The following is a 72089-nucleotide window of genomic DNA, read 5'->3' as shown; positions in this document are numbered from 1 at the left end:
TCCATCATGACTCTGTCTTATTTCCATTCTGGTATCATGATCGGCTGAAGTAATCCAAAAGGTACCTGATGCTCGGCTTTTACTTGCTGATAGACTAAACATTTCGAAACAAAGTCAGAAATGTCTCGTTTCATACCATGCCACTAGTAAAGCTATTTCAGATTATTATACATTTTCGTACTACCTAGGTGAACAGATAATCGACTATTATGAGCTTCATTCAAAATCATCTGAATCAACTCTGGATTTCTCGGAACATATATTCGGTTTCTGAACCTCAAACAACCCTTAGTATCAACTTGAAACTCTAAATCAACATTCGAATCACATTGAGCCTGTTTTTCTAACAATTAATTATCAACTTTCTGAGCATCACAAATCTGTTGAATATATAATGGTCTTGCTTTTAACTCAGCTGTAATCGAACCATCATCAGACATAGCCATATGCGCATTCATTGCACGTAAAGCATATAGTGATTTTCGGCTTAGAGTATCAGCAACAACATTAGCCTTTCCCGGATGGTATTCAATCACAAGCTTGTAGTCTGTTAACAGCTCTAACCATCGACGCTGTCTCAAATTCAAATCTTTCTGAGTCATCAAATATTTCAAGCTTTAAACATGACATTTCTCACTGAATAGATAGTGGCGCCATATTTTCAATGCAAACACAATAGCTACCAATTCTAGATTCGTGCGTCGAATAATTCTTTTTGTGTGGCTTTAACTGTCTCGAGGCATAAGCTATGACTTTGCTTCCTGTATTAACACACAGCCCAAACCATTTAAAGATGCGTCACTATAAATAACAAATTCTTTACCCAATTCTGGCTGAACTAACACTAGATCTTTGGTCAAAAGGGCTTTCAACTAATTAAAACTTTTTTGGCACTTTTCTGCCTGCTCAAACTTAATATATTTCTAAAGTAGTTTCATCATCGGGGCTGCAATCATAAAGAAACCTTTCATGAATTGTCTATAGTAACCAACAAGTCCAAGAAAACTTCGAACTCCAGAAACATTTCTCAGAGGTTTCCAATCAAGTATAGCCAAAATCTTACTCAAATCAACCCAAATACCCGATGCTGATACAACATGTCCCAGAAAACTAACTTCACGTAACCAGAACTCACATTTATTGAACTTTGCATACAACTATTTTTCTTGCAAAGTCTGTAACACAAGTCTTAGATGTTCGGCAAACTCGATTTCATCACAGGAATATATCAAAATGTCATCTATAAACACAACCACAAATTGATCCAGATACTGTCTGAAGATCTGGTTCATCAAATTCATAAAAACAGCAGGTGCATGAGTGAGTCCGAAAGGCATAACCAAAAACTCATAGTGTTCGTACCCCATTCGGAAAGCAGTCTTTGGCACATCGGAGTCTTTAACTCGTAACTGATAGTAACCTGATCTCAAATCTATCTTTGAAAAAACTGTAGCCCCTTTTAGCTGATTGAACAGGTAGTCAATCCATGGCAATGGATATTTATTCTTTATAGTCATCTTATTGAGCTGTCTATAGTCGATACACATTCTCATAGTTTCGTCTTTCTTTTTCACAAATAAAACTAGTGCACCCCAAGGAGAGAAACTCGGTCACGCGAAACCTCTATCTGTTAACTCTTGCAACTGAGATTTTAATTCTTTTAATTCAGTAAGTGTCATTCTGTACGGAGCTATCGATATCGGAGTCATCCCTGGCAAACTATACTTCTCGGATAGGTTGTAAACTCGATAATTCCTCAGGAAAAACATCCGGATACTCGTACACAACTGGTATTGATTCGATCTTTCTTTCAGTCACTTTACTATCTATCACATACACAAAGTAAGCTTCACAACCTTTTCTCACATACTTCTGAGCTAACATCGAAGATATCACTACCAGTAAACCATTCAGATCATTAGATTCAATCTGAATAATCTCATCGTTCTGGCACTGTAAATAAATAGTCTTTCTTTCGCAGTTTATGACAGTATGATGCAAAGTCAACCAATCCATACCCAGAATTATATCAACTCGTCAAATGGCAACAACATCAAATCAGCCGGAAAACACGAATCTTGAATCATCAAAGGACAATTCTTACACTTTTTGTCAACAAGAACACACCGGCCCAAGAGGTTCAATACTCTAATCATAAACTCAGTAGACTTAACAGGCAAAGTCTTACTGAATACTAAGGTCTTACACACATAAGAGTGAGTCGAACCAGGATCAATCAATGCAATTACACTAGTATTATAGAGAATGAATGTACCAATAATAACATTGGCGATGAAGCCTCCTCGTGAGTGTGAATGGCATAAGCTCTAGCAGGAGCGCGAGCCTCAAATCGAAATGTTGTGTCTTTAGTTCCTCTCTGACTGCTACTCACATTACCCGTATTTCTATGTGGTCTACCTCAAGCTGACATATTACTCGGTCTCGCATTCTGTACTATGTTTTGTTCAGCTAACTCAGGGCATTCGCGAATGTAATGATCCATCGATCCACATTTAAAACTGGCCCGATCAAGTAATCTACAACTACCAGGATGTCGTTTACCATAATGTTTGCACTTCGTTTGATTTGATCTAACGTTACCAATACTAGCTACTGAGGTAGCTTTCAAATTCGCAGGTGGTCTATCCTGATCATGTCTATTATAACCCACAGTAGCCTTTGAACAGCTAGAATCATCTTGGAATCTCTTTGATGCCGACTCAAATGACTTACTCGATGATCTCTTACGTAAATCTCTAGATTCAAAGTCAGCTTTTCTTTTCTCTTTCCCGAGCTCTTCAGCTTTGCATTCTCGCTCAACCAGTACTACGAACTCTTTTATTTCCAAAATGCCAACTAACAATTTAATGTCTTCATTTAACTCGTCTTCGAATCTTTTACACATTATAGCTTCAGTCGATACATATTCACGGGCATATCTGCTAAGTCTTACAAATTTCTGCTCATATTCTGTCATGGTCATACGACCCTGTTTCAACTCCAGAAATTCTTTGCATTTCTGGTTGATAAATCTCTGGCTGATGTATATCTTACGAAACTCAATCAAAAAGAACTCCCAGGTCACCCGTTCTTTTGGAACCACCGATACTAGTGTATTCCACCAGTGATATACAGTGTCTCGTAGCAAGGATATAGCACATTTTAGACACTCATCAGGGGTACAAGATAGCTCACCAAACATGTGGATAGTATTATCGAGCTGAAATTCAGCTTGCTCAATATCATCATCATCAGTGGCTCTGAATTCTTCAGCCTCATGTTTTCTGATTTTCTCAACATGAGGCTTATGGAATCTCAACGAATCAATAACTTAAGGTATAACAATTATCGGAGAAGGATTAGTCGAGGTGGAGGTTGTTGTGAAGTTAGATTTTTTCGGATATACTGAGTAAAAAAGTCATTCATCAATTGGTAAAATGCTTGTCAAGCCTCTCCCTCTTGGTTACTTGAAGTCAGTCGAGAATCAACCGGCGCTGTCCCTTGCCCGGGAGCAGGCGCTATACTCTCGACATCATCATCTATGGCTCGATCAGGATCCATTTACTATACAAAAACACATTTTCAAATGTCAAGAGTCATCACACTATCACAGTATAAAATATGACATATATAGCTAGACTCACACGTGCTACGTTAGTCCTAGAATCGACTAAATCGTAGCTTTGATACCAATCAAATGTAACACCCCTAACGTTTATCTGTCGCCAAAATGTGGTTACGAGGTATTACCAAACGAGACACAACTTTTGGACGTTTATGGATACACATTAGAATTAATCATTTTAATTCACCACATATGAACATATACTAAACCAAACCAAAACATTACAGGTTACACGTAATTCAATAAACATTCAACCATAAATTATTATCATCTGGCTAAATATAAGCACATGAATTAAACAACTTATTGCTCATTATTCAAGACCAAATATACATGCAACCTTATTATAAGTTTTGACTAAACTAAGCTTACTTATTTGCTATTCCATTAATATACACAAAACGTCATATAACATATACTTAATAATTAAAGTACAATAACAAATGCACATACTAAACTTGTACCAAACCATCTTGTTTAACAAAATCATAAGTTACTATTCATATGGTCAATTTCTAAAGCTTTAGCCGAATATTAAACATGCTAAATAATTATGCTTTATTTCAACTCTACTTCCATTTTACTCTATTACCATACACGTATGTAACATTTCATATAACCAAACCAATATGTTAATCATAATTTGCATTTCATATCAAACACATCACAAATATGTATATATATAAACATTACAAACACTTGTCTATTATGTTAAAGTATCAAAAACATACACAAGACCAATTCATTGCATTCAAATTTAGTTATGCACATATATATAGCCAAAACTTATATTCAAATCATAATGTACCATTTATTCAACTTAAACACTTGCATTACCAACCTAAATGATTGTTCCATAATCGATAATTCATTTTGCATGTTTACCTACTGAATTAATCGCATATCTATGACAAATCAATAAACAATTACCACATTTCACATAATAATCCATTTTCAATCTCAATTGCCAAATACATCCATCCATGATATTAAGCATATCTTACGCATATCATATATCATTAAAATACACATTACCTTTGAACATGATCAAACTACAACCATTCATTAAACATATTACTCAACCATATATCCAACCATAATTTCACATATATGCCATAAACTAGTATACTTCAGTACCAAATCACATAATAACACCTTAACAAAGCACATCAACAAAGTTCACATATGTAGTTATCTATGTATGAACCAAAGCCGAATCAACCAAACACACATCCAAAATCACCAACCATTTTCAATGCTTACAACACATATAAACTTGACTAAAGTTTCATATACTCACATAACATATTAGCCATTTTCACATGGCTTAATATTTATACACAACTTAAAACTTAACCAAATATAATCTAGCCTCTACATGCCATAGGTTCAAGTTCAAACTTATAAAGTACCAAAACCAATCAATAGTGTGATAACTTTGCTGATAATCCCCGAGCTCGTAACTTGACTCCAAAATCTATAAAACAGAGGCGAACATACACACACAGTAAGCTATCATAGCTTAGTAAGTCATAAGCAAATAAATAACTCAATGACATAATCAACTCAAATTAACTAAGCTAATTCATGCTATTATAATCACATTTAATTTCAAGCTTACAGTTTCATATACAACATATACTTTCATATATAAACTTTATCTTGGCCGAATATACATATACCTATTATCAAAGTATCATTCAATTTCAAAGCCATAATATCATTATTTAACCGAATATATATACACTCATATGCATATACTCATGAATCAAACTTTAATATCACATACTTATGCATAACATGTGGCCGAATATACTTCACAAATACATATATATTTACATTAACATCATTTATAATTTGCATCACATATTAAATAACCAATTTACCTTATTTTCAAATAGGAAATCAACTATTACATACTTGATCACTTTAGCTCAATTTACATATTTCATCACAACTTATCATTTCCTGTTAAACCATTCAGAATTGAATAGGATACTTGGATAATCACACATATCGTACAATGCCAAAGTCCCAGACGTGGTCTCACATGTAATCACATATCGATGCCACTGTTCCAGATAGGTTCTTACTTGTAAACACATATCGTTGCCAACGTCCCAGACGTGGTCTTACACATAATCACATATCAGAAATCATATGTCATGGCATATGTATCCTAGCTATTCCTAAGGTTTGTATGGGGCTTTCGAACGTCGTAACTCGATCGAATCGAACCCATACACATAGATTTCAAGCTTATACATATTCGGCTTCCACATATATACTATCACATTATTCAATTCAGTATATATAGTTCGTATTTAATCATATAATAATATCTATTTTCTTATAAACTTACCTTATACAACGATAATCGGAACAGAACGACTAATCGACAATTTTGGTTCTCCCCTATCCAAATCTGATTTCTTTGGTTCTTGATCCAAACATATTCAAATTAAACTCATTCAAACATAATTTCATTCAATATAGTCCAAAAACACATAAATGGGCAAATTATCATTTTGCCCCTGACATTTCACACTTTTTACAATTTAATCCAAATTGCACAAAACACAAAGCATGCAAAATTTGCACACACCATGCTTAGGCTGAAACTTCCTTATGCTAATACAAGTCCATACATTTTGATTTATTTCACATTTTAGTCTCTCAATTTATTATTTTTACAGTTTATCCCTAATTACTCAAATTCATCAAAAATTCCAATACAAAACATATTAATCCAAAACATATCTTTCATAATTCATCAACTAACATCACAAAGCTCAATTATTCATCAATGGAATAACTCAAAATATTCATCAAAATCAGAAATTCAAGCATGGGCTTTGTACATTACACTGCAATGATCTCAAAAACGTAAAAATCAAAAATTCAAGCATGGGCTTTGTACATTACACTGCAATGATCTCAAAAACGTAAAAATTGTCAAAAATCGAGCTTGTTACATACCTTAATCAAGCTTCAACAATGGCTGAATACCCTAATCTTTATTTCTTTTCTTTCTTTTTTTATTCAGTCATAGGAAGAAAGATGAAAAAATGGCTTTTAATTTTATGTTTTATATTATTATAACTTATTAATCATTTTACATATATAACCTTTATATTAAAATTTTAAACCATTATAATTCATAGTTATAACTGTCCATCACTTTAAAAATGGTTATATTGCATTATAAATACCTCAAACTAAAAAGACAACAACAATTCAGCCCTTTCACATTTAACCATCTAATTTTCATTATACGCGATTAAGCCCTTTTGTTAAATCAAGCACTCAAACGACAAAATTAAAACACGAAAATTTTACACATATTAATTCACAGATAATAAAAACAGAAAATAATTATTTTTAAAATTTTTTTGACTTAGATTCATGGTTTCAAAACCACCATTCTGAATAGGGTCTAAATCGAGCTGTTACAGAGTTTTCCCTTATCTTCGAAAAAGAAAAATGCAATTTGGGTTGTTGTTGACCGATTGACAAAATCAGCTCATTTCATTCCGGTATGTACGGATTATTCATTTGATAAATTGGCGGAGTTGTATATCTCAAAGATTGTTCAATTGCACGGAGTGCCACTATCTATTGTTTCGGACAGGAATCTGAGATTCACTTCACTATTTTGGAAGAAATTGCAAGAAGCTTTAGGTACAAAGTTGCATTTTAGCACTGCATTTCATCCTCAAATAGATGGTCAATCTGAGCGATTTATTCAGATACTTGAGGATATGTTGCGATGTTGCATTCTTGAGTTTGAAGGTAGCTGGGAGAAATATCTAGCACTGATTGAATTTGCTTACGATAATAGCTTCCAATCGAGTATTAAAATGGCACTGTACGAAGCTTTATACTATCGTAAATTTTGAATACCATTGTACTAGAATGAGCTCGGCAAAAATAAGATTCACGGGGTTGATTTAATCAAATAGACTGAAGAAAAAGTAAAAGTAATTCGCGATAGTTTGAAAGTAGCTTCGGATTGACAGAAATCGTACGCAGACTTGAAATGGAAAGATATGAGTTTTAGATCAGGGATAAAGTGTTTTTGAAAGTGTCATTGTGGAAAAAGATATTACGGTTTGGTTAGAAAGGGAAATTGAGTCCGCGATTCATAGGACCGTATGAAATTCCTGAGCGAGTTGGGCCAGTGGCAAATCAGTTATCTTTACCGTCTGAGTTAGAGAAAATACTTATGTGTTTCATGTATCGATGCTATGAAGATATCGGTCCGACCCTTCATATGTCATTTCCCCGATCGAGGTTGAAATTCAACCAGATATGTCATATGCTGAAGAACCGATTCAAATTTTAGCTCGAGAGATCAAAGAATTGAGAAATAAGAAAATCGCATTAGTGAAAGTGTTATGGCATGAACATGGGGTTGAAGAAGCTACGTGGGAACCAGAGGATGCTATAAGAAAACAAGATCTGAACATATTCATTGGTAAGATTTTCAGGGACGAAAATCCCTAAGGGGGAGAGTTGTAACAGCCTATTTTTGAGTCTAATCAGAATAGTGGTTTTGAGACCATAAGTTTGAGGTTAAAATATTATTTTAATATTATTTTTAGTATCTACAGCATGTTATTTGATATGTGTGAAGATTTCGTGAATTAATTTTATCGTTTAATTAGTCAATTTGAGAAAAAGGACTAAATCGCGTAAAATACAAAAGTTGCATGCTATTAGTTAAAGGTATCAATTAGCCTTGGATTATAAATATGATGGCCTTAAATGATGATTATTCCATTATATTAGTAAGTGGAAAATTTTGGGCATATATTAAGTGATTTTAATTAGTTATCAATAAGGTTAATTATGGTATTTTGTAAATAAAGTTAAAATAAGTAAAAATAAAGCACAAATTTCATCCATTATCATCTTTGTGCATCAAAATTATAAGAACAAGAAGGAAAAATAGGGTTCTTCATTCGGCTATGGATAATTCAAGCAATTAGGTATGTTTTGAGCTCGATGTTTAATGATTTTTACACTTTTAAGATCGTTGCTTTGTAATCTAGCTAGCCCGTACCATAGATTTTGAAATTGTTAAATATTTTGAGAGTTGTCATTGTTGAATCTATGTGTTCTTTGATGTTTAATGTTGAAATATTAAAGCTTGATGATAGTTTTACATGTTTTGTAAAGTGATTTTTGACAAAAGAGATAAATAAGGATTATATTGTGAAATATGTAAATTGAAGGGTTGAAAAGTCAAATAAATGAAAGTTTAAATTGAAGGGTTGAAAAGTTAAATAAATGAAAGTTTTGGGCTGCTAGGGACCTATATGTAATTCAACCAAGCATGGGTCTTATTGAATTATGTGAATTTTATGTGACTGTGAAATGAGGACCAAATTGACTAAATGTGAAAATTTAGGGGCTAATATGCAAATATGCCCAAATGTGTATTTTTGGACTAAATTGAAAGAATATATAATTGAATAAGTCAATTTTGAATTCATATAGATCAAGAAATAAAGAATTCAGATTTAGATCGGGGAAAAGTAAAGTTATCGAGTAGTCGATCCGGTCCGTCAATTCCAAATACAAGGTAAGTTCGTATAATTGAACTTAAATGTTTACTTATCTAGTTGATGGATGAAATTGAGATAGAAATTATTCTTTTTGAAATATGTCAAGATACTAAATGAAACGTATGAATTGAGTAAGGCAAGTTGCCGAACAAAAACCATAGTCGGGCTATGGCAATCGAATAATAAGACCATAACCAGGTTATGGCACGTGAAAGAAAGACCACAGCATCGCCTTGGCAATGTATGTGTAAGACCATAGTTGGATTATTGCATCGAAAAATCGATGAATTTGTATCATAAGCACTTATGAAACTGAGAGGTTTGATAAGAGTATTAATGAGAAATAGAAAAGTATCGGTACAGGTATGTACGAAAAACTATTCAAATATCGAGTTAGATGAAGTTGAGATCTCATGAATGATGATATGAATAAATTTGATGTTAGCTCATGAATTGATACTTTAAATGTTTATGATATTATCCATTTTGAATTGCTAATGAATGATGTGATTATTTCATGTTCACATAAGGACTTACTAAGCTTTATAGCTTACTCGGTTTAATTTTAAATGTTTTATAGTTCTACGAAGCTAGCTCAGATCCAGGGATCGCTAGAGACTTCATTGCACTATCGGTCATCTATTTTCGTACTTTTGAAGTTATGTATATATGGTATATGGCATGTACAGGCTTGAGTTGGTATAAAATGATGAACTTGTTGATGCTTATGAATTCCAAATAGTTCTACTTTTAATGTTTGGTAATAGACCTATAATAAATGAATGGAATTGAAGTGGTTATGTATGTGTAACACCCCAAACCCGGCCTAGACGATATAGCCAAATCTGGAAATGTCACATGATAGGGTGGTTGAAAACTATGGTGGTGTGATAAAAAAATTTTCGTTTATTGCTTTTCTTTACCTTTTATTAGTTCTAAGGAAATCGTTTTACTTATTTAAAACATTTTCTTTAAAACGTTTCTCATTGCGGAAGCTTTTAAAACAAAGTAGTTTAAGTAATCGTGATTTTAGAAAATACGTTAGTTTTTTGAAAACCAAACTTCCTATGAGTAGCAGTTATAATTCCAAAAAATAGATAAAAACCAAATTTAAGAAAAAGTCCCAAGAGTCCTCAAATTACATCCCAATAATAATGAAACCATAAAACATAAATTAAAAAACATAAAGTCCAAAGGTTGTGTTCACCGTAGAGTCCTCCGCCGCACCGATCCGATTAGGTCTGGAGATTACATGTGCACATTAAATTGAGAGGGGTGAGTTTACGTAAACTCATTGTGTAATGCCACAGAAAACAAACAATAGTAGACACAGTGCACAGTCAAATACAGTTTTGGGCCTAAGCCTCTTTCAGTATCAGTAACAGTTTGGGCCTTAGCCCATTTCAGTACAGTATCAAATATGTAGTAGCGCCTTAGCCCATCATAATGTTAGTATGCATTAGGGCCTTAGCCCATCACAGTATCAGTAGCATTCATGCAGTATTAAGTAACAAAGTCCTACCCAACCAGCCTCTACACATCATCTTCGTTTAACCCTACACTCCATGTGGGGATTAAATCAACCCATCCATCCCTACAATCCAAGTAGAACCGAATGCGGCACAAACAGAAATTTGCAGCTGTGCTGCCAATATATTAGGCTTAAAAGCCTTTCATTACACTTTCTCCAAATATAATCAACCTAACCTCATGCAATGCAACATACAAATCATGACATGCTATCTCATGATATCAGTACATATAACCAGTTTAGTATACATGCATACTATCATCATGCTCAATATATATAAATAAAATAGTCAGTTCACACAATTAAAGGTCTAATTGATGCTTACCGACCCTACAGTAGGTTCACAGTTGACTTGGCCGACCCATGCAACCTTAGCAATCAATTTAGTGAAAATGGGCTCACAAGCCCATGTGTCCTGCCTGTGTGGACTTACATGGCCCACAACCGCACGGCCTGGCCCAAAATCCCATATGCCCGTGTGGACTACCCATGTAGACCCATATGCTTGTGTGGCCCACACGGCCTAAATCAGTCAATTCCATGTGTTGTACATGGCTTACCTGGCCATCACATGGCCGTGTCTTGCACACACGACCTGGCCTCGTCAATCACACACCTGTGTTAGGGCACACAACCTACCACATGGCCGACCACACGCCCGTGTGGCATCGACAGTGGGGTTTTTGGCTTTCATCAAAACCTTATTTTCTGTGTTTTTTAGTGCACACTGTATTGTTTTCTACGTAAAATAAACTCCAAGCAATCCCCAACCTAAAATTGATCAATATTTCACTCCATTAATAACTTAAACAATCAAATTGAACTAAACCCAAAACAGGGTTTTCATCTATCAAATGAAAAACCATTACCTTAGATCAAACAATAAAGTCTCTTCACCACCACGGCACCGATCAAATAATTTCAGCCCTTTAACCTTTTCCAAACATAAAACAAATCCCATTAACCACTATCCATAACCCAAAATGAAAAGCGGTACTTGCCATACTTACCGATAATGTAACGTACGAAAAAGTACAGAAGAACAAGACGTGAAACAACGATACTAGGGAAAGCAAAACAAAATGAAAAAACCATTAATAATGGGGAAAGAATTTGGCAGAGACCAAAGAAGAAGAGAAAGAAAGAAGAAGAAAAAATTAAAACGAAGAAGTGGAAAAGAAAATGATCAGTTTTTTTCTGCAGAGAGAATTTTTGAAAAGCTATTTCTGATAAACCGTAAATTATACATATTTTTACCCCATGTTTAATGCATTTTATGGATGATTTTCCATAAGAATTGGTGAATTCGATGCTCCTAATGCTTTAATTTCATGTTTTATACTTAGGAGAGCATAGGAGAGCGAAAGGAACGAGAAATAGGCCAAAAACGGAGAAAATGAGCCAAAGTACAAGATCAACACAGCTTGGACCTCCTCACACGGGTATAGCACACGCTCGTGCCATTCTCATAGGCTCGAACACGGCCTGAAGTGATCACATACGGGCGTGTCCCTACCGAGCCCAAGTTATGTCCAATTCGGAAAAGGCCACTTTTGAGGGCTTCTAGGCATTCGAAAGCCTATAAATACGCCCTAGATGAGGAAGAAAAAGGAGACGGAGAATAGGGGGTAAGGAATTACTCCAAGGAAGCCGATTGATCCATCTCAGAAGGCGGATTCATCATTAAGACTGAAGATCTCTCCTCAATTTCCCTTCAGAAGCTTTGGGTTTTCTTTATGTTTTATATTCTTTATTCTTCTGAGATGTTTTCTTATTTAGTTATGAACTAAAACGCCTATATACCTAAGGGAAATAAAACCTAAGACGAATCTTGTTATTATTTTTTGAATCGTATGATAAATATTTAACTTGTTCTTAATTATGTGTTCTTAATTCTTGTTTTGATATCCCAGGATACTGATTCAAGACATGCTCTTATTCAGAGGAGGAATAGACCTTGTCTAAGAGTACTTTTGTCATAATTAAGTGGAGTTGATTGCGCGCCTAGAAATAGGGTAACAAGATTTTGCCGGATTAAGGTGAAACCTAATAAGGGGATCCATAGATCGAGTTAATGCAACCCTAGAGTGTTAATTAGAGAAAAGTCTCAGTTATTCAATCTAGGGATTAGACGTTATTAGTCTTGAATAGGGATAATAACATAACTTAGGGATCTCTACGGAACAAGTTGAATGAATAAATCGTCCGATTCGGAGCCAGAATAACAAGTAAAGTCTAGGTGGATTTTTCCTCAGGTATTGTCTTAAGTCAATCGATTTTTCCCAAAACCAATTCCCCAATTCTTTTCTTTGTGCATTCTTAGTTTAGATAATTAGTTAATTAAAACAAAACCCCATTATTATTAGGCTAGATAATAAAAAGACAGTCATTACTAGTACTTTTAGTTCCTTTGGGTTAGACAATCCGGTCTTGCTAAAACTATACTATTGTTCGATAGGTACACTTGCCTACATCGCGATAATAGTTAGTTCAAGAACGAGTAATTACAAATATTTAAAACCTATCACAAAACCTCGCAATCAAGTTTTTGGCACCGTTGCCGGGGAGCTAAAATATTAGGAACACTCAATTTTTATTACTTTAGCCATTTATTTTTCTTGCAATTTAATTTAATTTAATTTAATTATTATTATTACTAATTAATTTACTTTTTCTTTCTCTTGGCAGGTTTTTATAGTTTATGACTAGAAGAAACCTTTCGGGACCATTACTTTTTGACGAAGAAATCGATCGTAAAGTTCGCAGAAACCAGAGAGAAATAAGGTGAAGCTTAAGATACATAGAGAACGAGCAAGAAGACGATACTCAACCCCCAACCAAAGAGATGGCTGAAAACCAAGACAATCAGCTACCTCCTGCAATTGTGGCTAATCAAAATCCTGCTCCACGTACTATGTATGACTATGCTAAACCTTCTTTAACATGAACTGAGTCAAGTATAGTTAGACCTACTATTGCTGCGAATAATTTCGAACTGAAACCTAACACAATTCAGATGATACAGCAATTTGTTCAGTTTGATGGTTTGCAGGATGAGGATCTCAACACTCACTTGGCGAATTTTCTGAAATTTCGTGACACTTTCAAAATTAATGGCATTTCTGATGATGCTATTCGCCTTCAGTTATTCCCTTTTTTCTCTGAGAAACAAAGCTAAACAGTGGTTGAACTCGTTACCACGAGGGTCCATTACTACTTGGAATAAATGACCAAAAAAATTTTACTAAAATATTTTCTGCCGGCTAAAACGGCTAAGTTACGTAATGATATCTCTTCTTTTGTGCAGATGGACTTAGAAACGCTTTACAATGCATGGGAGAGATACAAGGATCTATTGCGAAGGTACCCTCACCATGGGTTACCTCTATGGCTACAAGTTCAAATGTTCTACAATGGTGTGAATCCCTCGACAAGACAGATGATTGACGTAGCTGCTGGAGGAACCATCAGCAACAAAACACCTGAAAAGGCTTATGAATTTATTGAAGAAATGTCACTGAATAACTATTAGTGGCAAGTCATGAGGATTAAGCCAACAAAAAAGCCGGCGTTTATAATGTCGACTCAGTTACTATGCTGTCAAATCAGGTAGAACTTCTCAATAAAAATTTTGATGGTTTACTTGGTTCTATGCAGGTACATCTAGTAATGAGGTGTGACTCAAGTGGAGGAGGTGTGCATACAGAATATCAATCCTTCAATCCTACAACCGAAGGGGAACAAGTGAACTATATGGGTAACAATAACTTTCGATCTCACAATAACCCATACAGTAATACTTATAATGCAGGTTAGAGGAACCACCCAAATTTCTCTTAGGGTGGTCAAGGGAATCAAAAGCCACAAAATCCTCAGGGTTTTCAACAGCCACCTTATCAACAAGAGAAGAAACCAAACCTTGAAAAGATGCTCTCTAAATTCATCTCGGTATCAGAAGCCCGTTTCCAAAATACCGAGACAGCACTTAAGAATCAACAAGCATCGATCCAAGGGCTCGAAACTCAGATAGGCCAGCTATCTAAACTAATCTCCGAATGACCACAAGGTAGCTTACCAAGTAATACTGAACCTAATCCAAGGGAACACCTCAATGCAATTAGTACTCAAGATAAGGAAGGATTCATTGCGCCTGAGCCAGAATTGATGCAAGAAACTGTGGTGAGCAAAGGTAAAAGTGAGGTAAGTCATAACAAAACGGTGAATGAAGAATATAGACCTCGTGTCCCATACCGTAACGTGACAAGGAAAGATTGATCAGACGAACAATTCGGTAAATTCCTCAAACTTTTGAAAAAATTACATATTAACTTACCATTTATTGAAGCTTTGTCGCAGATGCCAAATGCAATGAAATTTTTAAAATAGCTTTTAGTAAATAAGCGGAAGTTGGACGAAGCGTCACATGTAGAGCTAAACATAGTCCGCTCAGCTATTCTACAGAATAAGCTACCCCACAAATTGAAAGATCTAGGGAGTTTTACAATTCCTTGCTTAATTGGTAGTTTAGATATAAATCATGCATTAGCTGATTTAGGGGCTAGTATTTATGTCATCCTTACAAAATGTTTAAGCAACTAGGTCTTGGGAAACCTAAACAAACTAGGATGAGCATTCAATTGGCAGATAAAGCTATAAGATTTCCTAGGGGTATTATTGAAAATGTACTAGTAAAAGTAGATAAGTTCATATTTCTCGTTGATTTTGTTGTTCTAGACATAGAGGAGGATAATAACACCCCTTTGATTTTAGGGAGGCCCTTTTTAGCAACTTCTAAAACCATCATTGATGTTGGCACAGGTGAGCTCACACTCCGAGTGGGAGACGAAACAATCACCCTTCAAGCTCGAAACTCTAGCAACACATCAGGAATTGAAGGTGATCATCTAAACCATTCTGCTAAAACTAATAATATGGTGCAACCTACTTTGCAGAAAATGAGTCTGAAGGAAGCACACGAGTCACTCTCAAGCAATAGTAGAGAACCTATTCATGAAGATCAGAGATTACAAATCGAGGAACTCGATGAATGGCAGACGCACAAACCAAGAACTCACGATAAACTGAAACTATGCCAAAACGAGCCCGATACCTCTCCAAATCAAGTTAAGGTTGGTGATAAGGTCTTATTAGATGCCGCAGATCCCCACATTGTCACTACCACACCGAATGAGGAAATCCCTCTTACGGTACTTAGTATTTTTCCATTCGGTACGGTGGAGGTGAATCATCCCAAGTTCAGCACTTTTAAGGTAAACAACACCTGATTAAAACCTTATTTTGATGAGATAGATAGCAGGAATGAGGAGTATAAACTCCTCAAACCACCATGACCATTCCCTGAAAAGGTAAGTCGAGCTTAGACTATAAATACGCGCTTCTCGAGAGGCAACCCGAGCACTAACATTATTAATTTCTTTAAATTTTGGTATTTAACTCCTAACCTACTAATAGAGATCTTGAATACAAGTGTTTCCACAAAGACACGGCCAAGCACACTGGCGTGCTTAAGGCCGTGTGAAAACAGGGCAAAAGATTTCCCAAACACGGGCTATGATAAAACGCCACGGCCGTGGGACATGGCCATGGTCGAGCCTGCCAAATACGACACGCCCGTGTGGAAAACCCGTGGTTGAAACTGAGAAACCAGCACGGGCTGCGACATGCCCGTGTCTAACACCCATGGTCGAACTTGTTAAATTAACACGGGCGTGGAGTTTGAACACACGGGCGTGGGAAAAGTGAACGAAGCTAGACACGGCCGTGCAACACGGGCGTGTACTAAATGTCAGACGAACCAAATTTGAAATTCGCGAATCACACAGGCTGAAATTGGGGGACACGGCCGTGTGCCAAGGCCGTGTGCCCCAAAATCTATAAATACCCTGCACTATTCACTTTTTTCCCCATTCAAAAACCCTAACCCTAGCTGCTGCAACTCCACACGCCCCCCTACCACGCCCGTGCGCCACCTTCAACTTCATTTTTGACGCTCAATCTCTCTCCTTTAGCATTTGTTTACTCTCTTTACTTCTATTTTACTTATTATTTATGCTTATTATTGCAATAATTTCCATTTCTTTTAAACTATCTTCCAATTCTGTACATTACTTTATCATTTAGTTTGCATTTTTAGTTAGTTATTATACATTGCATGTTAAATCAAGTGATTAGGAAACTTCATACCCATGATTTTACCATGCTCTTTCTCATGATATTCCCATGCCAATATCTCTCATGTAATTTACATTGTTCAATTATTTCTTATATATTTCATGTTGTTAGGAAAGCTTCATTTTTTTTACATATGCCATTACTACATACAATGACAAAGTCATGAAATTATTATATTAGTTATGTTTGGTTGTGGCTGAAAGTCTGCTTTTTAGTTGGAAATTGTATTTCTTTTACTTCGACCACTCATTAAGATGACTTGATGATTCTAATCGTAGGTACCATGTCATCGTCAAGAAGAAAGAAAACTGCCGTACCTACTTTGAAGAAGAGGAAGAAAGCGTCCTCTTCTGCAGGCCCAACTGCAGAAATCCGTCACTCTCTCATATAGTTTCCCCGAGGGCCCCAGAAAGAACTGCTCTAAATACTTTAGGCCTGACCCTTAATTGCGGGTTGCTGCATCGACTGGGCTACCGTAGAATAAGTCTAGATGGCTGACATGATTTGGGCTCTTCTAACCACCGACCCTTAGGAGCTGTTCTTCGGGATTATCGAGCCAACATACCTCGTGCTCACGATGGAACTATGCTCAACGTTCCATCTCTAGATCATAATGACAAGGTATGATGATCCCAGCACAGTCTAGTTTCGCCTAGGCGGATTAATCCACGAGCTAAGCATCCCAGAGTTCAGTGCTGCTCTAGGCCTATATATAGGGGAGTTTCGAGAGAAGAATGAACTACATGCTCTCAGTCGCCACTTACATTTCTCTCCCTCGAAGTGCTGGCACACTTTGGCCCCTAGCAGGGCCTTTTACAATCCTAGCCGCTCCAAGACATCAGTTCTCCCACCATCCCTGAGGTACTCACACGATATTTTAGCTCACACGATATTTTAGCTCACATGATTATAGGGAGGCGAGAGAGCACTGGCGTCGTCAACACCCACGACGTCTACTTCTTATGGTGCATGTCGCAAGGGCACGTCATCGACCTTGCCTATTTCATTGCCCTTACGATTTAGCACCAGACAGAGCGGCATTGGAAGGGGGTCCTCTCTATTGGCCCCTACGTGACTAGGCTGGCACGACACTTTGGGCTTCTCAACACCGCGGCCCAAGAATCATCCCTCACTCTCATCGGCCAGATGTCTCCACAAGACATCTCGAGCATGCTTAGCATGAGGATGATCGAGAGGCGTCGAAGAACCTACCCTCTCTAGTATCGTCTCGCCCAATCTACCGAGGAGGAGGCCTACGAGGACATTCCTGATGATGTCCCCCCACAGCACGAGGACCCACTGACTCAGCCACCACCACCCTCTCGTCCAGTTCATGCGGCGGCTTCATATGTTGACATCTCTGAGCGCCTTACCCGATTTGAGCAGCAGTGTTTTCAATGATTTGACAACACTGATGCTACTCTACAGCAGATTTGTCAGCACCTCCACATCTCATTGCCAGTCCCACCTCGCGAACCATCCAGCGATGAAGATGTTTAGAAATATTTATTTATTGTTTTATGTTTTTAATTTTTATAGAAACTACTTTTTAATTTTTTTAGATTTTAGAATTTTACTTTTAATTATTAAATTCGGTTATTTCTTTTCGAGTACTTATTCTTCCTAATATTCCCTAAAAAGTTCCTGATTTTATCATAGTTATATAGAGCTCTTAAGCTCATCATCACATAGGAACTAAAACTCCACCTGAAAAGGTTCTCCACAACTAACATGTCCTGCTCAACCACGACCATAGCTACCACTAGATATAATACTCTTTCGGCACAGAACTTATGGCCTAATGAACCTCTACGACCGCCGGAGTATCCTCCTCCACTCTCGAACCGATCACTCTCCAAAACTCTAGTTCGAGGAATTCATCATACAGGAAGTTTCACTTCTCTCCCTATCTTATTTTTATACTCTAATACCTATCTTTGTACATTGAGGGCAATGTACATCTTAAGTGTGGGGGGTATTTATTTCATTATCAAAAAAATCCCTGAATAATCATCTTGTTCTCTTGAAAAACTCTCATATCATATTTAGGATAAATTTAATTAATTTATGATTTTGATTGATATATCTTGAATTAAAACATAGGGATTTATGCATTGATTATTTAAACTTTAAGACATTAGAGAATCAAGCATGATAAGTTGATTTTTAAGAATTTAAAATTATAGGTTGTTTCCCCAAGTCTAGGTATTACTTTGAATTGGAATTCACGAGTCTAAACATCAAAAAGCCATAATTTTTGTGAGATTTTTGAGCCTTTTGAGCATCTATTTATTCTTTCATGCTCACTTTATTATTACTTTGAGTGCGTCAGTATTGAACTGTTATTCTAGAACTTGCTTGATTATGCATGTCGAGACCACACCATTTGATTTGATATGTCAAAATGATTAAGGCACTTAGGATTAACCCATTCATGCCATGAAAAGCCTACCTCCACAATTAACCCCTAGTAAACCCCTTTGAGCCTAATAAGCCATTTCTTGTATTACCCTTAATATTAACCTTTAACCCATTATTGTTGAAATCCCCTAAATTAATCCCTATTTTTGTCGAGATTTGAGTTGAATGGATTTCTTAGCTATTTTTTGTTCTTAATAGTTAGTTTATATTTATTAACTTGTTCTTAAAAAAAACTATGTATACATATCTGTAATTTCATATTCTGAGAGAAGCTCTGTTGTACGCAAGTGAAGATTAACTCTTTTTCTAGTTAGGCAATTTTTCAATTCAATCTCGATTCTAACCCTTTCTTTCAGCTTATGACCACACCCCCCTAACCAAGCCTCACTACAACCCTCTAAAGACCTTTTGATTGATGTATCATCTTAAATTATAGTGGTGGATATTTGATTTTCATGCAAGCCTATGGTAATAACTTTTCATTATTGACTATTGAGTGCTTCATTTATTGTCCTTAAACACCTCAAGTGATTTGAGTGAATCTTTAATAAGGATGTGAAACTCTGTGATATTCTAAATCAAAGGCAATTACTTAGATGTGGAGAGACACCTATGTTTGCATTATTAAATACTCAACTTGGAATGTTTGAAACTTTTATGTTCTTTTAGTTGAATTCTCAATGTAGAATTACCTATGGATTATTCTGAGATATTATCGATAGGAATTGTAAGTTGAGGAGAATTTATTTTGATTATGAGTTGAGAATTTTGCTTGAGGACAACCAAATGCTTAAGTGTGGGGGTATTTGATAAACCGTAAATTATACATATTTTTACGCCATGTTTAATGAATTTTATGGATGATTTTCCATAAGAATTGGTGAATTTGATGCTCCTAATGCTTTAATTTCATGTTTTATACTTAGGAGAGCATAGGAGAGCGAAAGAAACGAGAAACGGGCCAAAACCGGAGAAAATGGGCCAAAGTACGAGATCAACACGGCCTGGACCTCCTCACTCAAGTATAGCACACGCTCGTGCCATTCTAACAGGCTCAAACACGACCTGAAGTAATCACACACGGGCGTGTCCCTACCAAGCCCAAGTTAAGTCCAATTCGGAAAAGGCCACTTTTGAGGGCTTCTAGGTATTCCAAAGCCTATAAATTTGCCTTAAAGGAGGAAGAAAAAGGAGACGAAGAATAGGGGGTAAAAAATTACTCCAAGGAAGCCGATTGATCCATCTCAGAAGCCGGATTCATCTTCAAGATTGAAGATCTCTCCTCAATTTCCCTTCAGGAGTTTTGGGTTTTCTTTATGTTTTGTATTCTTTATTCTTCTAAGATGTTTTCTTATTTAGTTATGAACTAAAACCCCTAAATACCTAAGGGGAATGAAACCTAAGACGAATCTTGTTATTATTTTCTGAATCGTATGATAAATATTTAACTTGTTCTTAATTATGTGTTCTTAATTCTTGTTTTGATATCCTAGGATACTAATTCAAGACATGCTCTTATTCAGATGAGGAATAGACCCTGTCTAAGAGTACTTTTGTCATAATTAAGCAGAGTTGATTGCATACCTAGAAATAAGGTGACAAGTTTTTGCCAGATTAGGGTGAAACCTAATAAGGGGATCCATAAATCGAGTTAATGCAACCTAGAGTGTTAATTAAAGAAAAGTCTCGGTTATTCAATCTAGGTATTAGACGTTATTAGTCTTGAATAGGGATAATAACATAACTTAGGGATCTTTACGGAACAAGTTGATTGAATAAATCGTCCGATTCGGAGCCAGAATAACAAGTAAAGTCTAGGTGGATTTTTCCTTAGGTATTGTCTTAAGTCAATTGATTTTTCCCAAAAGCTATTCCACAATACTTTTCCCTGTATGTTCTTAGTTTAGATAATTAGTTAATTAAAATAAAGCCCCATTATTCTTAGGCTAGATAATAAAAAGACAGTCATTACTAGTACTTTTAGTTCCTTTGGGTTCGATAATCTGGTCTTGCTAAAACTATAATACTGTTTGATAGGTACACTTGCCTACATCGCGATAATAGTTAGTTTAAGAACGAGTAATTATAAATATTTAAAACCTATCACAAAACCTCACAATTAGTTTCACTCAAATCCCACCACCTACCTTATCTCAATCCCTTAATTTTCTCTCTCAACTCCCACTACACATCCACCACTCAGAATCCCAGTTCAGCACAGCTCTGGCCTATCCTTAAGCAAAAACACTATTCCTTGCCATAGCAGAGAATCAAACATAAGCCCTCCAACATATCAGCACTCCACTTAACCACTAAACCAGCTGGCCCATTATACAAGCAATTAAATAAAAGCTTACTGAACAAGAGTGAGCCTTAACTTAGAAAATTTTCAAAATTTGCCAAAAGCATGACTTGAACTTGGGACCTCCCATGTACACCAAGAACATTTAACCACTGAAGTAGATAGATATTTGTGTCAAAACACCCTAAAATGAAAAACAAAAATTTTGGGGCGTTACAACTCTACCCCCTAAAAGAAAATTTCATCCTCGAAATTTACGTGACCAAAATAAATGAGGATACTGCTGACGCATCGAATCCTCAGGTTCCCACGTGGCCTCCTCAGTGCTATGATTCCTCTAGAGGACTATTACCAATGGAATGGATTTCCTTCTAAAAACCTTAACATCACGATCTAGAATCTGAACTGGCTCCTCCTCAAAGGTCAAGTCTGGCCTAACCTCAATGTCTTCAACAGGGACAATATGAGTAGGATCAGAGCGGTAGCACCTCAACATCGAGACCTGAAACAAATCACGAATACGATCTGGCTCTAGAGGTAGCTCCAACTGATAATCGACAGGTCCCACTCATTTTAGAATTCGGTAAGGCCCAATAAACCTAGGTCTCAACTTGCCCTTACAACCAAATCTTAGAACCTTCTTCCAGGGCGAGACCTTGAGAAATACGAAGCCCCCCACAGAATATTCAATCTTGCATCTCTTTATATCCGCAAAAGATTTCTACCTATCAAAAAGTGCTTTCAAACTATCCTGAATCAATCTAACCTTATCCTCTGTCTCAGAGACCAACTATAGACCCAAAACACGTCATTCACCTAACTCAGTCTAACATAGGGGAGTGCGACACTTACGACCATACAAAACCTCGTAAGGTGCCATCTAAATGCTAGACCGAAAATTATTATTGTAAGCAAACTGTGCTAGTGGCAGGTAGTCCTCCCAACTGCCTCAGAAATCAATAACGTAGCTCCTCAACATATCCTCCAATATCTGAATCACCCTCTAAGACTGCCCATCAGTCTAAGGATGGAACGCAGTATTGAAATCCAACCTTGAACCTAGAGCCTCATGCAACTTTCTCCAAAACTGAGAAGTGAAACGAGGATCCCTATCAGAGATGATCGAAACTGGTACCCCATGCATTCTCACTCTCTCAGAAATATAAAACTTCACCAGTTTCTGTAGAGAATAATTCATCCTAACCGGTATGAAGTACACAGACTTGGTTAACCGATCCACGATGACCCATACCGAATCCTTCTTAATGGGTCTTAGGGGCAACCTACTAACGAAGTCCATGGTTACTTATTTCCACTTCCATAGAGGAATCTCAACCAGTTGCCGCAATCCCAAAGGTAACTGATGCTTAGCCTTAACCTGCTGGCATGTCAGACATCTCACCACGAAATCAATAACCTCACGTTTCAACCCTAGCCACCAATATAATTGACGGGGGTCTCGGTACATATTTTTTCCACTAGTATGCATGCATAAGGGCTACTATGCGCCTCTCTATAGAATGTCTCAGATTAGTATTATTCGGAACACAGATTCTCTAACGAAAATAGAGTACCCCATCACTATTCAGTCCAAAATCCGTAGTGCTACCACTCTCAATCTGTCAGAACCGAAGACCTAAAGACTTGTCCTCCAACTACTTACCCTTAATCTACTCAATCAATGTTGACTTAACTTGAAGCTCGGCTAATAAGCTACCACATCAAATAAGTTTATGTGAGCAAACATCACCCTTAAATCAGTCATAGCTCTACGGCTCAGTCCATCAACCACTACATTAGCCTTGATAGGATGGTACTCAATGGTGCAGTCGTAGTCCTTAAGCAGCTCAATCCATCTACGTTGCCTAAGATTTAGCTCCTTCTGAGCAAGGAGCTACTTGAAGCTCTTGTGATCAGTGTAGATGATACACTTCTCACTATACAAGTAATGCCTCCAGATTTTCAGTGCAAACACCATAACGGCCAATTCCAAGTCATGCGTTGGATAATTCATCTCATGTGTCTTAAGCTGAAGAGACGTATATGCTACCACCTTACCATCCTGCATCAACATACAACCCAAACCGACACGTGACGTATCACTATAAACCATGAACTCCGTTCTAGGTTTTGGCTGTATCAAAATAGGGGCTTCAGTTAATATAGTCTTAAGCTTCTCGAAGCTGTCTTGCTGCGCATCAATCCAATCAAATGGTACACCCTTACGTAGTAGCTTAGTTAAGGGTGTTGCAATTAATGAGAAACCCTCTACAAATCACTGATAATAACCTGCCAGCCCTAGAAAATTGCGGATCTCTGATACATTCCTAGGCTATTTCCACTCCACAGAGCTTCAATCTTTTGAGGATCAACTTAAATCCACTCAGCAGAAACCACATGACCCAAAAATGTCACCTCATGCAACCAGAACTCACACTTGCTAAACTTAGCATAGAGCTACTTTTCCCTCAAGGTCCGTAAGACGACTCGAAAGTGCCAATCATGCTCCTCCTCAGTTCTCGAGTAAACTAGTATGTCATCAATGAACACTACCACAAACTGATCCAAATAAAGCTAAAATACTTGATTCATCAAATCCATGAAAGCTGTTGGTACAGTAGTCAGTCCAAATGGCATCACTAGGAACCCGTAATGATCATAACGAGTCCTAAACATTGTCTTATGTATGTCAGCCTCCTTAACCCTCAACTGATTATACCCAGATCGGAGGTCAATCTTCAAAAATACTGAAGCTCCTCGGAACTGGTCAAATAGGTCATCTATTCTTGGTAACGAGTACTTGTTCTTAATAGTCAACTTGTTCAGTTGCCGATAGTCGATACGCATTGACATGGATCTATCATTCTTCTTAACAAATAGTATTGGTGCTCCCCACAGAAACACACTAGGGCGAATGAACCTACGATCCAATAATTCCTGAATCTAAGCCTTAAGCTCCGTAAGCTCCTTTGGTGCCATTCGGTAGAGAGCGATGGACACAGGAGCTGTACCAAGAAGGATCTCTATCCCAAGCTCCACTTCACGATTTGGAGGTAACCCCGGTAGCTCTTCAGGGAAGACGTCTAGAAAATCTTTTACCATTCTGATGTCCTTAACAGTAGAGTCCCAGAATCAGAAACATTTATGTAGGCCAAAAATGCCTCACATCCCTTATGAACCAACTTCTCCGCCACTAGCGCAGAGCTGGTGCTTCCCAACCATGACTACCTCATTATCCTTTTTAGTTCTCAAGACGACCCTCTTCGTCGCACAACCTAGACTTACTCAGTGCTTTACCAACCAACCCATCCCCAATATCATATCGAACTCTCTAAATGGAAGCTCCATAAAGTCAGCCAAAACTACGGTCCTTTGAACCTCTAAAGGAACATCTCTATAGAGTTTGCTAACTCTAACCAATTGCCCCAGCGGGCTCAGTACGGTGACCTTACTCACAGTGGTCTCAACTGATAACCTCAGCTTCTCATAAACAGAGTAGGTTATATAGGAATGGGTAGATCGTACGTCTATCAGAGCAAAATATGGTATATTAAAAATAATGAATGTACCAGTGATAATGTTCAGAGCATCTTTGTCCTCTCGAAGACGTACAGTATAAACAAGAGTAGGCCACCTCGCTTCAGTCGGTCTAGCATCTCTGCTCGGTGCTCTCTATCCACGGCCCATATTGTTACCACCCCTAGCCTGACCATGGCCTCTCAGCGGCTGCTGTGCAACCCTCTGTGGTTGTACAGTACCAGTACCCTAAGCTTACATCTAATCGGCCCTCAATGGACACTCCCTAATAAGGTGATCCAATGATCCACACCTCAAGCACGCTCCAGTCCTCCTCCAACATTCACCTTGATGGTGTCTACCATAACCGGCACATGGCTACGGTCCAGCACAGCTACAGGGGGCCCAGCTCTGATTGGCCCATTAGCTCTGGCCTTTTTCTTAGGCCTTTGTACAGAACTCGAGGGCTTTGAATCCCTCTTGTTCTTACCTCTCTCTATTGCGATTTTGGCGCTCAGTGCACTTAACCTCCTCGGTGATCTTTGCCTTCTCGACCAATGTAGAAAAATCTCGCTCCCTCTATGGAGCTATCAGAACCCTCAAGTTATCCCTGAGGCTATCCTCAAAGTGGACACACTGCTCATACTCAATCACCACCATACCTCGCGCATAACGGCTCAATCATAGGAATTCGACCTTATACTCGGCCACTGATCGATCTCCCTGAGTAAGGTTCAAGAACTCCCTCCTACGGGTATCCACGTAGCTCGTTCATACATATTTCCCCTAGAAGGCAATCTTAAAGAACTCCCAGGTCAAACGTTCGGGCTACGCGCCTTCATTAACAGTCAACCACCATTGATAAGTCTCATCCTGCAACAGAGAGACCGCACCCTTCAGTTTCTGCTCAGGGCTACAATCCAGGTCATTCATAATCTGCTCCGTAGCCTCTATCCAATACTCGGCCACATTGGGGGCGACTCCAGTAACACCCTTGAAAAGTTCAACTCCATTGGACTGAACTCATTCCGTAACCGACCCTCGGTCCCCAGATCCAGTATTGGGCCCAGCGACCCTCTCCAATATCCTTAACATGGCTTGGGACAGTGTGTCATCCCCAGCCACACAATCTTATGACCTAGTCTTAGTGACAGGTGACACTGGCATCTCGCTAGTTTTTATATTTGGCATACTACCCAGTGAAGAGGACTCAGCTCGAGCCCCTCTACGGCCTCTACCTCGGCCTCTAGTACCATGTTCGTGATTACCTCGTGCGCTCATTGTCTAGTCATATTTATCTATATTAAACGTTTTATGAACCAGTTACAATTCAATAGTTATTAGCATATGTTTTATGGAAAAAGTTTCAGTAGTTTAGAGTTTGTTGTCGTACGGCACAGTCTCTAGCAGTTTACTATAGTTTTAGTTTAACTACAGTTTTTAGTATATACTAACTAAAGTATTTTCACAGTATACTACCGATAGTAGTTTCATAATAGCATAGCATTTGAAATTAAAGAATATATCAATTTTTGAATACTTACAAGATCGACACCGGAGACTCAGTGTACCACATACTCAGTAGAAACATTTCAAATCATTTGAAAATCAATCCTTCAAAAACCAAATTTTAAAAACTCATAATCCACAGTCAAGTTTTGCAACTTGACTCTGATACTACTAAATGTAACTCTGATACCACTAAATGTAACACCCCAAACCCGGCCTAAACTTTATGGCCAAATCTAGTAATGTCACATGATAGGGTGTTTGAAAACTATGTTGATGTGATAAAACCTTTTCCATTTAATACTTTTTTTTACCTCTTATTAGTTATAAGGAAATCGTTTTACTTATTTAAAACATTTTCTTTAAAATGTTTCTCATTTCAGAAGCTTTTAAAACAAAGCAATTTAAGTAATCGTGAGTTTAGAAAATACGTTAGCATTTTGAAAACCAAACTTCCTATGACTAGCAGTTATAATTCCAAAAAAATAGATAAAAACCAAATTTAAGCCAATGTATCAAGAGTCCTCAAGTTACATCCCAATAATAATGAAACCATAAAACATAAATTAGAAAATGTGAAGTCCAAAAGCTGTGGTCACTATCGAGTTCTTCGCTGCACCGACCCGTCTAGGTCTGGGGATTACCTGTAACTGCCTGATTTTGGGCCTAGTCAGAACAATGGTTTTGAAACCACTATTTCAGGGGTAGGGAAATTATTTCTAATGTTATTTTATGTGTTATAGCATGATTATATGAGTGCATGAAAATTCTGGTGAAATAATTTTAGCGATTCCATGCTTAATTGCGAAAAAGGACTAAATCGCGTAAAGGGAAAAAGTTTTGTTTTGCTAGTTAAATATGTTAAATATCTAGAGAACAAAAATTTGGGGTGTTTAAAGTGAAAATATACCCTAAAAAAGGTGCTTGGCCAGCCATAGAGAGAAAGAAAGTAGAAAAGTCAAAATTGGGGTGGTTGGTAACTTAATTTTGACTAGAAATAGAATAAAATAAAACAAAAGGTATCACCTTTTTATCTTTATTCTTCCCCACCGAAAATGGTAGCAAAAAAGGGGGTTTTAAGAGCTTAAGCTTTCAGTCACTTATTTCTCTTGCAAGTGAGTGATTTTGATGACTTTTCTTGATGATTTTTACACTTTTGGGACCCTTGCAGCATGAGCTAGCTAATAGGGGAATATTTTACAAAATGGTTGAAAGTATAGGGTTTTTCCATGAGAGAATTTATGTTTTTTTCTAAATTTTTATGGAAGAAAATGAGTCTTGGTTGTGTAATAAGCAACTTTTGTGAAAGAAGTTCGCATGAAAATACCTAAAAAGGGCTATTTTGTAAAGTTATAAAATAAGTTGTAAATGTGTGAAATAATTGAAATTGTGAGTTGCTATAGTTATAAAAAGAATTCTGCTAGGCTTGGTAAAGGAGGAAATTTGATAAAAATTGATTTACGAGCCTAAGGGAAAAATCATAATTTTTGTAAAGTTTAAGGGCAAAACGGTCATTTTGCCAAATTGTGAATTATAAAATGTTTTAATTAATGTAATGATTAAATGACTGAATGTCATCATGTTAGATCAAGAAAATCGAGATTTGGGCTTAAATTGGAAAGTACGAGGTTATGGACTAAAATGGAATAATTAGTCGAAATTACATTCAAGGTAAGTCCGTGTGACTAAATAAGCATGTTATCCATATTATTGTTAATATACTTGAAATCTATTTTTTTATAATTGTACTGAATTATATGTTGATGGAGTTATGTATGAGAAAGTGATGCCAAAAGTTAATAACACTCATATGATGATAAAATACATTATAAATTTGATGGAGTATGATATTCCATTGAAACGAGTAAGTTGTACGTAAATAATGAAAATATAATGTTACCATGTATTGTACGATTAGTATGGTCTTAATCGTTGACTTGCGTTGTGAATGTAAATTATGAGAATTTACGTAGCAATAACTCCCGGTTGAACCTTAGGAATAAATTGTGATATTCATGCCATGACATTAGGTGATATGTGTGCTAGTGTAAGACATGTCTGGGACATGCATCGGCCACATTACGAGAGCCAGTGTAAGACATGTCTGGGACATGCATCGGCCTCGAGATATACAAGCCAATGTGAGACATGTCTGGGACATGCATCAGGATTGAGACGAGAGCTAGTGTAAGACATGTCTGGGACATGCATCGGCCTTGAGATATACAAGCTAGTGTAAGACCTATCTGGGACATGGTGTCAGCTTGTTGTGTGTCAGTGTAAGACTTGTCTGGGACATGGCATCGACACCGACAGATGAAAGCCAGTGTAAGAGCTGTTTGGGACATGACATCTGCCTCGATATATGAAAGTTAGTGTAAGACCTGTCTGGGACATGGCATCGAATTTGATTTGCTAGCTAGTTTAAGACCATGTCTAGGACATGGTGGTGGTTGTGAAATTAACTAAAAATTCGACTAAGGCAAGCGCACCTATCGAACAGTAGTATAGTTATGGTGAGACCGAAAATATCATATCCACGAGGACTAAAAGTACTAGTAATTACTATCTTTTTATTATCTAGCCTAACAATTAAGAGAATTTTTTAAACTAACACTAATTATCTAATTAACTAAGATTGCGACAGAGATTAAAGTTGGAAAAAAATTTTGGAAAACTGATGGAGGGGACAATGCCAGAGGAAGAATTCACCTAGACTTCACTTATTACCTCTGAATTAGATGATTTATTCACTTGCCTTAATCTGTAGGATTGCCTAATTTATGTTAATATCTCTCTCAAGACTAAAAACAACTGACTCTAGGTTGATTAATCAAAATCTCTTTCTAATTAAAACCCCTATTGTCGCATTAACTCGATCTATGGATTCCCTTATTAGATTTGACTCTAATCCGATAGATTTATGTCGTCCTATCTCTAGGATTGCATGCAAATTCATTTAATTATGAACGATCTACTCTTAAATAGGGACTTTTGCTCCACTGAATAAGCACATCAAGAACCTGAATTAATATCCTGGAATATTAAAGCAAGAGTTAAACTCATAATGAAGAATAAGAACAAGTATTTATCATATAATTCAAATAGTAATAAGATTCGTCTTAGGTTTCATCTTCTTTAGGTATTTAGGGAGTTTAGTTCATAATAATGGAAAACATCTCAAAAATTGGAAAACAACAAAACACAAAGAAACCCAAAGAACTTCTACGAAATTGGATGGAAATCTTCAGTCTTGATGTAGATCCTCCTTCTGAGCTGATCCCGATGGCTGTTCTCAAGTATTTTCTACTTTCTATTCTTCGTATCCCCTTCAATCCTCTTCTAGGGTGTTTATATAGTCTTTAGAATGCCTCAAAACCCTTAAAATTAGCCTTTTCAGAGTAAAATTAGACTTGGGCTCGACAGGGACACGGTCGTGTGCCACGCCCGTGTAAAGGTGCCCGTGTATAATTCTGACTTGGTTTAGTGTCGACACGGTCATGACACACGGGCGTGTGGTCTACCCGTGTGTCATACACGGGTGTGTGGATCACCCATGTGAAAGTGCCTAGGCCGTGTAAAACACTGGTTTAGGCTAAATTTGTAACACCCCAAACTCGGCCCAGACGTTATGGCCGAATCCAACGTGCCGCATTGAAGTTAAGAATCCACGTTTCGCTTTAGTGTTTTAATAAACCGTCTTTTGTTAAGGCTTAACCAAGTGAATGGAAGCTGTGCACCAGTTAAGTATCCAAAAATAGAGGAGGTGAGCCATGAAGGCTACTTAAGTACCAAGCTCTTTGATTGGATCCAATCCTAGACATGCCCACAACCATTGCCACACTTTGATAACTGAGTTGAAATTCATTTGAGTAGATATCTTTGATAAACCGATTAATCGTGTCGTTACATTATTTTGAAAACGAGTATCATTTTGAAAACGCGCCCAAAGTCTAGCCTATTTGAAGTATTATCAGAAATATTTAGAGTTATTAAAAAGAAAATAAAGTTAAAATAGCCTTATTACAATCCCAAGAAAAAATAATAAATAGTAATTAAGATAAACTAAAGAAAACCAGTTACTTATTTTAAAGTCCAAAAGCGATCACCGTGGCCACTCTGAATCCCCTCGGGGTCCAAGTTCCCACATCAAGGCTCCCCTGCAAGGTTAAGGAAGGGGGTGAGTTTGGAAACTCAGTGTACAACAAGCCCCTTTCAGAGCCCAAACCAATATCAGCATACTAGGCCTAAGCCCAAATTCAGTCTTAACATATACTGGGCTAAGCCTTTTCATTATTCATATCACAGGGCCGAAGCCTTTTCATTATTTATATCACTGGGCCAAAGCCTTTACTGTAAACGGTATGGCCCATAGGCCTATTTCAAAACCATATGAAATGTTAATGAAAATATGCAAGCCCATTTGGGGAGAATACTCAACCCACCATCCGCTACTCTCCACCCGTACCAACCAAGCTCTCCATGTGGGGAATAACTCAACCCACCCAACCAAACTCTCCACTGGTAGCATAGCTGCTTTATCATATAACTGGAGGCCTAGCCTCTTTTAATAACTGGGGCAAAGCCCTTTTTGGTAAACTGGGGCAAAGCCTTTTTCGGTAAATTGGGGCAAAGCCCTTTTGCACTTCCTCCATTCATAACAAAACCCAACCCATGCATATATGAACATATCATGGCATATCATGTGCATATCATGGCATATCATGTATAAAACAGTATAACATGCATCTTTATTATAACATATCCCTAGGGGTATAATGGTCATTTTCACCTAGGGGCAAAATGGTCATTTTCACATTATAAGGGTAATTTCATTATTTTATCAATTATTAGGGTTTTACATGCTCATTACCAATTATCAACAATTTCAAGTGTTTAACAACGATTCTAGCCCATTCTTAGCAAAACCGAGTTATTGGGCCAAAAACCCCTAATAGGCCCTACTTAGCCGACCTAGTCATCTAGGCCCATTTAGCCTATATTCGATAACGGTATTAACTATCTTAATGTTCAATTTATCAGGATTCCATTTTCTACCAACTTACCCAAATGGGCCCGAAAGCCCATTGGGCCCGATTTCAGCCCCTCGAGGCCCAACTTACCGTGATGCAGAAAATCGTGCCCTTACCTGTTCCAATGATCCTGATAATCAAACTTAGCGTATCTACTAACCTATGAGCTATCGCATGCTCACAAGTCCTCGAAATGCCGGAATTTTGGCATTTCGGCTTTTCGGCATATATCGATTTTAAGCTACGGAAGAGGGTTCGTTACACACCTGTTTTGTGACGTTCGCCAATAAAGTCTCCCATGGCAACCTACAATTATTTACCACCATTCTTAGTCTACACAACATGCTAATCAAACCCAAATCTTACCTTACCAAAACCAGCCAAAGAATCCCTAACAACCATAAGTCACTTACGTTCACCGAGTCCGCTGCTCGATCCAAGTTTTCCAAATCGATACCCCAAGCCTTGCTGCTCCTCCAAAGTATCTACCCCACTATAAAAACCATAAAAATCAAATGAAAAATCCCAATAAGGCCTATATCTCAAATCGGCATCCTCTCTAAACTATAAGGGTTTCGGCTTTTGTCAACAGTTATACTACTGAATTGATTGGAGTATGAATACTTACCACAGTCTTCCTTTTTGAACCGATTGAAGCTTAGAAGATGAAAGAATTGACCACCAAACAGTGAAGGAAAAAGAAGGTTGCTGGTCAACAAGAAATCGGCACCACCAAGTTTCACAGGTTTCGGCTTTTGTGACTTTTCGGCAAAAGTAAAGATAAGGAAAGAAGTAGTAGATGAACGGAAGGGAATAGTGGACTGGTTTCAGAAAAGAAAATGAAGGAAAGATGGATGGAAGGGTGGTAGTTTCGGCTAGAGAAGAAGAAAGAAAAAAAAAGAAAAGAATAATCCTATGGTTTACAGAAGAAAACGGCACAACTAAGCTCCTAAATGCCGAAATACTAACCTAATATTCCTCTGCTGAGATCCCCTCTCTAATCCCCATTATTCGGCCAAATCTAAGCCTCCCTTCCAATCCCTAAAATCTCTCCCCTTATCAATCCTTAATCCATGCGTTTGACTGATTTAAACACTCTCCAACAGAGTTCCATTCGGCTTTAAACTTCTGCATGCACAAGGCATAAAAATAACATCACATTTGCCATCACAGAGAATCGAACCCAGGTTTCCCCCAACCACTTACACGCCACCTTTTTAGCTCCTTAGTGGCATCACTTAGCCACTTTTACAGGGGCTCCTTTGTGATACATTTTACCCACAACTTTTAATAAAGCCATTTACCCAAAGCCCCTAACTCCTTAAGTCCAAAGTTCAAAAATTCTTTCAAGTTTTGGTCATCACATGGGCCTTCCATAAGCCCATTTACTTATTCCAACTATGAATTTTCACTACCAAATACAAAATTTTAAAAACTTTACCAAATTCTCAGAAATTACGAAAAACCCAAAAATCAGGATGCTACAAAATTTGTCCGTTTTTGGCTCATTTCTCGCTCTTTTTGCTATTCTAAGCTCTCCTGAGTATAAAACTTGAAATTAAAGGATTAGGAGCATTAAATTCAATGAAACCAAGGAAAAATCATCCATAAATATGCCAAGCATGGGGTAAAAATATGTATATATTATGGTTTATCAAATATCCCTACACTTAAGCATTTGCTTGTCCTCAAGCAAAATCCTCAACTCACAAATAAAATAAATCCTTCTCAACTTATAATTCTCATCAATAATTTTTTGAAGCAATCCCTAGCAGTCATATATTGAGAGTTTAACTAAAAGAACATTAAAGTTTCCAACAATCCAAATTGAGCATTTCAATCATAAAATCATAGGTATCCCCCTTTTATCTAAAATTACCTTTAATTCCAAATCGACAAGGGTTGACATCCTTACTAAAGATTCACTCAAATCACTCAAAGTGTTTAAGGTTCAATAATTAAGCACTCAATTGTCAAACATGAAAAGTTATTACCATAGGCTTGCATGAAAATCAATTTTCCACCACTATAATGAGATGACACACAAATCAAAAGGTCTTTAACAGGGTTGTAATGGGGCTTGGGTTAAAGGTGTGGATAAAGGCTAAAAAAGTGGGTTAGAATTGAGATTTATTTAAATAAATTACCAAACTTAGACAAATGAAGCTAATTGCTGAATTACAAAAAAGTTCCAAAATTCAAGCTATCCAAAACTAATGATTTGAGTTTTTTCTTAATAAAAAAAATTTAACTTATCCAAGCTCTTTAGAACAATATTTAACTGAATGAATAAATATATGGTTTTTTTTTAAGAATAAGAACAATAATGGAAAGTGATAAACCGTAAATTATACATATTTTTACCCCATGTTTAATGCATTTTATAGATGACTTCTCATTAGAATTGGTGAATTCGATGCTCCTAATGCTTTAATTTCATGTTTTGTACTCAGTAAAGTACCAAGAGTCAAAATGAGCCAAAAACGAGCCAAAAAGGGACAAAACGGACCAAATCAAGAAGATGGCACGGCCTAAGCCTTGCCACACGGGCTGCTCACACGCCCGTGTCTTTCGAGAGTGTCGACCAAGACTTTCACGATTCATATGGCCTGGCCATTGACCCACACGGCCTGGCAATCACGTCACACGAGTGGGTCCCTGCTAAGCCCAAGTTAAGTCCAATTCAGGAAAGGCCACTTTGAAGGGTTTCTAGGTATTCCAAAGCCTATAAATACGCACTAGAGGAGGAGAAAAGGGAGATGGAGAAGAGGCCTTACCCCAAGGAAGCCGATTGATCCATCTCAGAAGCCAGATTCATCATCAAGACTGAAGATCTCTCCTCAATTCCCCTTCAGGAGTTTTGGGTTTTCTTTATGTTTTGTATTCTTTATTCTTCTAGATGTTTTCTTATTTAGTTATGAACTAAATCCCTTAAATACCTAAGGGAAATGAAACCTAAGACGATTCTTGTTATTATTTTTTGTATCGTATGATAAATATTTAACTTGTTCTTAATTATGTGTTCTTAATTCTTACTTTGATATCCCAGGATACTGATTCAATACACGCTCTTATTCAGAGGAGGAATAGACCCTGTCTAAGAGTACATTTGCCATAATTAAGTGGAGTTGATTTTGCGCCTAGAAATAGGGTGACAAGATTTTACTGGATTACGGTGAAACCTAATAAGGGGATCAATAGATCGAGTTAATGCAACCCTAGAGTGTTAATTAGAGAAAAGTCTCGGTTATTAAATCTAGGGATTAGACGTTATTAGTCTTGAATATGGATAATAACATAACTTAGAGATTTCTAGGAACAAGTTGAATGAATAAATCGTCCGATTCGGAGCCAGAATAACAAGTACAGTCTAGGTGGATTTTTCCTTAGGTATTGTCTCAAGTCAATCGGTTTTCCCAAAACCAATTTCCCAATTCTTTTATTGTTAGGCTAGATAATAAAAATATAATTATTACTAGTACTTTTGGTTCCCTTGGGTACGATACCCCAGTCTTGCCATTACTATACTATTGTTTGATAGGTGTGCTTGCCTTTTCATCGTGATAATAGTTAGTCTAGGTTTAATCTTCATTATAAATATTTATTATTTGTTACGAATCACGCGATCAGAAAGTACATAATAAGAAATAACTCAACAACTGAAATGAACGAACATAGTTAGGTAACTAATCAAATCAAATCTCGATAAAAAGAAGGTCAATGAGAAGGGAAAAATTCTTAACGAATCAAAAAGGGTTAAGTTGAAGGTTACTATTAAGGGGGAAAAACAAGAAATAGTATTTAAGGCTCAAAGGGGTTCACTAGGGGTTAATTATGTGGGTAGGCTTTTTATGGAGTAAATGGGTTAAAACCTAAGTGCCTTTATCATTTTAGTATATCAAATCAGAGGTGTGGTCTCGACATGTATAATCAATTCAAGTTCTAGAATAGCAAATCAATGTTGACATACTCATAGCCAATAAAGTAAGTGAGCAAGAAAGATATATGCTCTAAAAGGCTCAAAATCTCATGACAATTATGAGTATTTGATGTCAATCCTGTAAATTCAAAACTTCAAGATAATGCCTCAATTTAGGGAAATAACCTAGCAATTTTAATTCTCAAAAGTCAACTTATCATGCTTGATCCTCTAATGTCTAAAACTTTAAACAATCAATGCAGAGTTACCTATGATTTAATTCAAAATATATTAATAAAAATCATAAATCAATCAAAATTCATTCTAATAGTAATATGAGAGATATATTTGAGAACAAGATAAAAATTTAGGGATTTTTTGATAATCATAAATAACCTCCCTACACTTAATATGTACATTGTCCTCAATGTACAAAGTTAGACAATAATAATATAAGCATAATATCAGAAGAGAGGGAAAGAAGTGAAACTGCCCTGAATTTTTGGATGAAATCCTTGGAAGAGTAAAAGCCGAAGTTGTGGATAAGGCTAATGAAAGGTATGATTCTGAGTTGCTAATAAGAAAATAAACAGAATTATGGAAGAGAATTAATGGATCACTCGATAATTACCATAAAGATAAACATAGTTCAAAATATAAAACATAAGTCTTAAGAAAATTAAATAAAAGAAAAATAAAAGTAAAAGTAAAAAGAAATAAAATAAATGGACTCAGAGGTCCTCATCATTAGATGCGACAGCGTCACGAGGTGGTGGTGGAGGCTAGATGTGGAAGTGCTGGCAGATCTGTTGTAGAGTTACCTCAATGCTGTCGAACCTCACAAAACAATGTTGCTCGAAGTAAGTGAGTCGCTCAGATAAATCGTTCAAAGTGGCAGTAGAAGGTCGATGACTTGGTGGTGGTGGTGGTGGTGGGTGTGGGTCCTCTTGAGGGGGAGGGACATCATCAGTAATTTTCTCTGGCTCATCCTGGTCATCAGAGTGAATGAGCCTGTACTGAGAGGGGTTGAATCCACAGCGTCGCTCGATCATCCTGATGTGGATCATACTAGAAATTCCCTGAGGATCCATTTGGCCTACTAGTGTGAGTGTCGATGACATCTCTAGAGTGTCGAAGAGGCCGAAGTCTCGAGCGAGACGAGTCATGTAGGGAACAAGACAAATGTAACCCTTTCTATGGCGGTCTGTCTGATGGCGAAAAGTAAGCGCTATGAAATATGCCAATTCAAAGACGTGACCAGGCGCCATGCTTCAAAGATAGTATGTGTCAGTAGTGCTTACAACTCCAGTGCTCTCTCACCTACCAGTTAACGTGTGAGCTAATAAGGCGTGGATGTATCGTAAAGTTAGAGAAAGACATGTTTCCTTTGAGCAAATCGCATCATAACGGATCTGACTAGCTGTGAGATTGGTCCAACAGCACGACGGTGAGTGATGGATGTGACGGTGGAGGTGAAGAAAGTTATCGGTACCTATAAACTTAGCAGTGTAGATGCCCAAAGCTACGCCAAACTTAGGGATGCTCATATGTCACACTAAACCACTAAGTCAGAAGGTGATAGTACTGGCCTCATCATGGGTATTCATCACATGCTGTAGTTGGAAAGTAGTGCAAAACTCAAAGGTAAGCTCTGAATAGGTGGGCTCGATTATCACAAATAACCGATCCCACGGGGTAGTGGTAATGAAAGCACGGACCTCATCAGCTAGTTTGACCTACTCCAATGCGGCTTAGTCAATACAACGGCCCACTCCTAATGGTCGTACTCGAAGAATCTGAACCAAGTCTTCCTGTGGGCCTGATAAGAATCGAAGCAGAGGATGACGAGCTTCGGTGGAGGCACTCGAGGAGGTTGCGCCAAGACCCTTCCGCTTTTTCGAAGCGGGGATGGTAGTTTTCTTGTCTCGTGTGTTTGTTATAGTGCGCCTATAAAAATAAATCAATAAATACAATTTGACGCATGAATGTAATAGGCAATAAAATAAAGAATAAATAACCGAGTTCTGCCCAACAAATAAATGAAATAGAAAATGAAAGGAAAAGCAGAATGTGAATGAAATCAAAAAGGCAAGGACCCTAAAAATTTATGCCAAATATTGCCAATCTCCAAATGTATTCAAGCATAGACAAAATTAGCAGAAATGACTAAACTAAACAAGACTCAAAACATCAATAAAGTAGCAATAAGAATAATAAGTTAATAAACAACTTAAAATAAAGTAGTAAGAAAGAATATAAAAAAATAATGATTAATAACAAATAAGAATAAGAAAGATGATAAAATGAACATGATAATAATAATAATAATGAAATAAATGACTAAAAAGGAGAAAAAATAAAAGAAAGGAAAAACAAAACCGACGATGAGTAGTGGTCTTAGTGTCTCGGTGGTAATCGGGCGGGGTGGACGGTGAGGGGAGCCGTAGCGGTGGTGGCTTATTAGCGGACGGCGTGGGGGGTAGTCCGAACAGCTGGGGTGTGGGGTGTGAGCAGACTGGTGGACGTGTGGGTAGGGAGAAGAGAGAGGGACGAAAAAAAGAAAGAAAGGGAAGGAGGAGGAAGGAGGGAGGAGAAAGGAAAGAAAGGGAGGGGAAAGAGGAGAGGGGTGGCCGAAATAGGGGACAGACGGTGGGAGGGCTGCGGAAGCTAAGGCTTGGTGGGAAGATTTGAGATGAAGAAGAAAAAGGTAAAGTTAGGGTTGGGGGGTTTAAAAGGGACACAGTCGTGTGAGGCCCGTGTTAGGCCACACGGGTGTGTCCAACCCACGTTTATCGCGAAAATTTAATGACCATTCGTCACACGGCCCAGGACACGCCATGTGTCCAGGTCGTGTGGTCTACACGGATGTGTCGTATAGTCATGTTCTACGTTTTTTGCTTCTCCCATGCCCATGTAGTCTCCCACACGCCCGTGTGTCCGAACACACGGGCGTGTACCCTAACCGTGTAAGTCACTGACTTGTTTAAAATTCGAAAAAGTAAGCTCCAGGTTTCACATGACCTAGGACACACCAGTGTGTCCAGGCCGTGTGGCTCAATACTTAGGGATTTTTTAGCCCTGTTTCCACACGGCCAAGGACACTCCCGTGTGTCCAAGTCGTATGGGTCACTGTTCCTGCATAAAAAAACGAAAAATTGTTAAAATAAACTAGTTAGTGGTGTTAGTGCTCGGGTTGCCTCCCAATAAGTGTTTATTTAAAGTCTAAGCTTGACTCACCTCACATTAGTATGGTCATAGAGGATCACGGAGTCGAGACTCCTCTTTTTCACTATCAATTCTATTATCCACATAAATTCTAATTCGAGTAATATTTACCCTAAACGTGCTGAATTGAGAATGATTTACCTCGACTGTACCGTATGGGAAAACATTCAGTACCGCGAAAGGAATCACTCCGCTTGTATTAAGCTTTGAAGTAGCAATTCGGGGGTCCTTTTCATCTAACAATACTTTATCCTCAACCTTAAATTGCTTTGTTTCATCCCCACGCTCATCATAGCATCGCTTTGATTCATCGTGTACTTTTGGTTTCTCCATGGCATTTGTTCTCCATTCGTCTAGCTCATTGATCTGAAGCCTTCGTTCTTCGTGAGTCGCTCTGTTTTTGTCACATGGATAAGAATGTGGCTCCATCACGTTCTTCCTATGGGCTTCCTGAAAAGAAGCTTGAACCATAATGTTATTCATATCAACAAAACTTGTATAGCCATTTTCCTTACTAGATAATTTAGTCGAATCACGAGCTTGGAGAGTAATCGTGTCATCTCCTACACGAAGTATTAGTAGTCCCGTGCCAACATCAATGATAGTTCTAACAGTTGCTAAAAAGAGGCATCCTAGGATTAAAGGGACATAACTATCCTCTTCTATGTCTAGAACAACAAAATCAATTTGGAATATGAATTTATCAATTTTTACGATCACATCTTCAACAATACCCCTAAAAAATCGAATGGTTTTATCTACTAATTGAATGCTCATCCTAATTTGTTTGGGTTTCCCAAGACCTAGTTGTTTAAACATTTTATAGGGCATAACATTAGTATCATAAAGAGAAAATGTACCGGTAATCACATCGGGTGAGGAAGCATCTTCACGCGCTTTAATAGCATAAGTTGTAGCTGGAGCTCTTCCTTCAGATCTAACTGTCGCATCTCTGGCTACATTCTTACTGCTTGTTTCACTTCCAGCTTTTCTCGGATACCTTCCCCTCGAGTTTGCACCACTAGATTTTACATTCTGAAATTTTTCTTTCTCAGCTCTCTCTGGGCAGTCTCTAATAAAATGATCCAGAGAACCACATCGAAAACATTCATTTGCTCTACATGGTCCAAAATGATTTCTACAACACCGCTGGCACTCGGGTTTAACAAATCTCGTATTTTCCACACTAGTCGCAGAAGTAGTCTGAGATTTAGGACCCACATTTTGCTTCTTAAAATTTCCATATGATTGCCCAGCTGAAACTTGAGAACGAGGATTCATATTTCTTAACTTTCTGGGTTGTTGTGAAGGTGCATTACTCATTGGTCTTTTCTTCCAATTTTGTGTTTCAAATTCTACCTTTTTCTTTTCCTTCAGTAGTTCTTCAGCCTTACAAGCTCGATCAACCAGTACTACCATTTCTTTCAGTTCAAGGATCCCGACAAATACCTTAATGTCTTCGTTGAGCCCGTCTTCAAATCGTCGGCACATCTTGGCTTCGGTAGGAACATATTCCCCGGCATACTTACTCAATCGAACAAACTCTCTTTCATATTCTAAGACTGTCATATTACCTTGCTTCAGCTCAAGAAACTCTTTACATTTCTGATCAATAAATCTTTCACTAATATATTTCTTTCGAAACTCTTCTTGAAAGAATTCCCAGGTTACCCTCTCTTTCGGTACCACCGAAATCAAAGTCTTCCACCAATTATAGGTTGAATCTCTCAACAAAGATGTAGCACATTTGAAACATTCTTCAGGTGTACAAGATAATTCATCAAATACCCGGATAGAATTTTCAAGCCAGAACTCTGCTTTCTCTGCATCATCATCAATATTTGCTCTAAATTCTTCAGCCCCTTGTTTACGAATTCTATCAACGGGGGTTCTATGAAATTTTATCATATCCACTCCCTGAGGCATCGGACGCATAGGTTGAGGAATTGGGGGAGGTGGGGGAGGTCGTACATTTAGGTTCGTACGAACGAACTCAGTGTACCATGCACTCATCATTTGGAGAAAGGTTTCCCGATCCCTTTCTCCTCCTCCCTGACCAACAGTAGGAGGTGGATTTTCAATCGGCGCTGCCCCTTCAGCCGGAGCTAGCACATTACTCTCTACTTCATCTGCCACAGCTGGATCGATATCCATTTACTATATAAAAATCATTTAAAAAGGTCAGAAGTCGTCACACTATCACAATTCATACATATGGCATGTATAGCAAAATCCGTACATACAACACGTATTTAAGTAAAAAAATTTCGGTCATTTGTTCCCAAGTAGTGATTGACCCTCGTGGTAATGAGTTCAACCATTGTTTAGCCATATTCCTCAATGAAAAGGGAAACAACTGAAGGCAAATGGAAACATCAGAAATGCCATTGATCTTAAAAGTGTCGCAAAATTCTAGAAAATTTGCTAAATGAGTGTTTGGATCCTCGTCTACAAACCATCAAACTGAACAAACTGTTGTATCATTTGAATCATGTTAGGTTTCAGCTCAAAATTATTTGCAGCAACAGCAGGTCTAACTACACTTGATTCAGTTCCTGTTAAAGTAGGTTTAGCATAATCATACATAGTACGAGGAGTAAGATCCTGATCTACTAGATTTGCAGCAACCACAGGAGGTAACGGATTATTTTGATTATTAGCCATCTCCTCGGTTGTGGTATGGATATCGGCCTATCGCTCTTCCTCTATGTATTGTAGGCTTCGCCTTATTTCTATTCGGTTTCTGCAAGCTGTTCTTTTGATTTCGCTATGAAAAAGTAGAGGTCCTGACAGATTTCTTCTAGTCATAAACTATAAAAACCTGCCAGAAGTAGAGAAAAGAAGATTTAGTAAATAAAAAAACAAAATTAAATTGCAATGAAAATAAAGAATGGCTAAAGTAATAAAAATTAAGCGTTCCTAATATCTTAGTCCCCGACAACGGCGCCAAAAACTTGGTGGTCGTGAAACTAACTAAAAATTAGACTAAGGCAAGTGCACCTATTGAACAGTACTATAGATATGGTGAGACCGTAAATATTGTATTCACGAGGACTAAAAGTACTAATAATTACTATCTTTTTATTATCTATCCTAACAATTAAGAGAATGTTTTAAACTAACACTAATTATCTAATTAACTAAGATTGCGACAAAGATTAAAGTTGGAAGATACTTTTGGAAAACCGATGGAGAAGACAATACCCAAGGAAGAATTCACCTAGACTTAACTTATTACCTCTGAATTAGATGATTTATTCACTTATTACACAAGTGAGTAGCATGTACAGGGACTTAGTTTTTATGATAGATGTTGTTATGATTAGCCAAATGTATTGGCTTATATTGATTAATTGTATACAACCATGAGATGTGGCTTATAATGATTGTGGCTTGTATGCCTAGTTATTCATGATAAGTTCTAATGTTTGCGATGCAATGATGTTTTTATGCTTGTGGGACATGCATGATTGGTGTTAAAACATGTGTGTCTGATAAATGCTTCATGACCAATCAAAATGGTTATAGCCATGAAGTAATTTTATTGTATAGAAATAAGGCGATGATGATTGAACATGAATGCTTAATGTTTAAATAAGGTCACTTGACAAGGTCAATGAATATGGATTAATGTGTCTAGACTTAATATTATATGATTATGTGAAACTTGTGAACGATAGCATGTTAAAGTTAATAATACACCTTAGTAAAGTCTGCTAAATCATTAAAATGACGCCATGATGTATAACTTTGATGTGTGTAAAGATGTGAGGGATTAATGGTAAAAAAAAGTCTTGGAAAATAGCCTAAGTGGTAGCCGCACGGGTAGAGACACGACCTAGCACACAGATGTGTGGTTTGGCCATGTAGTTAAATTTTGTTTGTTGATGTCATAGTCAGAGAGTCACACGGACTAAGGACACGGGTGTGTCCTGGGCACACAGGCGTGTCCCTATGCCCACACGGGTGTGTGACCCTGTTTCATGGAAAGAAATTTTCTAAGTTTTCTCAAAACTTTCTAAGGTCCTCGGTTTAGTCCCTAACTAATTTCAATGCATGTTTAGGGCATCGTAGGCCGTGTATGGGACATTATGCATGTGTCTGAAAAGTTTTGAATTAAAAAGAAATTTTATGGCCTGATTTTTGCATGTATGTGAATGTTTAAGTCCGATAATGCCTCGTACCTTGTCCCGGCATCGGACACCGGTAAGGGTTGTTACATTACCTATGAATATTAAATAGAATGGGGTGAGTTTACATAAACTCAGTGTGTAATACCATAGAAAACAAACAATACTAGACATAGTGCACAGTCAAATACAGTTTTGGGCCTAAGCTCTTTTCAGTATTAGTAACTGTTTGGGCCTTAGCCCATCTCAGTACGATATCAAATATGTAGTAGGGCCTTGGCCCATCACAGTATCAGTATGTATTAGGGCCTTAGCCCATCAAAATATCAGTAGCAGTCATGCAGTATTAAGTAACAAAGTCCTACCTAGCCAGCCTCTACACAACATCTTAGTCCAACGCTACACTCCATGTGGGGATTAAATCAACCCACCCATCCCTACACTCCAGGTAGTATCAAATACAGCACAAACAATAATTTGCAGCTGTGCTACCAGTATATTAGGCTTAAGAGCCTTTCAGTACACTTTCTCCAAATATAATCAACCCAAGCCCATGCAATGCAACATACAAATCATGACATGCTATCTCATGATATCAGTACATATAACCAATTCAGTATACATGCATACCATCATCATGCCCAATATATATAAATCAAAGAGTCATCTCACACAATTAGGGGTCTAAGTGATGCTTACCGACCCTACAGTAGGTTCACAGTCGACTTGGGTGACCCGTGCAACCTTAGCAATCAATTCAGTGAAAACGGGCTTACATGCCCATGTGGCTTGCCCTTGTGGCCCAAACAACCCACATTTTCCTTAGCCGTGTGGATCACACGGCTTGGCCCAAAATCCTACACGCCAGTGTGGACTACCTATATGGGCCCACAAGCCTGTGTGGTCCACACAACCTAAATCAGTCCAGCCTATGTGTCACACATGGCCTACCTGGCCATCAGAAAGTCGTGTCTTGTGCACATGGCCTGGCCTTATTGATCACAAGCTCGTGTTAGGGCACACGGGCTACCAAACGCCCATGTGGCATCGATAGTGGGGTCTTTGGCTTTCGTCGAAACCCTATTTTCTGTGTTTTTAGGTACACACCTGTATCATTTTCGACGTAAAAGCAATTCCAAGCAATCCCAACCTAAAATTGATCAATATTTCACTCCATTAATCACTTAAACAATTGAATTAAACTAAACCCGAAACGGGGTATTCATCTATCGAAAGAAAAACGATTACCTTAGATCAAACAATGAAGTCTCTTCACCACCACGGCACCGATTGAATAACTTTAGCCCTTTAACCTTTTACAAACATAAAGTGAATCCCATTAACCACTATCCATTACCCAAAATGAAAAACGGTACTTTCCACACTTACCAATAACGCAACGCACGAAAAAGTGTCGAAGAATGAGACGCTAAACAATGATAGTAGGGAAAACAAAACAAAACGAAAACAACAATAAGAATGGGGAAAGAATTTGGCAGAGAACAGATGAGAAAAGAAAGAAAGAAGAAGAAAAAATGAAAAAAGAAGAAGTCGACGAGAAAATGATTAGTTTTTTTTCTGCACAGAGAATTTTTAGGAAACTGTTTTACTCAAATCCCACCACCTACCTTATCTCAATCCCTTAATTTTCTCTCTCAACTCCCACTACACACCCACCACTCAGAATCCCAGTTCAGCACAACTTTAACCCATCCTTAAGAAAAAATACTACTCCTTGCCATCGCAGAGAATCGAACACAAGCCCTCCAACACACCAACACTCCACTTTACCATTAGACCATCTGACCCATTCTGATATGGTTTTGCAAACAATTAAATAAAAGCTTACTGAACAAGAGTGAGGCTTAACTTAGAAAAATTTTAAAATTTTCCAAAGGCATGACTTAAACTTGGGACCTCCCACATACACCCAGAACATTTAACCACTGAAGGAGACAAATATTTGTGTCAAAACACCACTGAATCAAAAACAAAATTTTTAGGGCATTACAATATGTTTGGATTAGTTTTGCTAAATGAATTATACACGTGAATTATGCTTAGTAAATCAAATTAAATTGGTTGGTAATTGAATAGGTAAATGATATAGAATTGAGTATTAAATTTAATTGAAATGAATGTGGTATGATTATGTGTTGGTTGATAACTTTTGGCTGTATAATTGTGTCTTAAAATGATACCATATGAGCTTGTGTAGGTATGTGCAAGAAAGGGTGGCAAATTGGTCTTACAAATGGCCTATTTTTGTCCACACGGGTAGAGACACGGGCGTGTGTCTCAGCCGTGTGCGACACACGGTTAGGTTACACGATCGTGTGTCCCCTTAGTGTTGAAATTTAATTGAAGTCAGTATGCTCCACATGATCTCACACACGGGCGTGTACCTGGCCGTGTGGTATAAGTCAGTGTGCCCCCCTAAATGGCACACGGCCTAGCACACGGGTGTGTGGTTGGCCGTGTGACCCAAGTCAATATACTCTCTAGTTTTCACACGGCTTGGCACATGGGTATCGTAACGCCCCCACGCCCGAGACCATCACCGGAGTCGAGCTTGAGGGGTTACCGAACATAATTTATCAATTTAAGAACTTCAAATCATTTGTTTCTACATTCACAGCTTTCTAGCTACTCGCGTCACAGTAACAATAAAAATCATATCTCAAGTTAAGAAACTCGAAATCAAGATCCGTAAATTTTCCCTGAATATATACTCATATATATATTTACTAATTTTTTTCTAGAATTTGTGGTTGGGCCAATTGGTACAGATTATTAGTTAAAGTCTCCCCTATTGCAGGGTTTGACTGCTCTGACCTCTGTGTATTACGAATCAGATATCTCTCTATACAGAATTTCAATGACTATGTGGTTTATTTCTCTTAAAACTAGACTCAATAAGGAATATGTAAATATAAATAATTACTTCTAATTATTTGTTTTCAATTTATTATGAATTTTTAAAGTCAGGACAGAGGATCCAGAAATCACTCTGGCCCTGTTTCACAAAAGTTTACATATCCCATAAAATATAATTTATATGCTTGTTTTGTTCAATCCAAATGAAAATAGACTCATTAAGCTTCAATTTCATAACTTACTCATCATTTAGTTACATTTATACTATTTTTAGTGATTTTTCAAATTCATGTCATTGCTGCAGCAATATTCTTTTTTAAGGCAAGTTTCATCTTTCCATGAGTTTTTATAAACTAGATAACTTATTAAACTTCCATGATATCAAACATGATCTAAATTAGCCATCACCATGACTTATCAATATCAAACATTTTCTCAACCAAACATGGCCACATCATAAAATTATTTACACAAAATAAGTATATTGCTATACATGCCATACTTAAGTTTTACAAGCCATTTACCCAGATGAAAGTCCTTTGGATAGTGTGATCGAACCTTCGACCTGTCCCGATTCCCCAGCCGGCTTGTTCAAAACTACAGTGAATGAAAAAGAGGGAGTAAGCATAAATGCTTAGTAAGTTCATATGTAAATAACAAGTAACATAACAATACAAATATACCAAACAACTTTAGCATGGTATCACCAAAACATATATCACATTTCTAAACATCATTCATCATCTTACCACCTTACCGTTGTTGTATCTATTTTCAACCCGAGGGTTAAGAACATTCCTGTCCAAAGTGTCCATTTCACAACACTTACCAAAACGTCGCTTTCATCTTAAGTGTTCTTCCATTTCACTAGAAATTTCACCCGTTGAACACATTGGAATACAACTCGGATACACGGATAATTTGCACATAAGTGCCTCAAATGTAATCAAGAAATCATGTAACCCGCCCCTAAGTGAACTCAGACTCAACTCAACGAGCTCGGGCGTTTGCATCCATAAGTGAACTCGGACTCAACTCAACGAGTTCGGATGCCTAGTTACACTTCACGAACTCGGACTCAACTCAAAGAGTTCGGACATTTGCATCCATAAGTGAACTCGAACTCAACTCAACGAGTTCGGATGCTCAACCATCCTAGTGACATGTCACTTGTTTCCTAATCTATTCCTAAGGTTCAAACGGGCTTTTTTTCCTCGATCTCACATCTTTTCCGTCTTCCACGGAATATCGGAACCGATACTCGGTGATAGTTCATACTCATCCAGTAATTCACATAATTACATATTATTCAACAATAACCACAAAGCATAATATTTCATGATAATAATCAGCATCATATCATATAAACAACATTAAATTGCTTAAAATGACAATTATGTTACTACATTTACACATGAACTTACCTTGGTACCAAAATATAAAGATTTTGCAATTTAGTCCACAATCTTTTCTTTTCCTCGATCGCGACTTGAATCTCGTTTCTCTTGATCTATAATGCCAAATTAATCTTATTTAATACATACATTCATCAAAACAGCATTTAATACGAACTTTGGAAAAATTACACTTTTGCCCCTAAACTTTTGCATAATTACACTTTTTCCCCTAGGCTCGGGAATTAAACTTTATTCCTTATTATTATGTTTTATAACATGCTGATCACTTTTCCCTTCTATGGCAACATCAAATTCTCTCTCTAACATATACTTGTGACTATTAGGTATTTTTACCGATTAAGCCCTATTACTCGTTTTCACTCAAACCGAGTAGCACAAGTTGTCTAACATAATTTAAAACCTCATATTCTATCATAAAACATCAAAATACAAAAATTTCACCTATGGGTATTTTTCCAAATATAAACCCTAGGTTGAATTATTGTTAGCATAAGCTTAATCGAGCTACCGGGATTCCAAAAACGTAAAGAACAGTAAAAACGGGGCTTGGAATAACTTACTATGGAGCTTGGAAGCTTGAAACAAACTCTAGCTATGGAGAACCCTTGAAATTTTGGCCTAATGAAGAAGATGGACAAAAATTGGCTTTTAATTTTGTTTTTAATTCATTTTAATAACTAAATGACCAAAATACCCTTACTACTAAACTTTCCAAAAATTCCTTCCATGTCCTAATTTTGTCCATGAACTTAAAATTGGTCAAATTGCTATTTAAGACCTCCTCTTTAATATTTCAAAGCAATTTCATACTAAAAACTTCTAGAATGCAAGTTTTGCAACTTATTCGATTTAGTCCCTAATTTCAATTTAAGCACTTTAAGCATAGGATTTCATCACAAAATTTTCACACAATCATGCAATCATATCATAAACATCAAAATAATTATAAAATAATTATTTCTATCTCAGATTTGTGGTCACAAAACCACTATTCTGATTAAGCCCTAATTCAGGATATTACAACTCTTCCCCCTTTAAGGATTTTCGTCCTCGAAAATCTTACCGGTAAACAGGTGTGGGTATTGGTTTCTCATAGTTTCTTCAGGTTCCCATGTAGTCTCTTCTACCCCATGCTTTTGCCACAACACTTTCACAAGTGCAACACTTTTATTTCTTAGTTGTTTGACTTCTCGAGCTAAAATCTTAATCGGTTCTTCTTCATAAGTCATATCCGGTCGCAGTTCAATTTCTGTCGGTGAAATTATATGTGAAGGATCCTAACGATACCGACGTAACATAGATACGTGAAACACATTATGAATCTTCTCTAATTCGGGTGGTAGCGCTAGCCGATATGCTAGCGGTCCAACTTTTTCAATTATTTCATACGGTCCAATAAAACGCGGACTTAACTTGCCCTTTCGTCCAAATCTAAGGACTTTCTTCCATGGAGACACTTTCAAAAATACCTTATCACCAACTTGAAACTCCATTTCTTTTCGTTTCAAATCCGCATAAGATTTCTGTCTATCTGAAGCAGCTTTCAAACAATCTCGAATCACTTTCACGTTTTCTTCGGTTTCTTTTATTAAATCAACTCCATAAATCTGACTTTCCTTGAGTTCAGTCCAATACAATGGCGTCTGACATTTACGACCATATAATGCTTCATAAGGTGCCATCTTCAAACTTTCCTGATAACTATAATTATAAGCAAATTCTACCAATGGTAAGTACCTTTCCCAACTATCTTGAAATTCCAATACGCAACATCTGAGCATGTCTTCAAGAATCTGAATTACTCTCTCTGATTGTCCATCAGTTTGTGGATGAAAGGCAGTGCTGAAATTTAACTTTGTACCTAATGCCTCTTGTAACTTTTGCCAAAACCGTGAGGTAAACCTCGGATCTCTATCCAAAATGATTGACAAAGGTATTCCATGAAGTCTAACAATCTCACCGATATACAATTCAGCCAACTTATTAAGAGAATATATGACCCAAAAATGTAATTTTACTAGGATCAACCTGTATACCATCACCTGAAACAATATGACCCAAAAATCCAACTTCCCGGAGCCAAAATTCACTTTTACTAAACTTAGCATACAGCTGCTTATCTCTCAAAGTTTGCAAAACTATCCTTAAATGCTCAGCATGCTCTGTCTCATCTTTTGAATAAATTAAGATATCATCTATAAACACCACAACAAATTTGTCCAAGTATGGCCGAAATATGCGATTCATTAAATCCATAAACACAGCAGGAGCATTTGTCAACCCGAATGGCATAACTAAAAATTCATAATGACCGTACCTTGTTCTAAAAGCAGTTTTAGGCACATCTGACTCTTTTACTCGCAGCTGATAATACCCAGATCTCAAGTCAATCTTTGAAAACCATGTCGCTCCTTTTAGCTGATCAAACAAATCATCAATTCTCGGCAATGGATACTTGTTTTTGATTGTCATCTTGTTTAACTACCGATAATCAACATATAATCTCATATAACCATCCTTCTTTCTCACAAATAACACGGAAGCACCCCAAGGTGAAAAACTCTATCTCACAAAGCCTTTATCAGTCAATTCTTGCAACTGCAACTTTAATTCTTTCAACTCTGCTGGTGCCATTCTATATGGAGCAATCGAGATCGGAGCTGTTCCCGGTATCAAATCAATACCAAATTCTACTTCTCTAACTGGAGGCAAACCCGGCCATTCTTCTGGAAATACATCCGTAAATTCACACACAACTGGCACTGATTCAACTTTCTTTTCAACTTCTTTGGTATTAATTACATAGGCCAAATAAGCTTCATAACCCTTTCTCAAATATCTTTGAACCGACATTGAAGAAATCACACTAGACAATGCCTCTGATTTATCTGATCCAACCCGCAGAGTTTCACCGTTTTCACACTTTAATTCTATAACCTTTTCTTTGCAATTTACTATAGCATCATGCAATGTCAACCAATCCATACCCAAAATAACATCAAATTCATCAAACGGAAACAACATCAAGTCGGCCGGAAAATAATAACCCCGAATCATTAAAGGGCATTTCTTGCTTACTTTATCAACTATCACGCATTTGCCTAACACTCTAATCATAAATTTTGTGTTCTCAACAGGTATATTCATACTAGACACCAGTTTCATGCATACATATGAATGAGTAGAACCAGGATCAATCAAAGCAATAACATTAGTATCATAAAGAGAAAATGTACCGGTAATCACAACGGGTGAGGAAGCATCTTCACGCGCTTTAATAGCATAAGTTGTAGCTGGAGCTCTTCCTTCAGATCTAACTGTTGCATCTCTGGCTACATTCTTACTACTTGTTTCACTTCCAGCTTTTCTCGGATACCTTCCCCTCGAGTCTGCACCACTAGATTTTACATTCTGAAATTTTTCTTTCTCAGCTCTCTCTGGGCAGTCTCTAATAAAATGATCCGGAGAACCACATCGAAAACATTCATTTGCTCTGCATGGACCAAAATGATTTCTACCACACCGCTGGCACTCGGGTTTAACAAATCTCGTATTTCCCACACTAGCCGTAGAAGTAGTCTGAGATTTAGGACCCACATTTCGCTTCTTAAAATTTCCATATGATTGCCCAGCTGAAACTTGAGAACGAGGATTCATATTTCTTAACTTTCTGGGTTGTTGTGAAGGTGCATAACTCATTGGTCTTTTCTTCCAATTTTGTGTTTCAGATTCTACCTTTTTCTTTTCCTTCAGTAGTTCTTCAGCCTTACAAGCTCGATCAACCAGTACTACCATTTCTTTCAGTTCAAGGATCCCGACAAATACCTTAATGTCTTCGTTGAGCCTGTCTTCAAATCGTCGGCACATCTTGGCTTCGGTAGGAACATATTCCCCGGCATACTTACTCAATCGAACAAACTCTCTTTCATATTCTGAGATTGTCATATTACCTTGCTTCAGCTCAAGAAACTCTTTACATTTCTGATCAATAAATCTTTCACTAATATATTTCTTTCGAAACTCTTCTTGAAAGAATTCCCAGGTTACCCTCTCTTTCGGTACCACCGAAATCAAAGTCTTCCACCAATTATAGGCTGAATCTCTCAACAAAGATGTAGCACATTTCAAACATTCTTCAGGTGTACAAGATAATTCATCAAATACCCGGATAGAATTTTCAAGCCAGAACTCTGCTTTCTCTGCATCATCATCAATATTTGCTCTAAATTCTTCAGCCCCTTGTTTACGAATTCTATCAACGGGGGTTCTATGAAATTTTATCATATCCACTCCCTAAGGCATCGGACGCATAGGTTGAGGAATTGGGGGAGGTGGGGGAGGTCGTACATTTAGGTTCGTACGAACGAACTCAGTGTACCATACACTCATCATTTGGAGAAAGGTTTCCCGATCCCTTTCTCCTCCTCCCTGACCAACAGTAGGAGGTGGATTTTCAGTCGGCGCTGCCCCTTCAGCCGGAGCTGGCACATTACTCTCTACTTCATCTGCCACAGCTGGATCGGGATCCATTTACTATATAAAAATCATTTAAAAAGGTCAGAAGTCGTCACACTATCACAATTCATACATATTGCATGTATAGCAAAATCCGTACATACAACACGTATTTAAGTAAAAAAATTTCGGTCATTTGTTCCCAAGTAGTGATTGACCCTCGTGGTAATGAGTTCAACCATTGTTTAGCCTTATTCCTCAATGAAAAGGGAAACAACTGAAGGCAAATGGAAACATCAGAAATGCCATTGATCTTAAAGGTGTCGCAAAATTCTAGAAAATTTGCTAAATGAGTGTTTGGATCCTCGTCTACAAACCATCAAACTAAACAAACTGTTGTATCATTTGAATCATGTTAGGTTTCAGCTCAAAATTATTTGCAGCAACAGCAGGTCTAACTACACTTGATTCAGTTCCTGTTAAAGTAGGTTTAGCATAATCATACATAGTACGAGGAGTAAGATCCTGATCTACTAGATTTGCAGCAACCACAGGAGGTAACGGATTATTTTGATTATCAGCCATCTCCTCGGTTATGGTATGGATATCGGCCTATCGCTCTTCCTCTATGTATTGTAGGCTTCGCCTTATTTCTATTCGGTTTCTGCAAGCTGTTCTTTTGATTTCGCTATGAAAAAGTAGAGGTCCTGACAGATTTCTTCTAGTCATAAACTATAAAAACCTGCCAGAAGTAGAGAAAAGAAGATTTAGTAAATAAAAAAACAAAATTAAATTGCAATGAAAATAAAGAATGGCTAAAGTAATAAAAATTAAGCGTTCCTAATATCTTAGTCCCCGACAACGGCGCCAAAAACTTGGTGGTCGTGAAACTAACTAAAAATTCGACTAAGGCAAGTGCACCTATTGAACAGTACTATAGATATGGTGAGACCGTAAATATCGTATCCACGAGGACTAAAAGTACTAGTAATTACTATCTTTTTATTATCTATCCTAACAATTAAGAGAATGTTTTAAACTAACACTAATTATCTAATTAACTAAGATTGCGACAGAGATTAAAGTTGGAAGATACTTTTGGAAAACCGATGGAGAAGACAATACCCAAGGAAGAATTCACCTAGACTTAACTTATTACCTCTGAATTAGATGATTTATTCACTTATTACCCAAGTGAGTGGCATGTACAGGGACTTAGTTTTTATGATAGATGTTGTTATGATTAGCCAAATGTATTGGCTTATATTGATTAATTGTATACAACCATGAGATGTGGCTTATAATGATTGTGGCTTGTATGCCTAGTTATTCATGATAAGTTCTAATGTTTGCGATGCAATGATGTTTTTATGCTTGTGGGACATGCATGATTGGTGTTAAAACATGTGTGTCTGATAAATGCTTCATGACCAATCAAAATGGTTATAGCCATGAAGTAATTTTATTCTATAGAAATAAGGCGATGATGATTGAACATGAATGCCTAATGTTTAAATAAGGTCACTTGACAAGGTCAATGAATATGGATTAATGTGTCTAGACTTGATATTATATGAGTATGTGAAACTTGTGAACGATAGCATGTTAAAGTTAATAATACACCTTAGTAAAGTCTGCTAAATCATTAAAATGATGCCATGATGTATAACTTTGATGTGTGTAAAGATGTGAGGGATTAATGGTAAAAAAAAGTCTTGTAAAATAGCCTAAGTGGTAGCCGCACGGGTAGAGACACGACCTAGCACACAGATGTGTGGTTTGGCCGTGTAGTTAAATTTTGTTTGTTGATGTCATAGTCAGAGAGTCACACGGACTGAGGACACGGGTGTGTGACCCTGTTTCATGGAAAGAAATTTTCTAAGTTTTCTCAAAACTTTCTAAGGTCCTCGGTTTAGTCCCTAACTAATTTCAATGCATGTTTAGGGCATCGTAGGCCGTGTATGGGACATTATGCATGTGTCTGAAAAGTTTTGAATTAAAAAGAAATTTTATGGCCTAATTTTTGCATGTATGTGAATGTTTAAGTCCGATAATGCCTCGTACCTTGTCCCGGCATCGGACACCGGTAAGGGTTGTTACATTACCTATGCATATTAAATAGAATGGGGTGAGTTTACATAAACTCAGTGTGTAATACCATAGAAAACAAACAATACTAGACATAGTGCACAGTCAAATACAGTTTTGGGCCTAAGCACTTTTCAATATTAGTAACTGTTTGGGCCTTAGCCCATCTCAGTACGATATCAAATATGTAGTAGGGCCTTGGCCCATCACAGTATCAGTATGCATTAGGGCCTTAGCCCATCAAAATATCAGTAGCAGTCATGCAGTATTAAGTAACAAAGTCCTACCCAGCCAGCCTCTACACAACATCTTAGTCCAACGCTACACTCCATGTGGGGATTAAATCAACCCACCCATCCCTACACTCCAGGTAGTATCAAATACGGCACAAACAGTAATTTGCAGCTGTGCTACCAGTATATTAGGCTTAAGAGCCTTTCAGTACACTTTCTCCAAATCCGTACATACAACACGTAGTTTGAGAACCGACTAAACCTGCTCTGATACCACTAAATGTAACGCCCCCACGCCCGAGACCATCACCGGAGTCGAGCTTGAGGGGTTACCGAACATAATTTATCAATTTAAGAACTTCAAATCATTTGTTTCTACATTCACAGCTTTCTAGCTACTCACGTAATAGTTACAATAAAAATCATATCTCGAGTTAAGAAGCTCGAAATCAAGATCCATAAATTTTCCCAAAATCTAGACTCATATATATATTTAATAAATTTTTTCTAGAATTTTTGGTTGGGCCAATTGGTACAGTTTATTAGTTAAAGTCTCCCTTGTTTCAGGGTTTGACTGTTCTGACCTCTGTGTATTACGAATCAGATATCTCTCTATACAGAATTTAAATGACTATGTGGTTTATTTCTCTTAAAACTAGACTCAATAAGGAATCTGTAAATATAAATAATTACTTCTAATTATTTGTTTTTAGTTTATTATGAATTTTTAAAATTAGGACAGAGGTCCAGAAATCACTCTAGTCCTGTTTCACAAAAGTTTACATATCTCATAACATATAATTTATATGCTTATTTTGTTCAATCCAAATGCAAATAGACTCATTAAGCTTCAATTTCATAACTTACTCATCATTTAGTTACATTTATACTATTTTTAGTGATTTTTCAAATTCATGTCATTGCTGCAGCAATATTCTTTTTTAAGGCAAGTTTCATCTTTCCATGAGTTTTTATAAACTAGATAACCTATTAAACTTCCATGATATCAAACATGATCTAAATTAGCCATCACCATGACTTATCAATATCAAATATTTTCTCAACCAAACATGGCCACATCATAAAATTATTTACACAAAATAAGTATATTGCTATACATGCCATACTTAAGTTTTACAAGCCATTTACCCAGATGAAAGTCCTTTGGATAGTGTGATCGAACCTTCGACCTGTCCCGATTCCCGAGCTGGCTTGTTCAAAACTACAGTGAATGAAAAAGAGGGAGTAAGCATAAATGCTTAGTAAGTTAATATGTAAATAACAAGTAACATAACAATACAAATATACCAAACAACTTTAGCATGGTATCACCAAAACATATATCACATTTCTAAACATCATGCATCATCTTACCACCTTATCGTTGTTGTATCTATTTTCAACCCGAGGGTTAAGAAAATACCTGTCCAAAGTGTCCATTTCACAACACTTACCAAAACGTCGCTTGCATCTTAAGTGTTCTTCCATTTCACTAGAAATTTCACCCGTTGAACACATCGGAATACAACTCGGATACACGAATAATTTGCATATAAGTGCCTCGTATGTAATCAAGAAATCATGTAACCCGCTCCTAAGTGAACTCGGACTCAACTCAACGAGCTCGGGCGTTTGCATCCATAAGTGAACTCGGACTCAACTCAATGAGTTCGGATGCCTAGTTACATTTCACGAACTCGGACTCAACTCAACGAGTTCGGACATTTGCATCCATAAGTGAACTCGGACTCAACTCAACGAGTTCGGATGCTCAACCATCCTAGTGACATGTCACTTGTATCCTAATCTATTCCTAAGGTTCAAATGGGCTTTTTTTTCCTCGATCTCACATCTTTGCCGTCTTCCACGGAATATCAGAACCGATACTCGGTGATAGTTCATAATCATCCAGTAATTCACATAATTACATATTATTCAACAATAACCACAAAGCATAATATTTCATGATAATAATCAGCATCATATCATATAAACAACATTAAATTGCTTAAAATGACAATTATGTTACTACATTTACACATGAACTTACCTTGGTACCAAAATATAAAGATTTTGCAATTTAGTCCACAATCTTTTCTTTTCCTCGATCGCGACTTGAATCTCGTTTCTCTTGATCTATAATGCGAAATTAATCTTATTTAATACATACATTCATCAAAACAACATTTAATACGAACTTTGGAAAAATTACACTTTTGCCCCTAGGCTCGGGAATTAAACTTTGTTCCTTATTCTTATGTTTTATAACATGCTGATCACTTTTCCCTTCTATGGCAACATCAAATTCTCTCTCTTACATATACTTGTGACTATTAGGTATTTTTACCGATTAAGCCATTTTACTCGTTTTCACTGAAAACTGAGTAGCACAAGTTGTCTAACATAATTTAAAACCTCATATTCTATCATAAAACATCAAAATACACAAATTTCACCTATGGGTATTTTTCCAAATATAAACCCTAGGTTGAATTATTGTTAGCATAAGCTTAATCGAGCTACCGGGATTCTAGAAACGTAAAGAACATTAAAAACGGGGCTTGGAATCACTTACTATGGAGCTTGGAAGCTTGAAACAAACCCTAGCTATGGAGAACCCTTGAAATTTCGGCCTAATGAAGAAGATGGACAAAAATTGGCTTTTAATTTTGTTTTTAATTCATTTTAATAACTAAATGACCAAAATACCCTTACTACTAAACTTTCCAAAAATTCCTTCCATGTCCTAATTTTGTCCATGAACTTAAAATTGGTCAAATTTCTATTTAAGACCTCCTCATTAATATTTCAAAGCAATTTCATACTAAAAACTTCTAGAATGCAAGTTTTGCAACTTATTCGATTTAGTCCCTAATTTCAATTTAAGCACTTTAAGCATAGGATTTAATCACGAAATTTTCACACAATCATGCAATCATATCATAAACATCAAAATAATTATAAAATATTTATTTCTATCTCAGATTTGTGGTCACGAAACCACTATTCTGATTAAGCCCTAATTCGGGATATTATAGGTATGTCCTCGATTGTGTGATGCAAGTCAGTATGTATGTCCTATTTCCACATGGCCTAGGACACGGGCGTGTCTACTAGCTGTGTGAGGCACATGGCCTATTCACACGGGCGTGTTGCCCTTGTGTGATTGAAAATTTTTTACGTTTTCAAAATTTTTGTATATTATCAGTTTAGTCCAGAATCATTTTTAAAGCATGTTTAAGGCCTTGTAAGTCTTTATAAGGGACAAGGTGATTGTATTGAATGATGTATGAGAATGAATGCTATATTTTGTGGTTTGATCGGTAATACCTCATAACCTTATTCCGGCAACAGATAAGGGTCAAACGTGTGACACAATATCCCTTTTGTATTTTGATGTCTTATACCTTATAAACTACTCCAAATCTACCTTGTCCATGTTTATTTTCATTAGAAAAGTGATTTGTTGCAGCTCTAATGGTATTGAAATCATATTGTAAGGACTCTAAAGTTGTGATTTCATCATCTGCTTCCGTTAATTCATGCTCTACAGAGGTGTAACCCCTCCCCAAAGAAAAGGAGTACGTTGTAGATGCAGTGACATCCTAAATTCATTCACAATGTTGCAAAAGAAAGAAAACCAATAAATTGTTATCTTATTTTGAGGTTTCAGATTTGGCTTCCTAATCTTTTAAATGATGAAGATGTAGCTCCAAATGAATACCATAGCAAAAGCAACAACCGAGATGGATACGATAATAGTCGTTCGAGATGAATTATGCTTATTTACTGCAAAATTTAAAAAAGTGTTTCCTATTTGATAGAAGAAATATGAACTTTGGAACTACTGTAGCCAATTGAATAGGCAAAAGGATAAGAAAGTTGTTAAATATGACTCATATTTCAATCAAATTTGAGAAATAACCTTCTAGTTAAACTTTATTTATCTGTTTCAATCAAACACTAATTAATTTAGATTATTTTATTATTATTTGACCTATAAATTTAGCCTATAAATAGGTTCTTTTACAACCTTAGGAAATAAACCCATTAGAGATTAGAACTCATAACACATTTAGAGAATTTTGTGTTTACGTTTTGAGGGTTCTTTGTTTTTGGGTTTTCGGGGTTTAGTTTTTACCTCCTTCTTTTGTGCTTTTCATTCTTTTGCCATTATAGTAAAATTATCTTTGACCATGGTTTTTTATCCTCTTTGGAGGGGATTTTTCATGTTAAATTTGTGTGTCAATTTCTTAATTTATTCCGCTATTTTTTTACTTGTTCTTTAATCGGGTCGATCCTAACAAGTGGTATCAAAGCTAGTTCAATTTTCATAGATCAGCCCATTCAGATATGGCAGCAAAAAGGTTTAAAATTGAAAAGCTCGATAGTCAGACAAATTTCAATTTGTGGCAAGTTCAGATGGTGGCAATTCTAGTTCAAACCGGCTTGAAAAAGGTTGTTACCAAGAAAAAGCCTGATAATTTAAATCAAACAGAATAGGAAGAGCTTGATGAAAAGGCCTTGTTTGCAATCCATTTCTGCCTCACGAATATGGTATTGCAGGAGGTATTGATGGAAACAACCTCATCCGCCTTGTCAAAAAGGTTAGAAACTCTTTATTTTTACTTAGTCTCTAGCTAACCATTTAGTGTTGAAACAACGTCTATTTACGTTTTGCACGAACAAAGGTGAGCTTCTTAGAGATCAATCAGTCAATTAATTACTCTTTTAAATGATTTAAAGAATGTTGTGGTTCATATTGACAATGAAGATCAGGCTATGCTATTATTGTGTTCTTTATCCCGTTCATACAAGTCTTTCAGGGAGACCCTGATTTATGATAGAGACAAACTCTTGTTCGAAGATGTGAAGGGTTATTTGTTGGGTAGAGACAAACTCAATAATGAGTTTGGTTTGGACAGCAAGGTAGATAAGTAAGCTTCCGTTTTGGTAGCATCAAAGAAACAAGACAAAAGGTGTCGCTATTGTAAAAAGGCAGGTCATGTCAAAGCAGATTGTTATAAACTGCAAAATAAAAGAGTTGCTAAGAGTAACGAGGAAGATGTAGCTAGTGCTAATTTGGCCAATGAAAGCAATGATGATTTCTTGTTAGTTTCAACAAGCGATAACTCCAAGCTAACATCCGAGTGGATCCTAGATTCAGGATGTTCTTTCCACATGTGTCCCAACAGAAAATGGTTCTCCACATACAGTTCGGTTGAAGGTGGAGTTGTGCACATGGGAAACGATTCATCTAGTAAGGTAATTGGTATTGGTACTGTTAAAATTAGGATACATAATGGGATGATTAGGACACTCTCAGATGTCAGGTATGTAGCTGATTTACGAAAGAATCTCATCTCTTTGAATATTTTAGACTTGAAAGCATGCAGAATCAACATCGAGTCGAGCAATATTAAAGTATCTCATGGATCTCTCATTTTCTTAAAAGGTAAAAGAACCGGCAGCCTTTATATTCTGGAAGGTACTACAGTGACCGGTGAAACCAGATGTCCTTCGTCCTTTTATGGAGTTAAAGTCAACTCGTTTAGAGCGGAGGCAACTTGGTCATGGGAGGGAAAAAGGTATGACCATTTCATTAAAGTGAGGTTCTCTTTTGGATATAGGTTTTGAAAAGTTAGAGCACTATGTTCGTGAAAATCAAACCCAGGTTAGTTTTGATTTGGCAGTGTACAAGTTGAAGGCTAGAAGTCTTCTAGTTTCTAAGCACAGATTCGGCTCAGTTAATTCCCTGCATAGTTCAAGATAGGCTCATGGCGGGCTTTGGAAAAGATGGCGTTGTGGAAATATGAGTCAAAGTGGAGATTTGTTAAGTATGACTCCTATTTCAGTTAAATTTGAGAAATAATCGTCTAGTTAAACTCTATTTATTTGTTTCAATCAAACACTGATTAGTTTAGGTTATTTTATTATTATTTGACCTATGAATTTAGCTTATAAATAGGCTCTTTTACAACCTTAGAAAATACATCCATTAGAGATTAGAACTCATTACACATTTAGAGAATTTTGTGTTTACGTGTTGAGGGTTCTTTGATTTTGGGTCTTCGAGGTTTAGTTTTTATCTCTATCTTTTGTACTCTTCATTCTTTTGCCATTATAGTAAAATTATCTTTGCCCGTGGCTTGTTATCATCTTTGGAGAGGTTTTTCCACGTTAAATTTGTGTGTTTAATTTCTCAATTTATTCCACTATTTTCTTACTTGTTGCTTAATCGGGTTGATCCTAAAAAAGTAGGTTAATTTAGTTAATTAAATTAGAAAACCCTTTGTTCATGCTTGAATAATGTGCTTTCATTAAAGTTTGTATTCAATAATTGTAATTAGAATGCACAAATTTAAGATATCTAGTAATTATTTAACTAAGAAGCATGAATGTAATAGATCAATATTAATTACTTGATTAGAATGGATGAATCTATCAAATTTAGAACATCTATATAAAAAATTGTAAGTGATGAAGTCAATGTAAGCCATTTTAAATGTATGTTCTCTTTACCGTCTCTAGATTTTTTCCAACAATAAAAAAAGTTGTCACAGGCACTCATCCCATTTTACAAGTTGGTGAAATTCTGGGTATTCTTATTTGGTAAAAAAAAACAATTGTTGTCTTAATGAAACAAAGAAGAGAAGGTACCTATTGTTGTGGTATCGTTTGAAGGCAGGGGAGATGGTGAGGATGGTATTATTGTACCAGTGTCAGTAGTAATAAGATCATAGAAGTGTTCAATCTCAAACCTAAAATAACAACTAGGCATATATATCCTGCCTCCTTGTTTTGTGTCCAAGAATTGCGAAATTTCTCCAATGGCCTATAACAAGCAATAGCTGCACTCATTCTTTGTCAAATCGAGTGTGCATTGAACAAGCGCATATATTGCTTGGAAAGGTGACAGTGCGCTTCCTGTTGAAAACTTTCTAATGGATGTCTCCGATTAAGTGTTATTGGTTAGGTTGTTCAATAAAGAAGCCAATGCCTGACTAAAAGCATCTTTAGCCCTCGTGGCATTATTTAGATTCCACATGTAAAAACTAGGCAAGGTTTCTGCAACACCAAGGATGGTACGATTTGTGTAGCGGAACATGCAATAGCCATACCATATAATCGCCTCTCTTTGGTAAGGGCAGCAGTTTCTAAGCTCATGTTTGTGTTATTGATGCAGGTGAAGCAATCACTTGAGTTCACATCTCCTCTGCAAAGTGCAAGTGCGTTAGCTATGTTGGAGCCTAGCCTGACAAAAAATTGTAGAACCTGTTTACATTTGATGTATTGAGGGTAAAAGACGAAAGCAGTCAGTCGATGTTCTTCTGGTAAGTGTTGTTTCTGGTGAAGTTACTGTTAAGCTTTGGCCTGCAATGCAACATCAGACCAGCATGGAAGCAGCATGGAAGCCAAACCAGTACAGTAGCAACTTTTGTTCATTTGTAACTTGATTTAAGTTCTTTTGTAATTTGTACTTCAAGTTAGTAGGAGTAGTTGTTGATTTATGTATGATGTAGTAACTGGTATGTCAGCTAAATTCTGTGTGTAATTCTAGCTAAGCTTTAGTCATGTATTAGTGGGAGTAGTTATGAATTAGAAAACTATCATGTAACTAATACTTTTATCTTAATGAAAATTCAAGAAGAAAATCAGTTTGGATTTTTAATTTTTAAGCTCTCTTTTGCATCCGTTTTTCTTTTATTCTTTGTTTTTGCTCAAAAACCCAACAAATGTAATCCGGACTACTTATGTATATAGCATATTGCTTATTCAAGTAATGAAGTTAATCTTTTCTTCATCTGGGTTACTTACTTCTATTTTCTTCTTTCAACACAAATTTTAGTTATTTTGATCTTATTTGTGATTCAAAACTCAACAAAATGTTATCAGAGCTTATCATCTTTGAAGGCCTCTGTTGTTGGTAGCTTTTTGTGTGAAGAAAATTTGGAGAGAAAAAACTGAAGTTGTTGCTTATTACTGCAAGATGAGCTTCACACCACCACCACCACCACCTATGTTTATTGGTGAGAACTACCACATTTGGGTAGTGAAGATGAAAACTTACCTACAAGCACATGAACTATGAATGTGGTCGAAAATGACATTGAACCAGCTCCATTAAAGGCCAATCCCACCATTGCACAAATTCGACAGTACAGTGAAGAGTGTGCCAAGAAGCCCAAAGCAATGGCTTGCTTGCACAATGGTGTATCTGATGTGATTTTCACTCGGATAATGGCATGTGACTCACCAAAGCAAATATGGGAGAAGCTAAAAGAAAAGTTTATGGGGTCAGACAAGACAAGTCAGTTTCAACTTATAAACCTTAGGAGGGATTTTGAGAATTTGAAGATGAGAGAGTCAGAGACCATCAAGTAATGCTTTTATAGGATAATGGCCATAGTCAACAACATTAGGCTCCTTGGAGATGATTTTAGTGAGAGTGGAGTTGTTGAAAAGATCATTACAACTCTCCTTGAAAAATTTGAGTCAAAGATCTCCTCATTGGAGGACTCAAGGGACTTATCAACAATCTCCTTGGTTGAGTTGGTAAATTCCCTATATACACTTGAGCAAAGGACGGCCAACAGGCTGGAGGAGCATCCAGAAGGAGCTTTCTAAGCAAGAGCCAAAGAAGCTCAAGTTTGAGCAACTAAGGGAAGAAACCATGGCTTGACAAAAAGGAGAAATCAAAGAGGGGTGCTGGAAAGAAGAAATTTCCACCATGCATTCACTGCAAAAGAAGCACACACTTGCATAAGTACTGCTGGTACAGGCCAGATATCTAATGCAGAAGCTACAAACAGTTTGGCCATATTGAGAAGGTGTGCAAGAACAAAGGAAAGGCACAAACTCAGTAGCAAAATCAAGCTCAGGCTACTGAGGATGTTCAGGCTCAAGAGGAGCATGTTTTCACAGCAACCTGTCATGCAACCTCAACCAAAGTGAGAAAGAACTGGTTAGTAGACAGTGGCTGCACTCACTATATTGCATCTGATGAAGGGCTATTCAAGAATCTTGATAGAAGCTTCTCTTCTAAAGTCAGAATTGGAAATGGAGATATCATTGAGGCCAAAGGCAAGGGAAATGTAGTGATCAGCACACACTCAGGTAACAAAGTAATCTCAGCAAAAGTTGAGCCTTCAGTGATCTCAATATTCGGCTAAGTCCCTAGGAGTGTGAAGTTTTCGATTTTTTCCCTCTTGCAACTGTGTAACGAAAGATGAAATAGGAGGGTTTTGCTGTGGTCTTATGGATAGAAACTTGAGGCTTAGAGAACTAAAGAATCGATCAAGAATGATGAAAAAGATGAGAGAATTGGCTAGGAGAAATCAGCACAGAAGGAAATATGGCTTTCGGGATTTCGGCTTTTTTATGGGAAATGGCTATGAAGGTTTAGGATCGTCTGAAGAAAAAGATGGAGATGAACAGGAGGATAGAAAGATTCGGCTATAGAGAAAAGAAGAAAAAGAAAAAGTTGATGGAGAGAGGAGAAAAAGAAAAGAAGAGGAGAATAGTCAGGAAAAGGCACAACTTACCCCTAGTGCCGAATTTATACTGGCACTTAACCTAGCCGAATTTTTCCCCCTAAAGCACCCTTTGGCCGGCCAACTCTTGCTCCTCAAGAGTCCACCATTCAGCCAACACCGTTCTCCCTAATCAGCTCCTAAATCTTCTCCCTTATCAGCTCCTACATCCTCTCCCTTATCAGCTCCTAAATTTTCTCCTGACAGCCTTTCACTTCAGTTCCACTGCTTACCCTTTTTTGTTCATAAAAATTAATATTACTAATTTGCTTACCTTGCGACTCAAACCTTAGCTCACCTTGGTCATCCACACGCCACCTCTAAAGCCCCCAAGTGGCGTCACATGCCAACTTACCATAGGCTTCCTTGTGTTTTATTTTACCCAGTTAATACTTAAAAGCCTAGCTAACTAGAACCTCTTTTCCCTATGAATTAAAATCACTTAAAATTACCGGGTTTTAGCTTAAGCTTGGGCCTTCTAGAGGCCCACTAACATAATTAAACCTATGCCAAACAGTCAAAACACAGAAATTTTAAAATTCGTTGAAAATCACATAAATCCCGAAAATCTTGAAAATTGGGGCGTTACAACTAATGCTTACTAAGTTCATATAAAAGAAATTAAACTTACCAATTGCATTAGATTAACCAACCATGAGAAACCTCATTTAATCATAAACCAAATTTCTTTTTCCTATACATTATACTTCACAAGATTAATAGGTGAAGCAATACACATATAAATCCAACCAAAACAAGGCATATAATATATCAAGCATTTCAATTTCACCATTCATCTATTATATGACTACTATATACCTTCATCTTCTTTTAACCAAGCTTATCAAAAATTCCCTATTCGTACGTTAAATCATAGATCATTTTATACAATCATATATTCTGTAAAGTTTTAATTACACGTTCCTATCATGAAAAGAATTTCATAATCTAAATCATTTGTCCACTTAACTCAAATGCTACCTTTTCAATTCAAGCACATCAGAACAACCTTCATTTCAGAGGACTTTTTCATGCTATGTAACAGTCTGGTTTAGACCCTAGTCAAAATAGTGGTTTCGGGACCACAAATCTGAGTTATAAAAATATTTTAATATTATTTTTCCGTGCTTATAATATGTGAATTAATATGTGTGAAAGTTTCGTATAAAAATTTGATCGTTTGTGTGCCTAATTTAGAAAAATGGCCTAATCATAGAAAATGTAAAAGTTGTGTGCTACATGAATAAGTGCCGCATTGTCATGGCTTATTAATTATGAGGTCCTTATGTTGATATTAAACCATGGAATTTATGAATGGACATATATGCCAAGGGTTAGTGAATTTTAAATGATAATAATAAGGTTGTTTTAGTAAAATAGGTATCAATATTATTAGATTAATAAAACAAAGCATGAAATTAGTTCATTATTACTTCATTTTGCCAAAATTTGAAATAAAAAGAAAATAAAAGATCAAGCTAAGGTTCGGAACTTGTGATTTTTTATTAAGGTATGTTCTTTGATCAGTTTTCGATAATTTTTAAGTTTTTGTGATTGTTGTTTTGTGTTCTATTAAGCCCATGCCTCAATTTCTAAAACTTTTGATGATTTCATGAGATGCCATTGTTGATTTTGTGAGCTTTGTGATGTTAATTGGTGAAACATGAAAGCTTGGTGATAGATAAATATATTTTGTATTTGAATTTTTGATGAATTTGAGTATTTTAGACTAAATTGTGAAAATGAGAAATTGAGGGGCTAAAATGTAAAATAAATGAAATATATGGGCTTATATGAACTACATGAATATTTGGCCAAGCATGTGTATAAGGAAATTTTGTGTATTTTTTTATTTTGTTAATTAGGGACTAAAGTGTTAAAATGTGAAAATGTGAGGGCTAATTTGTAAAATGCCCTAAATATATGTATATGGATTGAATTGAGTGATTTTTTGAATAAAAGAGTTAAATTTGAATGTGTATATATCAAGAACCAAAGAAAACGGAATTAGATCGGGGAAAGTCGAAAGTGGTCAAGTAGTCTGTTTAAATCCGTTCATTTCTGTACGAAGTAAGTCTATATACAAATAAATGTGTTCGAATTGATTTATTCATGCTTATATGATATTGAATTGTGATGAATGAATATGGAAGATGAATATGTGAAATCTGAGAAAGCTTCGATAATGCGATGACGTCCGAAAAGTCCCGTACAAACTATAGGAATAGTTAGGATACATATGTCATGACATAAGATTCCGATATGTGATTTTGTGTAAGACCACATCTAGGACGTTGGCATCGATTTTAGATTTATGTGTAAGACCATGTCTGGGATATCTGCATCATATTTGACTTCGTGTAAGACCTTGTCTAAGACAGTGGCATCGATATTTGATTACATGTAAGACCACGTCTGGGATGTTGGCATTGTACGAGGTTTCCGAGCTATCTGAGTATTCTTATTGATTCTGAAAGGTTCAACGGGCATTCCAAGAAATGAATAACTATGTGAATGTATATCCAATTCAGGTACGTTCGAAAGGTATATCATGTTTGAGAATGAAAGGTAAGTATATGTATATTGTGGACATATGATATATGTAAGTGAATTATGATCAAATGATCTATATGAGACATATGGATATGTGATTGTATTTTGCTATGAACCTCATGAATGAATTGGTTTAGAATTGTGTTATGTGATAAGTTTATTTGTATATGGCTTACTAAGCTTTTGAAAGCTTATTTTGTGTGTGTTTGCATTATTTTATAGATATCAAAGCTATTGGAAGCTCGGGGATCGTTGAGGATCATCACCACACTATCGAACTCTATTTTGGTACCTTTTGAAAATGTGAATAGTGAAGTATGGCATGTATAGGCTAGAATTATTTGAATATGATTTATGAAGTGTATATCAAGCCATGTGATATGGCTAAATTAAAGTTGTTATTTGGTTTGGTTTTTAGTATATAAGTTGTGTTAAGAAATGGTATGTTTTGATGTGCAAAAATGGCCTAGTGAGAAATGGTCAATTTGGTAAGTTAGTTATGTGAAGGTATGGTTTTGATATGAAAAATGGATGTGAAAAATTGGGATAATGACATGTATGAATGAATGAGTTTAGTATGTGATTTTGGTATGTTTTGGTTTAGATAATAAGGATGATTTTGTTTGGTGACTAGATGACATGAAGGATGTATGTTTTGTGATTAAAGTTGGTTGAAATTATGATGCATTTGTGCTTTAATTTTGGACTTGAAGGAATGACCCTTAAGGGTGGAAATTTGGCTTTTCAAATGGCCTATTTTTGTCTACACGGGCGTGTGTCTCCGCCGTGTGTGACACACGGTCATGTTACACAGTTGTGTGTCCCCTGGGGTAGTCCTACAATTTAAAGTCAACCTCGAGCACGGCCTAGACACACGAGCGTATGGCTAGTCGTGTGACCCAAGTCAGTTTCGACTACGACCAAGGCACACGGGCATGTCTCCGGCCATGTGGGACAAGTCAGTATGTATGCCCTACTTTACCACGGCCTAGACACACGGGCCTATCTAATGTCGTGTGAGGCACATGGCCTGATCACATGGGCATGTGACCTTTGTGACTTAGAAAAATTGTTTAGTTTCGAAAATTTTTGTATGTGCTTGTTTTAGTTCCGATCCCTTCTTAAAGCATGTTTAAGGTCTCCTAGACCTTCTAAAGGGACTATACGTGTATGAATTGCTATGATATAATGATGTATGATTAAATTTGTGGATTGGTTAATAAATGTTCTGAAATGTCTGGTAATGCCTCTTAACCCTATTCCGGTGACGAATAAGGGTTAGGGGTGTTACAATAAATCAGATATTTTCAAAGTAACAATCTATACATATAACTAATAAACTTATTGTAATATCTTTTACTTACCAATACTATAATTATGTCATAATATATAAGCACATAAATAAATTGCAATTCAATTATTTCATAGCGTGATGAACTAATAACTTAACTCTAGTACTTGGGTAACTACACCAATTCCATGTAGCAATCCATGTCACTTATTCCAAATCCTTAGTACTCGATTCACATACTAGTTCATTATTTTACTTTCAGGGGCATCGTATATGTGGACCAGTGGCACATACGTGTAGTCAAGGGAATCAAAGTGAGAACAGAGGCATAGACGTGCAAATAGGGACACTTAAATGCAAACAGGGGCACAGACGTACAAATAGAGACACCAAAGTGTATACAGATGCATCGAAGTGCAAATAGGGACACTGAAGTATATATAGGGGCATCAAAGTGCAAAAAGAGGCACAAACGTGCAAATAGAGACACCGAAGTGAATACAGTGGCACCGAAGTGCAAATAGGAACACTAAACTATATACAGGGGCAGTTCTTCATTTCCGTATATAATAGAACTCGTTACATTCACAGATAATTTATTTCAAATCCAAGAATTACTACTAACAATCTCTTCTTAATTTCATATATATATATATGTGTGTGTGTGTGTGTATAATACTTGCAATTCTCATTGTTATATAAATAACCAAAGATATCTCACATATATATACACATTTCCATTAACAAGAAAACAACATTAGTATTAGCTCTCATATCATTTAATTTGACTAATTCCTCTATTTAACCATAATAAAATATTATCACATATTTATCAATTAATTTTAACATAACATAAATAACTATTTAAATTCATATAAAATGGAAAAAAACTTCATCCTTAAACAAACTTACCTCAACTAGAATGGTTGCTAAAATAGAGTTGATAACTAATCTGAAACTTAAAATTTTCCTAGATTTAACTTCAATTGTAGCGTTTCTTGATCTAAATAATAATTTTACAATCAACTAAACTATTCAATTAACTTAAAATATTTAATTCAAGCTTATAATCCTTACTATTGTGAAATTACAAAATTACCCCTAATATTTTAAACTCGAAACTTGAAATTTCACCATTTTTAACCATAATTCATGCTGGCCAATTTTTACCCAATCTTATAACAGCCCATATTTATCAAAAATTTGTAATATTTTCCTTGAATTTTACCATTTTCATAAATAAGTTCCTAAACATCAAAATCGTCAAAAATTACTTAACAAAATATATTCATTTAACAACCAGGCTTAACAATACACCATAAAACTTCAAAAACATATCAAATTCATCCATGGAATAATTTATAACATTTAAAATTTTTACAATTTAACCCGCGGGTTAGCTAGATTAAGCTAAAATGAGCTCAAAAACATAAAAATTACTAAAAACGGGAAAAAAATAACATACCATGCAATGAATTGAAGTTTGGCCGAAACTTGCTTCTCCTTAAGCCATGGCTGTTCGGCTTTACAACCAAAAATAAAAGGAAGAAGATGATATTTTTATTTTAGCATCTCTTAAGTTTTATTTACTTATTTTTCTAGTGTACCATTTATTTAAACTTACATTTTAATAAAATTCAAACCTATAACCGTCCACTAATTAAAACATGGTATAAATGCAATATCAAACCTCCCTCATTTAGTAGTTAAACCGTTTAATCATTGTAATTCAATAGTGACTAGATTTTACACCTTTTACTATTTAGTCCTTTTTATTTAATTAGCTATCTAAAGGTTAAAATTTCTTAACCAATTTTTAGTATAACCTTAATAACACTTTGTAAATATTTAATAAAATATTTACGACTTCGGTTTATAGAAACAAGGTCCTGATACCTCATTTTCCAAACCCACTTGACTTTAAAGATTTACCACTTCAACCTAATTATTCGATCACATAACGTAAATTATCAAATCAAAATTTATTATAGCATTATATTTTACTCATAAATATTAAATAATAATATTTACAGATTCGTTCGTCAGATTAGTGGCCTCGATACCATTGTTTCCAACACTACTGAAAAACGGGTTGAAACTGTGAACCCTAAAGTTAATCCCAGTTCTATCGATGATGCGAACCTTTAGCACAAAAGACTGGGACATGTGAACTATAAGTCCCTTAGCTGAATGTGCAAGGCAAATTTGGTCAAAGACACAATTAACATTAAGTAGCATAAAGGCATCTATAAGGTATGCCAACTTGGGAAACAAATGAGGTTACCATTCCCAAGAAACAAGGCTTGGGAGCTCATGAAAGGTTACAGTTGGTTCACTCGGATGTGTGCGGAACCATGAAAACACCCTCATCAAATGGGTGTAGATATATTGTCTTGTTCATTGATGATTGTACCAGGTATTGCTAGGTTTATTTTTTGAAACAGAAAGCTAATGTAGCCGAAATGTTTTGGAAGTTTAAAGTTTAGGTTGAGAACCAGATTGGCTGTAAGTTGAAGAAGGTCAGATCTACTTATAGAACTAAGTACACCTTAGATAAGTTCCAAAAATATTGTGAAACACTTGGGATCCATCACCAGCTTACCAACATTTACATTCCACATCAGAATGAAGTGTGCGAAAGGAAGAACAGAATAGTAATGGACATGGTAAGTTGTCTGTTGTTCAATAGAAAGTTTCCAAAGGGGTTTTGGGCTGAGGCAGTGAATACATTAGTCTATTTTCTGAATAGGCTACCATCCAAGGCTATAAGAGAAATGACTCCATTCGAAGCATGGTTTGGAAATAAAATCTCTATTTCTCACTTAAAAGTTTTTGGTTGTATTTGTTTTGATCATATGCCACAAATGAAATGAAACAAGTTAGAGAAGAGGTCATGATCGCGTGATTCGTAACAAGTAATAAATTTATATAATGAAGATCAAACCTAGACTAACTATTATCACGACGAAAAGGCAAGCGCACCTATCGAACAATAGAATAATAATGGCAAGACCGGGATATCGTACCCAAGGGAACCAAAAGTACTAGTAATAACTATCTTTTTATTATCTAACCTAGAAATAAAAGGGTTTCTTTTAATTAACTAATTATTTAAACTAAGAACGCACAGAGAAAAGAATTGGGGAATTGCTTTTGGGAAAATCGATTGACTTGAGACAATACCTAAGGAAAAATCCACCTAGACTGTACTTGTTATTCTGGCTCCGAATCGGACGATTTATTCATTCAACTTGTTCCATAGAGATCCCAAAGTTATGTTATTATCCCTATTCAAGGCTAATAATGTCTAACCCCTAGATTGAATAATCGAGACTTTTCTCTAATTAACACCCTAGGGTTGCATTAACTCGATCTATGGATCCCCTTATTAGGTTTCATCCTAATCTGGCAAAATCTTGTCACCCTATTTCTAGGTGCGCAATCAACTCCGCTTAATTATGGCAAATTTACTGTTAGACAGGGTCTATTCCTCCTCTGAATAAGAGCCTGTCTTGAACCAGTATCCTAGGATATCAAAGTAAGAATTAAGAACACATAATTAAGAACAAGTTAAATATTTATCATACGATTTAGAAAATAATAACAAGATTTGTCTTAAGTTTCATTCCCCTTAGGTATTTAGGGGATTTAGTTCATAACTAAATAAGAAAACATCTCAGAGGAATAAAGAATACAAAACATAAAGAAAACCCAAAACTCCTGAAGGGGAATTGAAGAGAAATCTTCAGTCTCGATGATGAATCTGACTTCTGAGATGGATCAATCGGCTTCCTTGGGAAATTTCCTTACCCCTCTTCTCGTCTCCTCTTTTTCTCCTCCTCTAGTGCGTATTTATAGGCTTTGGAATGCCTAGAAACCCTCCAAAGTGGCCTTTTCCGAATTGGACTTAACTTGGGCTTAGCAGGGACACACCCGTGTGACACGGCCATGTGACGTGATTGCCAGGTCGTGTTCGATCCGTTAAATTGCACATGGCAGTGTGGGTCAATGGCCAGGCCATGTGAATCGTGAAAGCCTTGGTCGACACCCTCGAAAGACACAGGCGTGTGATCTGCCCGTGTGGCAAGGCTTAGGCCATGTCATCTTCTCGATTTGGCTCATTTTTGGCTCCTTTTGACTCTTAGTGCTCTCCTGAGTACAAAACATGAAATTAAAGCATTAGGAGCATCGGATTCACAAATTCTAATGAGAAATCATCTATAAAATGCATTAAACATGGGGTAAAAATATGTATAATTTACGGTTTATCAGGTCACAGCCAGGTATCTTCATTTGGTATAACAACAATAGGAAGAGTTATAGAATTTATGATCTTTCCTCCAAGAAAGTCTTGGCGAGCAAGGATGTCGTGTTTCATAAAGGTAGAACATGGAACTTGGATGGTACTAAAGTTGAGTAAAGAATATACATATTGGGTTCAGAAAATCATGATGATGCTGGTAAGCTGGGGTCACAGTCTGGCGATGAGCTAACTGAAGCAAACTTCAATGATACTTTAGTAAGGGGCATGTGATCCATTGATGAGATCTATCAGTGAGATGATGTAGTATTACTTAAACCTGTGAGATTTGAAAAGACTAAAACTATAGAAGGATGGAAAGTAGTCATACAAGAGGAGATGAGTATGATTCACAAAAACCAAAATTA

The sequence above is a fragment of the Gossypium hirsutum genome, chromosome A09 (assembly GCF_007990345.1).
Source record: "Gossypium hirsutum isolate 1008001.06 chromosome A09, Gossypium_hirsutum_v2.1, whole genome shotgun sequence".
NCBI lineage: Eukaryota > Viridiplantae > Streptophyta > Magnoliopsida > Malvales > Malvaceae > Gossypium > Gossypium hirsutum.
This window is presented reverse-complemented; position numbering follows the sequence as displayed.